The sequence below is a fragment of the Lissotriton helveticus genome, chromosome 2_1, assembly GCF_964261635.1.
Source record: "Lissotriton helveticus chromosome 2_1, aLisHel1.1, whole genome shotgun sequence".
Lineage (NCBI taxonomy): Eukaryota > Metazoa > Chordata > Amphibia > Caudata > Salamandridae > Lissotriton > Lissotriton helveticus.
The window spans coordinates 622,726,171-622,798,259 of record NC_136059.1 but is presented as its reverse complement, the minus strand read 5'-3'; positions in this window follow the sequence as shown (position 1 = coordinate 622,798,259).

The window sequence follows — 72,089 nt, the reverse complement described above, 5'->3', positions numbered from 1 at the left end:
TCTACAGAATGCCAAATACTTGAGGCAAATAAGTCTTTAAGACCTTCATTTAAAAAAATTAAAAAAACAACAGGCCCATCGCAACTCTTTACAATGTAAAACACACATCCCTTTCTCTGCTTGTCTCTTTCTCTCTGTTGCTTCGTGCTCTGAAATTCCTTTCATTCAGTAACACACTTAGAGTGAGCTGCTAAAGTTCCTTTCATTCTTTTCCAAGTCAAGAGGTACAATATAAGATGCCTGGTAATCTGTAGTATAACACTGCTTGGGTGTCTCTCAATATAATCTAAAGCCCAGGAAGGTAATCCCATTTAACATTGATCTAGAATGTTACTTGAAAAACCTAATAATTGAAAAAACGCCTCTTTCGTGCTGCTAAAAGATAACCAAATGCACAAAAAATTTATATGGAAAAGACATATATAACCCAAACATTACTTGGTGTTGGGTTAAATAAAATATCTGGAGCATTATCTCTTGTGGACATTTTAATCTTGAATGGGTACACATTCCACTCATGCATGGAAGATTGTGCTGCAGCCTTTTGCATCAAGGTTCTTTAGGCTGGCAGGTCTGTTACCAAATCAGTCAATAGCGTCTCAGTGAACAGGGACCGTTCACAAGTTAGTTACGACTCGGTGACCACCAAGGGTCCACCCTGCAGGAAATACAAGACGGCTACTACAAAACTGCAAAATACTCAAGGGCAGATTTACAAGCCCCCTGCGCCACCAGTACGTCACATATTGTGACGTACTGGTGGTGCATGGTACTGCTTCATATTAACAAGGACAGGAAAAGCCACCCTGCATGGCTTTTCCTGTCCTTGTAAATATGCCCCCTTTACACGCAGCACTTTGTGTGAAAGGAACGTTCCGTGGGTGTTGCTGTGGGTGTTCCCACACATCACCCATGGAACAAGCCACATTTCCAGATTTACGAGGAATCGTAAATCTGGAAATGCGTCTAAATGCTACGCCACCCTAGAGGTGGCGTAGCGAGGCACAACGAGGGAAATTTTTCATTGTTCCTCGTTTTTTCCTCTTTCAATGCGTGCTGCATTCTACAGCACACATTCAAAGAGAAAAATACCTGTAGTGATTGTTTTTGTGCAGGAAGGCAGCAGTTTGTGCACCTGCGCAGGGGAGAGCACAGGGATGCAACATATTATTGTAAATATGTTGCATTCCTGTGTTTTGCAAGTGCCGCAGCGTGTCGCAGCCAAAGGGCTTGCGTTGCAGAGCTGCAGCACTCCCGTGTAAATCTGACCCTCATTAAGGAAATCGTATTCACAGCCTACAAAACGTGTTATTTTGTTTTGCAGCAACGTATTGTCTTAGAACTGGTGTACAGTAGTCACAACAAACAAGACTTCAAGTGAAGACAATATGAATGTATTTCCAAGCTGAGCTGGCGGATCTGGCGTAGTGTCTCTACGCATAGCTCCATGGAGTTTGAAAAAAAACTCTGTGGAGTTCGGCTTCACTACGGTCGGATCTCTCCACCCTCTCAAATTCTTTAAAAATGATTAAAGAAGGCACTCACCTGCCTGTCTGACGCCTCCCCAGCCTGGCCGCTCTCCTTCCTGCTCTGCGTGTCCTTCTTCATTGAAAAAAACATTACCTTGTATGTCCTGCGTGTACACATGCGCACTCGCAAGACGTACAACATAGTGTTTTTTTCAATGAAGAAGGACCGGAGAGGAGCAGGAAAGAGAGCAGCCAGGCAGGGGAGGCAGCAGGCATGCAGGTAAGTGCCTACTTTTATCATTTTTAAAGAATGTGGGAGGGGGAGAGAGCGGCTAACTCCGCTAAGCCACCGAGGCAGAGTTCTGCCTACCTCCACATACTCAACGGAATGCAGAGTAGGCAAATCTCCACAAACTCCACTGGTGGAGCCGAGTTACCTGCCCAGGGTTAATCTATATTCAATTCAATATAATTTGATCAGTTACGATAGCCCACACACCACCCCTTAGGTCTTGATTGTGAATTTCCCAGACCAGTATTCTCAGGTTGGATAGCACTTAACAACTACAGGTTTTCCGGTGTCTCCGGGCCTAGACTTACTAGGCCTTCCACCTCCGAACTCAATAACTCCAGGCCCAGAGAGATTGGATCTGGAAATGTGTGAGGAGCAGCAGGCTGGTGCTAAACCCAGCTCCCGCCCACCTTCATACTTCAGTGTGGAGAGTGGGTGCTAGGGAAGGAAAAACTCCACCCAGGTGAAGTATAGAAACTCTTCCCTCCCACTACTCATCCCCTCACACTCCCCTAATGCAAAGAAAAAGTATTTTCAAAATGTACCACTTTCGTGAAGAAGGTGGTAAATGTGTGTGGATTTAGAACCGGTATTTCCCAAGGAAGGAGCGAAAACGTGTGGACTGGACCCTGTATTCTCACGTCTACATACTATTCCTCATTCCGAGGGTAACTAACTAGTTGTGATCCCCATTAACTCACAGAGAGATAATGTCTGGAATTGTTAATTCCGGCTCCAGGTCCTTGGAGAACTGCGTGGATATATGTATGAAGCAGTTATATAGTGCAAACATAGCCAAAAGGCAGCAAAGCACTTTACAGGGCTTAAGGCAAAGACATAGTCAATGTGTCCTTGCAGGGGAAGCTGATTTCTGTAAGTGATAGTGGACTGTTACTGCAAGATGATGCAGTTTTCATTAGAGAGGCATATCTTCATGTCTTTCTTAATCGAAGCAGGGTTGTGACTGTCGTGATAAATACAGGAATGTTATTCCAGATCGGGATCCTGGGTGAATAGATTAAGAAGTCCTGTTACCAACTGAGCTGAATCAAGTACTGCAAGCATCGCGAATCCTACTATGAAATGGGGTTTTGAGATTGTTCCCTGAATATATATTGGAAACAACTTGATTCCTAGCTCAAAACAAAGTGATTAGACCACTGCTCTAAGTAGGCTTTAAGAATGACATCACTAATGACAACATCAAGAATAAAAACAGGACATAAATTGCCAAATGGGATGACCAGGCAGCCTACACAGCATAATTTTCATCCAGCAACACCGTCTTTTCTCTGGAGGTGTCTAGCTTCAGACTTCTTTCTGACTTTGCTGAGTCCTATCTTTATGTTTATTTTATGCTTTTAGGGTCTCACATTTATTTAGATTTTTACAATTTTCCTTGTAGTGCAGCAGGCAAGTGGGCTTTACGAATGATATCACCAATGACAATAGGAACGATGAAAAGAGGACATAAATTGACAAATGGGATGACGCAGCATAACTTTCATCCAGGAACTGTGCTACTAGAGATAGAGGAATATGATGTATGGGACACACCATGCATGCAGATAACACACAGGGCATTATATTTGAGCACGATATGTGACTGCTGCTTACCTAATATGAAGGTAGTTATCCCTCTCCATACAGGATTGGTGATTTTACTTGCATTTTGCGAGTGTTTTTTCTCTGGAGATGTCTAGCTTCAGTCATCTTGCTGACTTTGCAGAGTTCTTCTGTTACGTTTAATTTAAGCTTTTAGGTTCTCACGTTTATTTTGATTTTAACTGTATTGCTTGTAGTGCAGCAGGCAGATTAGATTGTGTTAAAAATAAAACATAGCACGTTGGGAAGTCTAAGACCCAGCTAGTGTTTAACACAAATAGGAGGCAGCAAAGCAAGTCATTTCACCTAACCAGGGCTCTCACTAGAAAGATGGAGCTAAGAGCTAAAACCAATGTAAAATAGACCTAGGGGAAGATTTACAAGCCCCTTCCGCTGCTTTTACGCCGCCGTTGCGTCACTTTTGTGACGCAGCGGCGGCGCAAAAGATGCACCATGGTGCGAGGTATCTCCGGGAGATGCGTCGAGTTGTAAAGCCCTGCGCCAGAAGAGGCGTACCATCGCAGGGGGAGGCGTTCCGGCGCAGGAACGCCCCCCAAAAGTGGCTGAGTGAAATCTAAAAGATTTCACTCAGTCACTTTTGGGCCCATGCTACATCAAAACCCTGCGCCTACTTGAAGTAGGCATAAGGATTGACCCAGCATTGTACATATAGGGCCCACCTGATCATTGCTGGAGCTGCGTCGCGCTTGCGACGCAACTCCAGCAATGCGCCGCTTTTACGGCACAGATGCGTGACCCATCTGTGCCGTTTTGCCCCATTGTGCGCCGCATTGTAAATGCGGCGCATCATGGGTGGCGGAGCTGCGGTGCACAATTACTGGCGCATCCCTACCGATATGCAGGGGTGCTCCAGTAATTGTAAATCTGCCCCCTAGTATTTATACAGTATTTTTCAGTACAATTCAATGTCTGTGACGTAACTGGTGCGCATAGAAAGCGCTCTGATACCTTCAGGTCTAGTTCGCGCTATATAAAACTAAAAAAAGGAGCAGGATCCTGTGACAGAAACTTGTTGTTCTGAACAAAAACCCGTCTAAAGTGCAGGTGCCACTATCTTCCCTCAAGGAACCACAATACAGCCTTGAAGGGAAGATATTGTACACACAATTCTAACTCACATTCTTCCCTTGCTACATTTGAAAACAAGTTATGCTACTGGAAAATGTACAATGTACTAGATGGAGCATTGTTGCTTCTGAGCGGGCTAAGGCCACGAATGGTTTAGGATTAATACAATGCTATGGGAAGCTTCAAGAAAATAGAAAACAACATTCCTATTTTATTAACAGTGCATACATTCCTGATTGCATATATGGCTGTCAGAGCGAGTTATTAGTAGGGTGGGCGGTAAACTCCACTCCCCCGGGGGAGTTCACGGAGTTTTGCCCACTCGGAGCACTTAGTTGTGAAAAAGCTCCGTCAGCTGCAGCATTGTGGAGTTTTTTCTCGCTAACGGCTTGTCAACAGCAAGTTGGTGAGCGCACACCACACTCCAGTGAGATCACCAACATCTACCACAATTTCAACCTTAAACCCACCACCCTCAAGTCCAATGAACTCTACCAACCACTGAACATCACTCAAACCATTAACATCTAGTCTCTGCTCACCGTCCTGACCACCTCAGCCATCATGTTTTTCATTCTTGGGGCGCCTACTGATCCTTGCCCCCACCACCTCTAGAACCTTGCATTGAACCAAATCAGCACACAACTCACCAGCATCCTCAACACCTCCATCTCCCCACCAACCTTCTCGGACAGATGAAAACAGGCAGACATCAGACCCCTCCTAAAGAAAGCCTCTGCCAACCCCAGCCATCTGAAAAAATTTTGCCCGATCTCCCAGCTCCCCTACCCGGCCAAAGTACTCAAGACAGCCATCAACCAGCAGCTCACTGAATTCCTGGAGAAATGAAACCACCTACTGGATGCCTTATAATCAGGATTCTGTGCCAACCACAGCACTGAGACCCCACTGATTCCTGCCACAAACATCCTTAAAACACTCCTCAGCCATGGATAAACTGTGGCCCTGATCCTCCTCAACATCTCCGCGGCATTTGAGACCATACCCCACAACACCCTCATCAATGGGAAACGTCGTTGACAACGCGGTCGTTACATCGCGATGCCATTACATCGCGGTTTTTAGAACGCAAGTCGTTACAACGACTTGCGCTGGATGGCGCTCTAGGACAAGGAATAGTATAATTTACTATCCAACACCTTCCCTACTGTATGTAGACTGGAGTTGGAATAGTAAATGATACTACTCCTAAGTCCAGCGCCCTCCAACGCAAGTCGTTGTAACGACTTGCGTTGTAAAAACCGCGATGTAATGGCATGCGATGTATTAGCATGCGTTGTAATGTCGTACAACCCTCATCAATAGACTCTACATCATAGGCATACAGAAAGTTGCCCTCAAGTGTATCATCTCCTTCCTTAGAGGATGCACACAGAGCTTCTGACTGTCTTCCGTCACCTCCACCCCCAAAGACATCATATGAGGCATACCAAAAGGACCATCCCTCAGCCCCAACCTGTTCAACATCCCCCCTCACAGTCCTCATCAGATGCCATGAACTCAGCAAAATCTGCTATGCAGATGACACTCAACTGATCCTTTTGCTCACCGAGGATCCCTCCAACGGCAAAAGCAACTTTTGCAATGCCATAACCAACATAGCTAAATGGATGAGAGACAACTACCTCCAACTCAACTCTGACAAACCGGAATTACTGACCTTCGGGAAGAACACCTCTGCATGGGACCACAGCTAAACATACTTGAGACACATGCTACCCGGTGCTTACAAACAAATCCTTGCTCAATCGTTGAGAGATGAGTCAAATCTGATATGTTACAATGAAAGGTATGGTTGAGGGCGTGGCCAAAGCTGGCAAGATGGAAGATGTGTTTTCGAAACACTCCCGCTGCCTTCTCCCATATTCCCTTTTATTCCTGCGACCCTGGGTCACTTCTTTTTAAAAATCCTATAATTCCCTCCTTCTACAAAATAAATACTACTCTACCCGGCTGCTTGCCGCATTCTGAGGCTAGGACGGGCAACCTCTCCAGAGCGACTGGGCCATACTTGGGTCAGACACAATGGTGGCACTCTGGGCCCCATTGCTCACCGATACTAGTGCTGCAGAATCTTTGCCTTTGGATACCCTGGTAAGGATTGTTTGATCTTGAGGCCCAGCTTCTGTGGCAACCTGTGGGGTGAGGTGCCCTCTGCTTTCAGCCTGTGGTCTCCGGCTCCCAGGCGCTGGGAACTGGTTTGGAACTCCTTGACTCCAGAGTGGCCGGTGAGCCTGGCACATGCAGGGAAGGGCAAGATACCCTCAAGTGGATCGTCTCCTTCCTTAGAGGGTGCACACAGAGTGTCCGACTGTCTCCCATCACCTCTTCCCCCAAAGACATCATATGCAGCATACCACAAGGATCATCCCTCAGCCCCAACCTGTTCAACATCTACAAGACCCCCCTCACAGTCATCATCAGGTCCCATGAACTCAACAGAATCTACTATGCAGATAACACTCAACTGATCCACTTACTCACCGAGGACCACTCCAATGCCAAAATCAACTTTTGCAATGCCATAACCAACGTAGCTAAATGGATGACAGACAGCTGCCCCCAGCTCAACTCTGACAAACCTGAATTACTGATTTTCGGTAAGAACACCTCTGCATGGGACCACAGGTAAATATACTTGAGACATATGCTACCCGTATTTACAAACAAATCCTTGCTCAATCATTGAGAGATGAGTCACATCTGGTATGTTACAATGAAAGGCATGGTTGAGGTTGTGGCCAAAGCTGGCAAGATGTAAAATGTGTTTTCGAAACACACTCCTATGATTCCCTTCTTCTACAAAATAAATACTACTGTTCCCAGCTTCTTGCCACATTCCAAGGATAGGACGGGTCTCCTCTACAAAGCGACTGAGCCGTGCCTGTGTCACAATGGCTGCGCCCTGGGCACAGTAGCGCACCAATACCAGCACTGCGGAATCTTTACCTCTGGATACCCTGGGAAGGATTGTTTGAACTTGAGGCCTGGCTTCTGCGGCAACCCGGGAGTTGAGGTGACCTCTGCTGCCTGGCACTGGGACCGGGCTCGGAGCTCCTTGGCTCCAGAGTGGCCGGTGTCCCCAGGACATGCAGGGAAGATGGTTTCGGCCCTAGTGGCAACCCCCTACCATTAGGATGTATGCCCTTTGGTCTTGGGCTCCTTGGGTTTCGGACTCTTTGGCTGTAGCAGTGAGGTGAGGGCAGGAGGAGGGTCCAGGTCACCTGTCCCTGGCTGGACACTCTTCTCCCTCTGGGGGACTACCATGAGACCCGGGGGAAGGATCACAGTTTTTTCACTGAGCCCTTGTCCTGCCACAGGTTCCCCAGGGACCAACAGGTGGGGGGATCAGATCCCGGATTGGAACGCTGGCTGAAGGCGGTTGTGAATGGTGTACAACCAGGGTCTTTCAGCAACCTCTCCAGCCACCTAGGGACGTTGCAGTCACAACCTTCAGTCTCCAGCCCAGCTCTGAACAATATATTTGCCTCCTCTGGTACAAAAATACTGCCACAGCCCCTGTTGGGTTCCCTTGAAGCTGCTACAGGCCTTGTTGGGATTCCTGATTACCTAAAAACCACCTGGAACCCAGTGAGACTTCTCAAATTTCACAGTTTACTCCTGCTTCGATCCCTTGCCTTTCTTCCCCAACTGCTCGTGCTGCCACTAGTGGGGGACAAGAGGGTTGGGACCATTTGGGCCTGGGCTACCTGGACAATATTCTCTCCTGATTGGGTGGCTCACGACCACTTGTTCACGCAGGAACTTCCCTTTGTTAGTCAGTGTTCGGTGAGGGGACCTTGGGGCGGCCGAGATGGGAAAGGACATGCCCCCCATCCAGAGTTCCTAATCCAAAATCATCAAATTTGCTGCCCCGGTTCCTGCTCCTCATGAGAACTCCTGTGAGACTGGCTCCTCTCCTGCCAACCCCGCCTCCTCAGATGTTCAATCCATCCTTCAAGGTATTCAAGCCTACAGGGAAACTCTGGAATCCAAGATAGGGGAGGTTGGAATAGATGTTGCGCTGCTGTTGCATGACCGATGCAAAGTAGCAAGCTGAGTGACAGAGGCCAAATTTCGTATATCCACCCTCCAAGACACCTCCTCTGACAGGAAAGCCACCCTCTCTACTCTGCATGCATTAGTGCGCATCCTTGAGACCCGAGCAGAGGATGCTAATAATCGCTCCCGCTACAATAATATTTGCCTCATGGGATTTCCTGAGGGGGTGGAATCCTGGATTCCTGAAGGGACCATCTCACCATGGTTCGTGGTGGAGCGGTTCACCATTCACTGACACAAAAACATCCTGTTGGGGACCCCCCTGCCCACTGATTATCAGCATACTCAACTACAGAGACCGTGATGCTATTCTACGCGATGCTCACACTCGCAAGTCTCTTTTGCATGTGTCCACCCAAATAATGATATTCCCGGATTACACAAGGGCAACCCAACAGCAACAGAAGTCCTTTGACACAGTGAAGCAAAAGCTCAGGGCTATGTCTATTCCCTACATGCTGCTTTTCACGGCCAGGCTATGAGTGGTGCATAGTTCCTGGTTCTACTTCATTGATACCCCGGAGGCAGCATTGGAATGGGCCAGGGAATGGAGATCCCTACGTAGCCATGACTCCACTGGGATCGACAGTGGGATGTTGCCCATTCCTCATGGCCACCTAAGGCTTCTTTGGAATCTTGTCCATGTCGTAAATTGAGCAGCAGGAGAAGAGACTGCGCTCGGTCCCCGACTTCTTCAGACATGGAATACTCCTTGCCGCAATCTCAACATAACAATGACGAAGCATGACAGCCCCCAGATGACTCCTCCACTGCTATGTGGATTTGGGCAGCAGATACTTCTTGAGGCTGGGAAGTATAGGGTGGGGGGCATTGGGGCGTAAGGGGAATGTTTACTTTGCATTTGCTTTAAGGTTATGGTTTTCTCTGTTTTTTTTCTTTTGCTTTGTATACCTTTTGGATGGGCAAAAGGTTTCATGGATGCCCAGGTAGGGCCCCTTTATGGTGCTCAAGATTATGTATGTCCTTCCAATGCCGTTGTTAGTTCCCTCAGGGCTGGCCATAACTAAGGATCACTTACTCTTCCAAGCTTGGGAATGGCATATTCATTCGAGGTCCTAATGTCAATGTTGACAGCCTTCTGGACCGTGTTAAGAGGGGGCTTCTTTTAGTTCCTCCAGCGACACTCCCCACATGTAGCACTACTACAAGAGACCCACCTTCAGGGCACCCAGTGTAAATTTCTAGCCCGCAAAGGGTATGATAGGCTGCTTCACTCTGGATCCACCAGGGGCTCTAGAGGGGAGGCAGTTCTTCTCCACAGGTCCTTTTCAATGGCCATCACTAGCATTACACAAGATACCCTGGCTTGTTATGTCCTTGTGGAGGGCACGATGGCTGGAGTTCTGTATCATATCATGAGCATATACGTCCCACGCTGTACCTAACCAATCTAACAGCTCTTAGGGATTTGATTACTACCCTCCCCCAGGCAACAACAATCTTGGGTAGGGACTTCAGTGATGTCATGGACCAAGGGGACTGGTATGGGCCATGGGGCCTTAATGTCAGATGTAGCCGGGGGTTGGGTGACTGGTCAAGGGGATTCGGGCTCTGTGATGCTGGCAGGCTTGGCACCTGAATGACTTGGGCTTTACTCACACATTAGCAACACACGGTTCCCTTGCCCGCACTGATCATTTATTTTTGCCTGCCATAGATATCCTTCAGAGTTCTGATGCACAGATTTTTTCTAGGGTAATATCGGATCATGCTCTGGCCTTACTTACAAGTCAATTTGTACCCTGGAGGGGATTGTCCTGTTTGGGCACCAACGCATAGTAGCCTCAGGAGGAAAAATTAACTGCCCACTCATCAGATGCCTTTCAATTATTTCTTGAGACAAATAAAGGCTCAGTTGGGTCTTTCATGACACTTTGGGAGGCTGGGAAAGCTTACATGATGGGGTGGCCCGCTCCTATATCTGAGGGGCTTTTCGGGAAAAACATTGCCGCCTGACAGAGCTCGAGGCTTTGATATCACTTTTGAATTGTAAGGATCCGAAATCACTCTCTACCTTGGAATGGCACCAACTGGAGGTCAGTTGAGCCTCATTATGCCAATTAAGCCTAGATGAGGCCCACAAACTTTGTCTTGCATCCAAGCACCGAGTTTCAAATGGGGGATAATTCCAGTAAATTGTTACACTGGCTAGCCACACACCAATGTGATGTTAGGGTGATTCCCCACATTATGGGCAGCTCTTGGGGTTGGGTTTCTGATTCAAATGGGATTTCAGAGACCTTTGCTCAGTATTTTGCAGGACATTACATATCTCAGCATCACCCCACTACCAATATGCTACCCCTGAGGGTAGAATAACTCCCCTTACCTCGCATTTTCAACACATGCTGGACAGGGACATTACTGTAGAGGAAATTTGGGATGCATTGGTAGAAATACGGAAAGACACCAAACCCTTCTGGATTCCCCATAGAACTTGACTGTAAACTGTATCCTATACACTGAATCCATTGCGCAAGGCCACTTTTCCCCCCGAAAATGACCAAGCATCTATTGTAGTCCTTCCCAAGCCGGGCCGTAGCCCAACGACTTGCACATAATTTTGCCCTATTTCCTTTATTAACAGTAAGGTCAAACTGTATGCTTATATTCTGACTAATGGGCTGCTTATGGTCCTTCATATCCTTGTGCACCCAGACCAATGTGGGTTCATCCCTAAGCGCAGAACCAGACACTTTGATTAAATCTGTTGTTCACCACTGATAAGGGTGTAACCTTGAAAAATAACTTTGAGACAGTATCTCCAAAATTATCAGATAAACAAAATCCCTTGTAGGCAAACTCCCCTTTTTTCAAATCTTTATCACCCAAGCCTCCAGGGGTATATTCGGTTCCCCACTTCCTTTGAAACTCTATTACTGGGCAGCACAACTACTCCCTATTAATCATTGGCTGCATGGAGGATGGTATGACCCAGCATACAGGGGTGAACTCGCCATACTGGGACTAGACTCAGTGCTTTATGTCCATATTGGCGCTTATATCCCTACACATGTCCTGGATGTAACCCGAGTGTAATTAAGGGTCTGGAAAGCGGTTATTCTTTGGATGGAATAGGATCACAAGCTCACGAGAGAAACTCCACTTTGGGTGGCAGGTGGTTGACTCAAGTATCCTCCCTGCAGGGATTTAAAGAGTGGGATAGTATTGGGAAAAGGCTCTGGGACCTGTGGAGCAGTCACCACATGAAGTATTTTCAGGAAATCCAGAACAAGTTTCAAATACCACCTTCCCAATTTTACCATTATTTACAAATTAGACACACTCTACACTCCTGCAGTAGCGAGGTGCAAAATCTCCCAGAAAATAGCCCCCTAGAAAATAAGATTCTTATGGGCCATCTGGGGAAGGGCGGGATCTTCCAGATATATAAGTCCCTTGTGGTTCACTCTTCCACTTCACTGGCCTCTTTACAATAAAAATGGGAGGGATGGCTTAGAGCCCTGGATGAGGCGGACTGGCAAGATGCCTTCATCACGCCTCGTACATTAGCAAAATTTGGTCCGGCTCCACTTTGTCAATTATAAATACCTCCATCAAGCTTCTATGACCCCTCTTCGTTTGTATAAGGCAGGTTGGGTTGAATCCCCATACTGCCACCGGCGTGGTAACCCCCAAGCCAATTTGTTCCATAAGGTTTGGCAATGCCCAGTGGTACAAATATATTGGATAAAGGTTTTCAGTTTTTTGGTGGTGTGTCTATAGAACAGGACCCAAAGCTAGCCTTGCTTGGAGTCCTGGATGGAATGGATGGTCAAAGGGGAAATAGAACTCTGGTGGGCCTGGGAACCCTAATTGCAAAACGTAGAATAGCCCGGAATTGGACTTAAGCAATGGCTCCTATGAGTGACGTCTGGATTAAGAGGATGGATTGGTGTGGTAAATTGGAAGAGACAATTAATGAGGCCAGGGGATGCCCTCATAAATATGAAATAGTGTGGAATAAGTGGTGGGATTACCATGGTATAATGGTTTACAGTACCATAAGGATCTTTAATGGCTATGGGTAGACAATATGTAGACCATGCCTATCTTTGCACAACTTTACATAACATCATGTATTATCTTACTTCATGTACAAGGCAATTTGTTTTGCTGTTCTCTCATAAAATGACAATAAAATGTTTTAATAAAAAAATTAAAGAGTTAGTTGAAGAAGGTCTTTGAAAGAAGCGGGGGAGGTGCCAGCTCATTCTGACAGTCAGTACTCAAGATGGAAAAAATGCATGCAGGTGTCTTAAAACTGCTTGGCACCCTAGTCAAAGGGATACTATCTCCAATATCAACAGACATATGTGTGAAATCCAGCAAGAAGAAGAGTTAATGATCTGTCAGTTATGTTCCAGCACTAACAAGGAGTTAACCTTGTAGGCTAGGTGGCAGTTCTGTGTCGAGAGATTTCAGCCCAGTTTGGTCTAGGAATAACTACCTATTCCATACCAAGAATTTATCCCCACCACCAACCATATGCATAGGTCAGCAATTAAACTAACAGGCTATGGGTCTTCTCTGATCCCCATGACTTTGTACCAATAGCCCAATCCAATTTGTTCATGACTGCAAAATAAAAAGGTTTCAGAATCATGGAGCAATAAGGAGGGAGTGAGAGTCAACACCTGGTTTGCAAGTACATTTGCAGCTTGACTATACTACTGTAAGGGTTAAAGGTTGTCTTTCCTGACAAAGGCTTGTAAAGGTTTGGCCACTTCAGTCAAGATCCAATATCACAAGCCAAAACCCATTGTCTACAGAACAGGGCTATTTCAAAAAAGGTACGTACCTGGGAAACCGTTACACAGTCAGGGAAACTTACGGATGGCTTCAATTATTTCAAAGGACAGACAAGTCCCATGACAAACATATCTCACTTAGAGAAGGAAACTGAAGTTTTTCCTTTGAAGCCTTATGCCCTTTATTAGTCAATTCAGTGAGGCGATAAACTGAGTCTTCCTTGCACTGGTCTAGATTAACAGATGTCAACAGTAAATCCTCACCATAATGAATCAGAGTAGATGCCTGGATAACCACATTATTGATGTCCCTATGGTCCGGTTTGAACCTGTATAGGTTGGCTTTCCCCACCTTGTGTACTGGGAGAACTGGGGTATTATAACTACTGGGAATAGGCACAGGATATCCTTGCTTAATCAAGTCTGCAATTACAGGGCAGATGCCTTCCCCTGCTTCAGGCTTTAGCGGACACTGAGTTATTGTATTCTGGGTATCTTCTTCTGTGGGCTGATTTTCATCTATTCCAGCTCCATTAAAAAGATAAACCCACATCATTTGCTCTTGTGGATCAAAATGCCATCAACAACTGTGAAAGAAATTCAGTTAAATCAGGAGACATTAAAACAGTGCCTACCTCCTCTGCACCATTTAAACTTTCACTTACTAGGGCAAGTACCTTACTCTCCTGCCTCTGTGGTATATTCAAGAGCATGTACAAGCAAAGTGATAGGATGCACTCCGTTTTTAGGTCTCGCGCCTAGCGTTACACTGCGCAGCAGTGTTCGCACAGCGAGAGTCCTTTTGTCCGGGTTTCAGAAATGGACCCTGGAAATGAACACTCTCATGTGTGTGTTTTTCCTATGGTCCTTACTGATTGGGCTTGGAGTGCGTGTTGTTTTGTAACAGAACACACAATAGGCCATAGGCGGTCGCGTTGCTCCACCCATGGCCTATTGGTGTCTGTTACGCGCACCAAAGCCCAAATGTTTTCAATTATCGTGCCCAGACACGGGTGCGATAATTGAAAACATATGTCTCGCAGAGGCACTCGCGGTCTTTTTTTTTGGATCCATTTCATGGGGAAGCTGTGTTTTGTTCGGCGCCACTTTCACCCGGCTTGTTCATCTTTTCAAAGATTGCTCCCGGGGCTGGTTTTTCTTACTTCCTTTCATTGCCTCCGTTTTTCTCTATTCCATTTTTAATGTCCTATTTGTCCCCCTCTTTCCCGCGCTTTTGCTCGTTTTTGTTTCTTCTCTTTACCCTTGTTCTTTCCTTTCACTTCTCCCTTTTGTCTGATATCCCATCTTCTTTCGTTCTTTCTCATGTCATTGCTTTCTCCTCTTCCGTCCTGGGAGTCTACTTCTCCGCATTTTTCTTGCCGGGTTGGTTTCTTCCTCACACCCTGCCCAGCTTTTCCTCCTCCCGAGGGCTCGGCCCCTGACATGCCACGGGGGCAGTGCTGGCATCCGTTTCCATTTCATTCTCTGCCTTTCATCTCTGATTGACCCGCATACTTTGCTTTCTTTCTATTACTTTTAGTTCTTTTGTCTTATTTCCACTTCTTTCTCCCTTGCCTTTCCCATTTTTCTCCCTCGCTCTCCTTTTTGCCTCTGTTCTGCTCATTTCTTCATTCCGTCCCCCCTTGTACGCGTCACATTTGCCCCTGCCCCCTCAGTCTCTCGTTCTCCTCTGAAGTGCAGGGTGACCGGAGGACAGAGGGGGTGAGGCATTGGGGGGCTGCCAGGTCTCGAGCTCGCAGATGCAGCCCTGGGCTGGATGAGGGAGGGGGCCAAGTTCATGGGCACCGCCAGCCTGGCCACATGCTCTCTCCGGAGAACGGCGCTTCTTGGCAGCCTCTGATGGGGGTGGGTAAGTCTTCGCCGCCACCCTCCCCCCCAAGAAGACTGACTTTCTAATGAGAACCGCGAGGGGGAGGGGCTTGGAAGTGTAGGGGGTTGGATATCAGAAACGGGCACGGCAGTAGTGTGCGAGGAGGGGGAAAGGGTGCATAAAGGGTTGGAGTAAGGGGGGGTTCTCCCCCCTCCGCCTTGCTCCCCAAAGGAGACTGCCTTACCCATGAGTACCTTGTGTGGGCTTGCAGAGCATGGATGACCCAGAAGTACAGACCCATTACAAGTGGGTAGGGATAAGGGATTCAGCCCCCCCACCCGCCCTAAAAAAATGTGACTTAATATGGCCTCGGCAGAGGTCAGCGGCGCGGTCTATTGGAATGCACTAATTTCATTAAGATTGGGGGTATTGGAGCACATGGGGTGTCTAGGAGACCATCTCTCTCGTCTCCCAGGCTGTCTCATGTAATAGCATCCTTATCCAATGCCCATCCCTGGCGCTGTTTCTGTTCAATCATAAACGCCAACCCCGCGCCTCTGGTGACATCCGTGTGTTCCCCTGCCTGTCTCTCGTGCAGTGAGCGTCCAACTAGTCTCTTGTGAAATCACTGCCTCCACCTGATGGTCTAATCTTGACTCGGGTGTCCGCACCTTCCGTCTCTTCCCTGCCCACTCCTGGCCTGTCACTGGTGGAGTCGGCGTCCATCTTGTGAGATCACTAACATCCAGCCAACTGACTAACCATGACCCTGCTGTCCACAGCCTCTCTCTCTCATCACTATCCGCTCCCTGGCTCTCTCTTCGCGTCACTATCTGCTCCCGCCCTCTTTCCTCACACCACTATCCGTTCCCTGCCTGTCACTTGTGAGATCACTGCCCGCCATCTGACTGTCCAGTGACTCAAGGGTCTGCATCCTGTCCCTCTGTCTTCACATCACTATCCACTTCCTGCCTGTCTCTGGTGGAGTCATTGTCCATCTTCTCTCTTTTGAGATCACTGCCATCCACCTGTCTGTCTAATGTTGGCTCAGGTATCCACATCCTGTCTCTCTCTCTTCACATTACTATTCTCTCCCTGCTTGTCTCTCGTGAAAACAGTGTCCATCTTTTTGCTTGTGAGATTACTCCCACCCCCTGACTGTCTAATCGGATTCGTGACTCAGGGTGGCCGCAGCCTACCTCCCTCCCCACATCACTATCCGTTCCCTGCCTCTCTCCTCACACCACTATCCGCTCCCTGCCTGTCTCTTGTGAGATCACTGCCCGCCCCTGGCATGTCTAACCATGACTCGGGTGTCCACACCCTATCTCTCTCCTCACATCACAACCCGCTCCCTGCCTGTCTCTTGTGAGATCACTGCCCGCCACTGGCCTGTCTAACCATGACTCAGGTGTCTGCACCCTGTCTCTCTCCTCACATCACTACCCCCTCACTGCCTATCTCTTGAGAGATCACTGCCTGCCCCTGGCATGTCTAACCATGACTCGGGTGTCCACACCCTGTCTCTCTCCTCACATCACTACCCGCTCCCTGCCTGTCTCTTGTGAGATCACTGCCCGCAACTGGCCTGTTTAACCATGACTCGGGTGTCCGCACCCTGTCTCACTCCTCGCATCACTACCCCCTCCCTGCCTGTCTCTTGAGAGATCACTGCCTGCCCCTGGCATGTCTAACCATGACTTGGGTGTCCACACCCTGTCTCTCTCCTCACATCACTACCCGCTCCCTGCCTGTCTCTTGTGAGATCACTGCCCGCCACTGGCCTGTCTAACCATTACTCGGGTGTCCGCACCCTGTCTCACTCCTCGCATCACTACCCCCTCCCTGCCTGTCTCTTGAGAGATCACTGCCTGCCCCTGTCATGTCTAACCATTACTCGGGTGTCCGCACCTTGTCTCTCTCCTCACATCACTACCCGCTCCCTGCCTGTCTCTTGTGAGATCACTGCCTGCCACTGGCCTGTTTAACCATGACTCGGGTGTCCGCACCTTGCCTCTCTCCTCACATCACTCCCCGCTCCCTGTCTGTCTCTTGTGAGATCATTGCCCGCCACTGGCATGTCTAACCATGACTCGGGTGTCCGCACTCTGTCTCTCTCCTCACATCACTACCCGCTCCCTGCCCGTCTCTCGAGGAGTCAGTGGCATCCGGGTTGGTAAACTTTCAGACTTGAGGAAATAAAAATAAACTGCCAAAGCAGATGGTTCCTGAATTTCTCCTTCTTAGTTCTGGCCAGACGGTTGTGAGGGGGGGGGATACCAACATCTGCTGCGGTGAAACAATATGGGACCTGGAATCCGCTTGCCCTGTGGTTGGGTCTGGTTGGGTCCACCCGGCAATGGGGCCCGCCTGTGGGTCCACTGGCAGATGGAATCATGCAGAGCGTTAGATAGGTACTGGTTCCAGACCTCTGCATCCTTATAGGCTTCATGAGTTTAATGGACTCATGAGCAGCATGAATGAATGAATGGATGAATCAGTAAATGAATTGTCTTTTGGAGCACACGAATACCCAGGAGTAGGGTCTTCTGGCTTCCCACCAAAGTCCACTGTGCCAGTGTCAGGATCTGCCTGAATGGTGCCCTGACAACCTTCTAACCTGGCACCGACAGGATTGAAGCTTTCTCCTTCTGGGGTTCCTCTCTACATGGGCACTTGTACCACACAGGCCAGTGCTTAATTTGTACAATAGTAAATGCTGTTTTTATTTTTAAAGCATGCATTCACATTGCAATAGGTCTCACATTTGCAAGAGATTAAGCTATTGGCATTGTAAATGACAAAGCCTTTTACGTATCTGTTTTAAAAACAACACATAAATAAAAGGCATTGTCATTTACAATGCCAATAGCTCAAACTCTAATAAATGAGAGACCTATTGCATTGAAAATGCGTGTTTACTTTTTATCTCACTCACCCACTCAAGCCTGCGCAGTTCATAGAATCTTCCTCGCTGTGTATGACACCTATACACCAGCTAATCAATGGCTCCTTTTCATCCGCTACGGTTCCGGTAAAATGGAAACAGGCATGGGTCTCCCCCATCCTCAAGAAACCTAATTTAGACCCCATGAAACCAGAAAATTATAGGCCGATTTCTCTTCTCCCCTGGGCAGCAAAGGTCTCGGATGCCCACGTTTCTATCACACTTACCAATTATTTGCATTCTAATAACATTCTAGACGCAACACAACACGGCTTCCGCGCAGGCCACAGTACGGAGACCGCTCTGCTGGACATGACTGAATTTCTCAGAACCACTCTTGACCGTGGTCAAATGGCGGCACTGATCCTACCTTTTGACACGGTCTCTCATGAGATCCTGCTGCGCCGGCTTGAGGAGGTAGGAATCAGGGACCTTGCTCTTAATTGGTTCAGATCTTTCTTGATGGAGAGGACCTTTTGTGTCTCCACGCCTCCGTTTACATCTAAGGCGCACAAGATTGAGCAAGGGGTCCCTCAGGGCTCCGCATTAAGCCCCACGTTGTTCAACCTTTATGTTTTGCCGCTGGCTGCGGTCGCCAAGCAATGGGACCTCACCATAGTATCATATGCGGACGACACGCAGCTAGCGGTGGCACTGACGGAGAGTGCAAATACTACTGTCTACAGGTTTAAAAGTGGCCTTGCAGCCATGGCTGACTGGATGACATCTAATTGCTTGCAATTAAATTCAAAGAAGACTGAAATTCTGTTGGTAGGCAAGAAGACTGACTTATGGGGCGATCACTGGTGGCCTGAGGCCTTGGGTACAGCCCCGGAGCCTAAGAGTGAAGTCAAGAACCTAGGGGTGTGGCTGGACTCTTCTCTTAGCTTCTGTCCCCATACAAAAAAAGTAGCAGCCACATGTTTTGGTATCCTTCGGGGTCTTAAACCCATTTTTAAGTTCTTTGATGCACCCACTAGACAGCTTATAGTCCAGTCCACTGTTCTATCCATATTGGACTACGCGAGCTCTTTGCTTCTGGGTGCCAATCAAGCTGAAATTATGCGGATGCAGCGCATTCAAAATGCGGCTGCGAGAGCTTTGGTTGGCCTCCCACAGTTCTGTTCCATCACTGACACCATCCGGAGGCTGCACTGGCTCTCCATGGCCCAGCGAATTAAATTCAAAACATTATGTCTCTCCTTCAAGATTCTAAAACTTGCAACACCTAAGTTACTCTGTAATCTCCTGACCCCTTATGTGCCTACTCGTGCACTGCGCTCAGCGGAACAACATCTGGTGACCGTGCCTCGGGTCAATCGCTGTCGAGCGGGAGGACGGTCCTTCCGCTTTGCGGCAGCAAAATTGTGGAATTCTCTACCTCCACATATACGAGAACTGGAAGATCCGATGGCCTTTAGGAAGGCAATTAAGACCCATCTTTTTCCACTAAACTAAGTTTACTGGATACTGTCTTGCTGAGCTTCTTCATTGTCTGTTGTTTTTGTGTTGCTAGAAGCGCCGGGACGCCCCTTAGCTGGGGCAGCTGAGTGCTAGAGAAATTTGTATAACATAACACCTCCTTTTCGGCTGTTGCTCAATGGCAGGGATTTAGTTAATTTATGGGCTACGTTTGCATTTCAGACCCCGACCAAGGGCTTGTAAGCCCGAAATGCATTGAATGCACATATGCACGGTTTCCAAAGATGTAATGTGAATTATGACGTGCTATTGAAAAAGGTCTGGATTGACAGTTCTGAAGCATCATAAGTGTAGAATTGCATTGCATTTGTCATAACATCGAAGTAATTTCAGAATAAAGATGGGTTACAATGGATTAAATGGTTAAATTTGGTTTCAGAAAGTTATATTCAAGAGCATGTCATCTGAGGTACAGAAAAAAATACAATTAAGTTTTGTAAGATTTGGCAAGAAAGAATATTTCTCACTACTAGGTTCCTACAGGGGTGGGCCCAATGATCTGCAGTGAGGTGGGTACATTTTGAATAGGAAATACTAAGTCTATGGAAATGCCCAAGAGAGGTAAATAGTGGAATTCAAAGGTTTTGACGGTAACTTACTCCTTATTCAGTAAGGCAAGACGTACATTTACCATTATTGATGCAGTCTGCATGATGGCCCTTATGGTCTGCATGTCTTAAGGTAATCATGTCACAGGTGCAATCTCTTTATTGCTGTTATAATATTTAGGTGGGGGATCTGAATAGTTTGGTGGTACACAGGTTGGTCCAGAAGTCCAGGCTGTTATTTTAGGGCAGTCTCACTTCCAGCACCCCAACTGACCTTGTGCAAAACAAGAACCTCCTATCCCCTGGGCATCCCTCAGTCCCTAATGTTTCCTCTTACAATTCTCTCACCTCTGTGTCCCCCTCAGCTCGCCTACTTTGTGGTGCTCCCAGCCCTGTTCACTTCATCACACACTGCAGCTTCTGCAATTTTAATGACATCAATTTCAATTCAGCATTCTTTTCTTTTTATCCTTTAGTACAGTATGGTAGTTCACAAAGTAGCTAATTCCGCTAACTTCTTTGTCTGACATCCAATCCATATAGTGGCCAACTGATTCTTAACAACCGGTAACAATCCCTATATAAATAAAAGACCTTACAGCTTCCTGAGCTATCTCCGTCAGATAGGCTATGCCGGAGCCTCCTCTGAAACACATTCTTGAGTATGTCCAAATAATTGGTTGAAGCCTCACCCTTATTCTGCGTAGAAATGAAATTTTTAGTTCAGCCAGTATATACTGAACATCTCCCGGATCGTGTTCAACAATGCATCCTTTGCTGCATTTAACACTTCTTCATTCCCAAGGTCCTCACTCAGCCATAACGATTTATCCACCAATCACTCTGTCAATCCACTTTGCCTGGTTAGATCTGTGCGCTTCAAACACATTTTTTATTTCTTCTCAACACAACTCTGCCCCTGGTCACCAGGTATATCCTCAGAGTTAGAAGAGGTAAAGGGCAATTGACCCGCTTTGTCAGCTTCACATGAATGAGAAAAAGGGGAAGGTCATCTAAACAGCCATCCTCAGGCTTTCGAGAGTGATTAAACGATTACAATCCTGCTGGTCCCCGGGCAGAATGTGAGAGTGCTCCGGACCAATCCACAGTAATGCAATCAGACTCCGACCTGCCAATTGCATTGCAGCGCTCACTTGGGTGGTACCCTTTGTGCTCCAGCCCTTGCTGGTCTCACAAATGCAGCTTTATTTCCAGACTCAGTTCCAGCTGCTTTTCCCACCCCATCCATCAGCATGGGAAATATGCTCAACAAATCATTCTCCCTTGAAGCTTTGCTCTCTTTCTTTTCTTGCAGTTCAGTAATCTGAGGAAATAGGCTGAGCAGGAGGAGCACAAGCCCTAACCCTGTCCATAACGTAACTGATTTGGTATTCCAACTTCTCATCAGTATCTTTCTTGCTTGTTTTGTGTGCTTTCTTATGCCACTGGATGAAGAGAGGCCACCGTTCAGCATCTAATTCAATCTTGAGGGTATTTCAGCCTTTTCTGCAGATTAGCTAATATCTGTAAGTCAAAAGTAAAATGCTCTTCAGTCAGTCAAAATACTTTATTGCGATAACTTAATATCATATAAAGACAATGGCAAAATACAATTTAAACAAAATACATATACGAAAAATTCAAGCTTAAAAACAGTTAGAATGCATTGAGAATAAAAACCACACTACATATTACAATTCTTATCAGTGTGAAGTACAAAAGTGCAAAGTGCTAAAAAGCTAAAAACAACTACTAAAAAGGAAAAACCCCAGCAGGACGAACATAGCAAGGACCAGGTGTGCCCTGATTATAAAACCATGATATAATTACAAAGTGCCTTTTTAAGGTACATGGTCTGTGTTACTTAAGGAGGTAGCCACACTTTTTAGTCTAATGTTCCTGCTCCTAATAGCGCTCACCAGGAAACTGGCCACATGAAACATAATCCTGGGAGTCTGTAGAAGCTGTTAAAAAAATAAGAGCAGGTTTAACTTGAACAAATATCTCATTCTTAAGAATTGGCAGTAGAAACTTTCTCCTAGCATCAATGTAATGACTACAGAACATTACAAGGTGCATTGTATTTTGTTCGGAGAAATGGTCACAAGAACATGGTAACGCCTTTTCTGGGGTGCTCCAAGCAGGATAAAAACCAAGATTAAAATGAATCAAGTTAAAACGAAAGTGAGTTAAAATAAACCTATGGTAAGTGTGAGTCACCACGTTCAAATAGTTTTCTGGGCCGTCAGGTATGGATAATATTAGACTAGCCCTAACACTGGATTTTTTTAGCTCACACTCTTCTCTCTCCAGAGATAAAAGCTCTCTCATCGCACATTTTGTGAGTGCAATGTCTTTAGATGTTATAGAATCTATTTCAGAATAAAGCTCAGGCCTCCCCAACCTGGAAAATTTTTCCTTGATGTATGTCAGCCACTTAATATTGTTAGCTTTGTCCAAACACAAACAATCTTTCATAATAATATGGTTTAAGGGTATTTCTTTATTAAGCCACAACCTCAGCCATGCTACTAAAGGTGCTGTTTTTATCAGGTCTGTGATGTAGCCTTCTCCTAATTCCATGTGAACAGAGTAGGACGGGGTCGATTGTGGAACACCAAGGAGAGATCTAAAAAATGTGTTTTCCATGATTTGTAGGGAATCCAGCCCCCTGTTTCCCCAAATAGAACTACCATAGGTTGCCACCGAGATGCATTTAGCCTTACAGATTTTCAGTATAGCTATGATTGGCCTAGCCCCGAGTTTTTTGGAGAACCCCTGAAGGGCTGCAGAAGTTCTTGCTAGGGCAATTACTCTGTTCTTGACCTGGGGACCCCAATTTCCCTTCTCATCAAATGTGATTCCCAAGTAAGGGAAGGCAGTAACTCGAGCAAGCTTCTCCTGCCCACAAAGGAAAGTTTTATGACAATTTTTTCTTGCTACTCTTCCCATGAGCATAACTTGAGATTTCTTTGTATTTATTTTCAAATCTAGTGAGGCCATAAAAATTTCAAAGGCATCCAGAAGGCGCTGGAGACCCACCCCAGTACGCGCAAGAAGAACCGCGTCATCCGCGTAGAGGAGGACAGGAATCCCCTGTTCCCCTGCACGCGGAATATCAGGGGTCACATCCCTAAGAGCATTTACATATAGAGTGAACAAAAGGGGTGCTAAAATGCACCCCTGTCTTACACCTTTTTCAGAAGCAAAGGCGTCAGTGCACCTACCTCTCGTGGTAACTCTAATTTTTGCAGTAAGGCCCGTGTGCAAGTCAGCCAAAAGGTTGACTATGGTCCTATCCAGACCCATTTCCAGCAATTTAACCAAGAGCTTCGATCTATTGACCAGGTCAAAGGCAGAGGAGAGGTCCATGAAACCAAGGTACATGGACCCCTCCTTAGCCCTGGTGTATTTCTCTATCAACATGTGGAGATTAAGACATTGGTCCTGGGTGCTTCTTTTTGGTCTAAACCCATATTGCACATTTGTGAGGATACTATTCTCGGTAGCCCACTCATTTAGTTTCACTAAGATGACTCTTCCTAAGATCTTGCTATAACATGCAGGGTCCTGCCTGTTTCCCTTTTTAAACACAGGGATAATTATAGATGTTTTCCATGATTTAGGTATATTATCATGGCTTAATGCATTAAATACCCTGCAAAGTAATCTAGACCAAAAATTAGGGAAGCATTTAAAGGCGTCCGCAGGTACCCCATCGGGTCCTGGCGCCTTTTTCTTTATGGTACAATCTATTGCATGTAAAACTTCTGATGTCTCAAAGTGCAATTGAGTCCCAATGACATTAATGTCATTCTCCTGGGCCCCAGGATCTCCACTGGTATGACTGGAATATATGTCACTAAAATGTTTAATCCAACCTTCGTCAGTTATATTTGATTCTAGGGGGGAGTTCTCCTCCCCTGAAAAAAGGGGTTGGTTGACAATCTTCCAGAATTCTCCACTGTTTTTCAATATTGCTGGATCTAGGAGCTGGGACCAAGCTTCATCTTTAATCTCTTTTTTCCTGTCTGCTATAGCTTTTTTTGTACTGGGCTCTGCAGATAGTGATAAGTTCTCGGTCTTTTGGGACAGCATTTAAAGCATTTAGTAATACAGAATGTGTTTTTGAACATTTATGATCAAACCATCTTATGATGGGCACTGACAGGTTTAGAGCCAATAGACAGTCGGTGGTTGATCTTACTACAAATGCTACCAAAGGCAAGTATCACAACCCTATTTTCAGCCTCACTAGATAGACACACACCAACCTCGTACTCAGCATCAGCGAGTACCTCTTGTACAAAGGGTTCAGGGATAATGCTATCCCATTTTAATCTACGACCCTGGTCTTTGAGTTTAAATGCTTGTGTACTATTACTGGGACCATATTTACGCCTTATGAGACCAGTGGTTACTAAGTCCAAGGAGACAGGATTGTGATCACTGAAGACAGAAACCACGGTTTTATACATTAAAACCTTATCTAAAAAACACAATGAAATAAATATATAATCAATGATAGAGCCATTGTCTGTTCCCTTAAATGTAGGGAGTCTAGCCCCCCCTTCCCCGCACCCAGACTCATATAAATTCCATCTTGCCAAAACATTTTCTAAACACTCCCCCTGTTTGTTATGTTCAAGATGGATAGGTGTACAGTTCGGGGGGGATTCTACTTCATCGCAAACACACATTAGTGAACACAGGTGTATGTTAAAATCACCCAAGAAAATGATTTCAAAAGAGTTAACATTTTCACTGTAGACTGACAAAAACTGATCCAATCTATCTAGGCTATGTAAGGTACAGTCATATGCATTGGAATTATAAAAATGTATAAATAAAATATTGGGAGATTCTGCCGACGAAAATTCAACTATTAGGCATTGTTCGGAGCCCGAATCGCATTTCTTTAGTCGGCCATTAATGTCTGTTTTAAAAAGGCTTAACAGGCCTCCCTTGGCTCTTCCAGCAACGCTAGCCACTGCAGGGATACAGAAATGACTATAGCCATCTAAAGAAAAACTGTTATTTGTATCCCAAGTTTCCTGCAAGGCAATTACATCAAACTTTGTCATAAAATCTATCCATGCCACGTTTCCTACTTTAGACTTAATTCCTGCAATATTCCAGGTAAACATGCTAAATACTTCTACTTGTTTCTCTTCCTGGCTTATATATGCAGGCGAAAGTCAATCATTTTGGTCCAAAAAGGATAGAGGAGCATAACGGTTAGACAGCAATAAGGGTTGTGCAAAAGAATTATGATAAACTGGATTAGGTGGGTGGTATTCAGTATTACGATGGTGATCTTGGCCCCATCTGTTATTTATATCCCTATTATTATCCCACCCAAATGCAGGGGTCCTAGGGTAGGTGACATTCTGTTGTTCACCATAAAAACAATTTAAGGTTAATGGGACAACGGTACCCTGTCTGCGCTGGGGCGGGAGTAAGTTGGTGAGGATATTGGGTAGGACGCCTGCATGTGAAAAACTCACTGCCACACAATCCCCCTTAAATTTTTTGGGGCGATTTCCCAGCCAGGAAACCCTTTTTGCGGTCTTAATCTCTTGAGCCAATTGCTGACCCCCCCCCCGGGCTAGTCTCACATTATTTGTAAACCATTGCAATGCCTTATTTGACAAAGAAGTGGAAGATTCTACTATGCCTGCTTCTAAGGGGGGAACATTTGCTAGTACTAGAACAACAGGTGAAGCTTCAACTATAAATTGTAGAGGGTCAGTTGTCTGGGCTTGCACTGAGGGGATTTCAACTGTTAAAGGACCAGCCCCATTACCAGCTGATTCGTTAACATTTGGTAGTGATGACTGTGTTGGGGGGTTATTAAGCAGCAGATCCTCTATTCCTTCACCGTCATCATCTGCGTGCTCTCCAGAGTTATTGCCCATGTTTACAACCAACGTGGTAATATTTTGAACTCCCTCCACTAACTTATACTGCTGCCCTCCTAGCTTTTTAACCTCTGTTTGTAGTTTATCTATCTTAGCTACGAGAGGTTTAATGATAGCTTTAATTTTACTTTCTATCAGCTCAGCAATTTTTGCAAACAAATCGTCTTCTACATTAGGTTTTCCTCTCCCCTCTCCATTTTCCTTTATTTTATCCTTTGGGGTATTTGCCCTCTTCCTCCTTGCCCCCGACCTTAGCCCTGTTCGTTTAGGCTGAGTTTTAACACCAAAACGTTCTGTCCGGGGGGCATGGTCAGATAGAGACTGATCCTCATCTGAGGGACAAGTCTGTGCCTCCTGTTCCAAGTCACTGTCTGTATTGTTCACTGGGTCCGCAATGAGTGCCTCGGGGGTTGGCACTATGTTCTCAGTTTGATTGCAGCTACCCTGGTTAATGGAAGGAACTGGACGAGCCTCCGGAGCAGTTTCCAAGGATATAATATCATCAGTGGGAAGAAGAATACTAGGGGTCAAGTATTGGAGATCTGGTGACTGACTCAACCCCAAAGATTCTCTTCTCTGTACATTTATTTTTTGCACTGTTTGAACCAGATAATTTTCCATAGTATTTAAAGCAGTGACCGCGCCTCTTTTTGACATCCTGCCACATAGACCAGGGAACAGTCTCCACAAACTTATGTGTAAATGAAACCACAGGAGTGCCTTACTTGGTTATTCGGTTTACCTCGAACGTCCAACAGCGTTTCTGACCCTTGCCCTGTCGCTTCCTGCCGCTGAGGGCCCGCCCTTTGCCCGGGCTTAGCCCCGGGCATCCCGCTCGCGTCCCGCGACGCGGGGGTGTCTGCTGATTTATGGCGCCTGCTGGTGCTCTCTCTCCGTGTCAATTACGCGCCGCCGCGAGGCCTGCCGGGTGTTGTGGTTCCCGGAGCGGCGGCGCGAAGCTTGGAGGCTGAGTGACTCTCGGCGGTGGCGGCTTGGCGTCCTGAGTGCCCCGTAGACTCCTGGCGGTGTCGGCGTGGTAAGTTTTTATCTCCCCCGCTCTGCCGGGGTGTCTGCTGATTTATGGCGCCTGCTGGCGCTCTCTCTCCGCGTCAATTACGCGCCGCCGCGAGGCCTGCCGGGTGTTGTGGTTCCCGGAGCGGCGGCGCGAAGCTTGGAGGCTGAGTGACTCTCGGCGGTGGCGGCTTGGCGTCCTGAGTGCCCCGTAGACTCCTGGCGGTGTCGGCGTGGTAAGGTATGCTCTTGAAAGGCGTTCTTTCCATATTCATTAGTCAGTTACATCCAATTCTTTAGGTATATGCATTTTTATTGTATTGTGGGATTATGTTGTGAACAGACATTACTTTCTGTGGGTGAGTGCTTCATTTAGACTGTTTGCACCCCATCACAATAATAACTTGAACAAGCACACTTGGATAGATTGGAACAGCATTGACAAGTCTTGTGCTCTCAGCTCATCCTGTAGTGGGAGGTAGGGGAGAATCTGAAAGCAAGATATGGTTCCCTTTGGTTATTACTACTTACTGATCTGGTGGAAAAGGAAGGGAAGGTATAACACACACAACAAATATCCTCTTGTTTTCAAATCAACAAGCTTTCAGTCTATGCTTAGGAAGGCTTGTGAAGGCATCAGGGTGGGCTTAATTCAACATTATACACAGGTGCAAGATCGCACCTACCCCCATCTATCGGAATTTTACAGCAGGGCAAATTGTATTAATCAGCGGTCTTTCAACTCCAAGCAGGGCTTTCTCTTTGTTTTTAATCAACTGTCATCACAACACAGCCAAAAAATCAAAGTCACTGGCAACAGCTCTTCTGGTCGAGCATCTGGAAGAACTTTTACTTGAGTTCGCTTCTGCTGAAGTTTTGTTATTAGGCGACTTTAACATCAAAGATCTAGGATCCAACGCTCCTTTAGTCACCAAAACCAAAGAGCAAGAAGCCATGATCACTTGTTTAACCAATTACAATTCATTTTCTGCGAAGCAAATCACGTTGGAACAGGAGCCCTGTGCCCATCTATCCCCAACATTTAAGAACCTCTCAACCATTGATTTACATTTTCTTATCACCATTTCTGGCAAGTCAGTTAGTTAAAATGGAGATCCCAAATCGATCAGAGAGTGACCATAACCCCTTGACCGTCATAGTGGACCTGCAACTTCTTGTTGCCGAAATAATTGAAGTTGGGCACTCAGCGCAGATCGAACTCCACTCTCTAGTCAGAAGAATCAAATGTGACTCTGTAGTCGCTGACAAGGTGGGCACTTGGCTCATGGAAATAACCTCAAATTTCACTCACTACCCTCTTACAGACTATCATCACTAGTGGGACAATGCCATTGCTAAATTAAAGGACCTTCTAATAGGCCCTGAAGTCCATCACAGACTCCCCCGCAGGGAATTTTCAATCCAGTCTTAGTCACCCAAAGAAGAGCCCTAAGGAGGGCTGTCCGCCTGCATAAATCGAAAGGTACAGAGCTTTCTGCTAATAACATGGCCTTACTACGTAAAACCTATAAAAAATCAACATGGCAAGCTAAGAAACTGAAAGAACAGAACGACTGGCTAAAAATATTCACCCTGTTAAAGGAAAAAAACTTGACCCACTTCAGGAACCATATAAACAAACTTTGTTCCTCGAACAAGATCAGGGGGAACCCAGTTTGTGAAGAAGTCTGGTCTCAGTATGTGACTCAACAATACTGCTGTGTTCCCCTGGACCTTGCTGAGGTAAAAATCTCCACCTCGGCCAGGTCTGTAAGTTCCTGAAATCCATGAAAAATGACAGCGCTCCAGGGCCAAATGGCCTTCCAAACTCTGTATTCAAATGTGCACTGGAAGATTGGGCAAAGCAATTAGCTCCCTTATACAACTATGCTATTATACAACTACCTATTATACACCAGATTAATGGAAAGGCTCTATCTTATGCCCAATTTTCAAGAACAAGAAAGGAGATGCCTCCCTTCCAGCTAATTACTGACTCATTGCCCTATTAGATCTTGAGGCTAATATATAAGCTAGGTGTCTCCTCAGGTCGCTAGGAAAAAAGGTAGCGGAAAATAACATCTTACCATACTTTCAACCCGGGTTCTGATCTTCTGCCTCCACAATGGACAACATCACCACCCTAGCCATCCTGAGTCATCAAGCAGCGCAAAAAAATCAGCTCCCCCTCTATTGCTGCTTTATAGACTACAGCACCTTCGACGTGTTTCGGAACACTTTATGGAGGAAATTGGATAAGTGGGGATTTCACAGAGATTGCTCTGAGCCCTTATCTCCTTGCATAAGAACACATGGGTACTAGTTAGAACTGGCCCAACGACAGTCTCAGCAAAAATTTCAACTTCATACGGCCTAAAGCAAGGATGTGTTCTTGCTCCCCTCTTGTTCAACCTCTACACCGCTTACCTGGTGGAGATTCCTGGACAAAAGTAGTCTCCAGCCGCCAAAACTGGACCTCTCAAAAACAAACTTGCACATTCTGCAATACGCCGATGACATTGTTATAATGAACCAGGCAAAGTCTGGCCTCCAAAGAGCCTTAAGCACGCTCCACAATTACAACACAGCTAATGCTCTTAAAATTAACCAGGAAAAGACCAAGGTCTTGATTTTCGGCCATTGCAAGAAAAAGAAAAGTTTAACGTGGAACATTGGGCCCGCAAAGATTAAAACAACATCAAAATACAACTATCTTGGGGTTTGGTTTAGCGCGTATTCCAGACCAACAGTCCACCTGGCTGTCTTGAAAAAGAGAGCTGGAGCAACAACATACAGCCTTACTCGACTTAACAAGCACCTGAGTAGTCCTTCTGCCGAACCCATTCTGAAGGTGACTAAAGCTACCCTTCTTCCCGCTTTAAGTTACGGGCACGAGGCCTTTCCTGGCGCATGCTCGGCCAGTCTCGACCAAGCCCAGGTTACCATTTATAAAAACATCTTCTACCTCCCGAACTGCATCCACAGGGCTAGACTACGACTGGAGCTGGGCCTCCAAAGTCAATCAATTTTCTGTGAGGCTAACACCCTGAAGTATTATATAAGGGCACTAAAAAGCTGTAGACAACACGCTTAAAGCCCGGTTAAAAGAAACCCTCGTCAGGCCCGGGAATCCATGAAACTGTCAAATTGTAAAAGCCATAAGAATGCTACATATTGATGAAACATCACTAACTGCAGACTCTTTTCCATAAGTAATAACAAATGAGGGAGTGGAGAGGAAGTGGATTCGGTCTCCCCAACCGTAGTATACATAAATAAAAGAATCCACAGGGGTGTAGGATTGTGGTCCCTACAATGGTGGGGAGCACACAGTCTTCTTTAAATACCCCTCACACACCAAAAGGGCCCTTGGTGACATGCTTCATCATAGGGGTCTTCGCATTCCTCTACGGAATGCGGCGTGCTACTAACCAGCGACTACGCGGGAGCACTGTTGGTAACTCTATGCGTGGTGCAAGAGGGTGTATAGAGGTAGGTGAGTAGTGGGGTCAGAAGTGAATGAAAGGTGAGTATTTAAAAAATACCTGGCAAATGAGGTCTAAAAATTTTTATTCAGCCTCCATGCTGGTATTGTTCCAATTGAAGTACCGCATGTTTTTCTTGTGTTCCTCCTCCTTTTTGTTCTTAGGTCCTCATTGCAGGTACTTAGCCTAGATCCTCATCAATAGGAGATTTATGAGAAATTATAATGATGATAGGTACACATAATTTCTACATTACCGGTTAATTAACCTTGGTAATTAAATTTGTTTTTCTGACGTGAGTAAGGTGGGGATCTGTGCACCCCGTCCTGAAGAAGAAGCCTAGCTTCGAAACATGTTGATGCACAAATGAGGTAATGTACATTAAATACAACAGTACATCTACCACCCTTTTTAACAATACCAGCATTGAGGCTGAATACAAATTTGTAGACCTCATTTGCCAGGTATTTTTTAAATACTCACCTTTCACTCACTTCTGACCCCAACACTCACCTAGCACTATACACCCTCACGCACCACACAAAGGGCCAGGTGTAGGTAATCTCGATTTACCTACTCTTAAATACCATATCATACCGATTCGGTATTTAAGAGTAGGTAAATGGGATGTAGGTCATTTCACTTTTGAAATTACCGAATCGGAGTGATTCGGTAATTACCGAATCAGTATTTACCGATTCGGTAATTGCCATTGATTCCTATGGGCCTTGAGGCCCATAGGAATCAATGCCAATTACCGAATCGGTAAATACCGATTCGGTAAAATTACCGAATTTGCAAGGGGGACAGGGTGTCACTTTGACACCCTGTTGCACCCCTCAATTGTGCATGGGTGCACATGTTGCTGGCACATGGCACATTTTTTAAAGCAAAAAAAATGCTTTTTGAAGGGTTTTCATTATTTACCACCAACTTCTAGTTGGTGTTAAATAACTAATTTTTAAACCCTTGTAGCACTGATTACAGTGCTACCTACATGTTAAATTACAGAATCGGTAATTTTACCGATTCGGTATTTTACCGAATCGGAAAAATTACAGATTCAGTAAAATTACCGATTCTGTAATTTAACATGCCCCAACATCTCAATATCCAAATACCGGTCGGAAAGGGACAAAAATCGGTATTTTCGGCCGTTTCCGACCGGTATTTGCCTACCTACATCGGGCCCATAGAGTTACCAACAGTGCTCCCACATAGTCGCTGGTTAGTAGCACGCCGCATTCCGTAGAAGAATGCGAAGACCCCTATGATGAAGCATGACACCAAGGGTCCTTTTGGTGTGTGAGGGGTATTTAAAGAACACTGTGTGCTCCCCACCATTGTAGGGACCACAATCCTATACCCCTGTGGATTCTTTTTGAATCTATTCCATACACAGACTGTGTTAGAAGGGGCGATCTCAGAGGGCCAGGTTATGCTCACCCGACCACCCCGGGACCCACCTCTCCCACCAGTACTGCCGAGTCTTATTGTGAGGTCCTCGCCGGGGAGGACTTAGAGCCTAAGATCGTACACACTGAGCTCACACCACACTTACGAACGGACACCACACCGTAGGATGTCAGTAACAAGTTCTTTATCAACAATAAAAGAAAGGTTTCAGCACTCTTGTTTACAAGCGATCGAGAGATCGTAAAGTCTCAGGGATTCGGGAAGAGGGAAGCGGGACAGTCTCAGTCTTTAGGCTAGCACGAAGCATACCCTGCGCACAGCTCTCAATCCTCGAGCCGGGGGGGAACGGACGATGGTAGTCGTACTAGCTGCTTCACTCACTTCGAGTCGACTCAGGTCGTGTTGGTAGCATCGATGGTCCAGCCGGACCAGAGCACTCCTCGAGCCGCGACGAGGTCAGCAGGGCTCGATCCGGAGGTGTTCTTGAGGAGCCGCGACAGCATCAGCAGGGCTCAGGAGGTTTCACGAAGATCTCTTTAGAGTTCAAGCTCGAGCCGGGACGAGGTCAGCAGGGCTCCGAGGCGTTGGTTCCGTCTTTGCGAGGACGAGCCGCGACAGCGTCAGCAGGGCTCCGATGTTCCAGTTCCGCGTTACGAGAAGGAGCCGCGACAGCGTCAGGAGGGCTCAAGAGTTCGGAGGTTCAGTTTTCCCCAAGGGTCAGCCGTGATCAGATCAGCAGGGCTTTCTTGTCCAGGATACAACTGCCCGCTAGTTGTTGGGCGAGCCTTGATATAGTCCAGTGGCGTTTTGATGTCCGGACCCTCGCAGGCGGAGGTCTCATGCCTTGAGGGCTGGTCGTTGGAGAGGTCCGGCGGTTGGCTCTTTGATCCTTTCGAAGATGCGTCCGGAGATTCCCAGACGCCCAGCAGGGTCTGGAGCCAGCACTCGGGGAGGCCGCAGGTGTGATTGAAACCGGCCCACGGGGAAGGCCAGAGGTGTGAAAGAAACCAGTCTCTCGGGGGAGGCCAGAGGGGCAATCGAAACTCCCTGTCTTATCTCACTCGGGGATCCTTTTACCCCCCCAGCCGGGACTGGCACGCCTTGGAGTCTAAGTTTCGCTGGGGGCCGGGGTCATGCTTAGGCCCAAGGAGTCAGGGATCTCGGGAAGGGAAAATGGCTGCCGGGGCCCCGTAGGGTGATGCGGGAACTGGGCGCTCGGGGCCGGGAAGGAGGCTGGGGGCATGCGGGGCTGGCCGTCAGTTGGCGGGGTCGTGCAGGGAGCTTGGGGCGTACAGAGAGCAGGACGACCAGGGACTTCTAGGTGCTGGGCTACGCTAACAGGGTGCTAAGAAACGGGGGGAACCACGCCACGAGGCCAGGTCCTACACGCTTCCCCCCTCAGCTGAAAGGCCGAGAGAACTACCATCCCCTTGTGGGTTCTCTTCACTGAGGCGGAAGAATTGGGACAGGCCGTCTGTGTTGGCATGGGCAACACCAGGACGGTGCTCAACAGTGAAATCCATCCCCTGGAGGGAGATGGACCATGGCAACAGTTTGGGGTTCTTCCCTCTCATTTGCATTAGCTACCGGAGAGGTCGGTGGTCGGTTTGGAAGTGAGTACCGAACAGGTAGGGCCTCAGCTTCTTCAGGGCCCAAACCACCGCGAAGGCCTCCCGCCCGATGGTGCTCCACCTTTGCTCTCGAGGGAGTAGTCTGCGGCTAATGAATGCCACTGGCTGGTCTATGCCTTTTTCGCTCATCTGAGATAAGACTGCTCCGATGCCATGTTCGGACGTGTCCGTCTGGACCACGAACTCTCGGGAGTAGTCGGGGGCCTGTAGTACTGGGGCAGTGCACATGGCGTCTTTCAATGCTTCGAACACCTCTTGGCAGGCAGGGGTCCAGCTAACTTTCTTCGGCTGGTTTTTGGAGGTCAACTCCTTGAGGGGGACTACGATGCTGCCGTACCCTTTTATGAATCTTCGGTAGTACCCCGTGAGCCCTAGGAAGGCCCGCACTTCTGTCTGTGTCGTGGGGGCCTCCCAGGCCATGATCGCATCGATCTTGGGCTGGAGGGGAGCTACTAGGCCGCTTCCGACCTGGTGCCCCAGGTAGACCACGGACCCTTGTCCGATTTGGCATTTGCTTGCTTTAATTGTGAGGCCCGCCCTCTGCAGGGCCATCAACACCTCCCCGAGGTGTTGGAGGTGCTCGGACCAATGGGAGCTGAACACCGCGATATCGTCGAGATATGCGGCGCTGAATTCTTCCAATCCTGTCAGTACCTGGTTAACCAGCCTCTGGAAGGTGGCAGGGGCATTTTTCATTCCGAAGGGCATCACCCGGAAGTGGTAGTGACCATCCGGGGTGGAGAAGGCGGATCTCTCTGTGGCCCCCTCGGTGAGGGCGATCTGCCAGTATCCGCTGGTCAAGTCAAACGTGCTGAGGTAGCGAGCTGCTCCTAGGCGGTCAATGAGCTCGTCTGCTCGGGGAATGGGGTGGGCGTCGGTTCTGGTGACTGCGTTAAGCCCACGGTAGTCCACACAGAACCTCAGCTCGGGAACAGCGCTGGGGGCGGCTGCCTTCGGAACCAGGACCACGGGGCTGGCCCATGGGCTTTCAGAGGCCTCGACCACTCCCAGGGCTAGCATCTTGGAGACTTCGGCCTTGATGCAGGTCCGGACTCTGTCAGGGACTCGGTAGGCTCTGTGCCGTACCGGAGGGCTGTCCCCGGTGTCCACATCATGCACGCACCAACTGGTGACGCCGGGAACGATAGAGAAGAGGTCAGGGAACTGTCCCAGTAACTGGCGACAGTCCTCGCGCTGCTCGGGAGAGAGGGAGGAGGAGAGACTCACTCCCTCTACGGAGCCATCTTTTTCCTTCGCACACAGGAGATCGGGGAGAGGCTCCGTGTCCTCTTCCGCTCCGTTGTCGGTAGCGAGGAGCAAACTCAACTCGGACCGCACGAAGTGGGGTTTTAGGCGGTTCACTTGAAGGACCCTCAAGGGGTTCCTGGGGGACTGCACATCTATGAGGTATGTCACCTGGCTCTTGCGTTCTACCACCTTGAAGGGCCCGGTCCACTTGTCTTGCAGGGCACACGGTTCCACTGGGGCCATCACCCAGACCTGCTGTCCGGGCTGAAACTCGACCAGAGTGGCATTCTGGTCATACCATCATTTTATTTCTTCCTGACTGGCCTCGAGGTTTGCCTCGGCCAGTTCTCGGAATTTCCGAGTCTGATTTCGGAGGGCCAGGATGTATCGAAACACATCTGGCGGGGGCTCTGGGGCTGTCGTTTCCCAACCTTATTTTACCAGGCTGAGGGGCCCCCGGACGGGGTGCCCATAGAGCAGCTCGAAGGGGCTAAATCCCAAGGATTTCTGGGGGACTTCTCTGTACGCGAACAGGAGACAGGGAAGGAGACGTCCCACTTGCGCCTCAGGGGCTCTTTGAGACCCATGATCATTCCCTTGTGGGTCCGGTTGAATCGTTCAACCAGGTCGTTACCTTGGGGGTGGTATGGGGGTGGTGAACTTGTACGTCACCCCGCACTGCTGCCAGAGGGACTTCATGTACTTGGAGATGAAGTTCGTCCCTCGATCGCCCACCACTTCTCGCGGGAATCCCACCCGGGAGAATATCCCCATGAGGGCCCGCCCCACTACGGGGGCCGTCACCGTTCGGAGGGGAATGGCCTCGGGGTATCGGGTGGCATGGTCCACCAGGACGAGGATAACTCGGTGGCCTAAGGAGGTCCGGGGGTCTAGAGGCCCCACGATATCTATTCCCACCCATTCAAAGGGGGTACTGACCACGGGAAAGGGTTGGAGGGGAGCCTTGCGTCTCCCTCAGCTCTTCCCGCTGGCCTGACACGTGGGGCAGGATTTGCAATGGGCCTCGACATCGGAGCGCTTGCCGGGCCAGTAAAAGTGGGTGACCAGGCGGTGGTATGTTTTGTCCTGTCCCAGGTGTCCCGCCAGGGGCACATCGTGGGCCAGGTTCAGGAGGAAGCCGCGGAAGCGTAGAGGTACCACCAGCACCCGGGCTGACCCTAGCTCGGCGGACTTCTGTTCACTGTACAAGAGGCCGTTTTCCCAATAGACAGGGTGGGAGCCGGACTGGTCACCGGCGGCCTGGGCAGCGGCCTGCTGCCACGGCCCAACCAGGGAAGGACAGGAGGTCTGCTCAAGGCAGAACTCTTCTCGGGAAGGTCCCCCTTCCTGTCGCCACTGGGCTAACTCAGGAAGGTCATCCGAGATCGAGGTTTGTTCGACGACAGGGCTCAGGGGATCTGCGTCGGGGTCGATGCTTTCACTGGGGGTTGGCTCTGGGACTTCGGACTGCCCGCTGCCCTCCGGGTCCTCAGGGACCGGGCGAGGGTGCTCGTGTTCCACCCCCTCGGGGGTGGACAGTCGGACGGTCATGGATCGGGTGTTCACGCAGGCCCACTCGGGCAGGCCTACCATCTCTAGGTGAGTTCTTCACTCTACCTGCTTCCACGGGGAGCTCTCCAGGTCGTTACCCAGTAGGCAGTCCACGGGCATGTCGGTGCGGACCGCTACTCGTAATTACCCGAAGACGCCCCCCCCACTCGAAGGGAACCTGGGCTATTAGGCAGGTGCGGACTGAATTGTCGGCGGAGATCACTCTGCAGGAGGCGTGGGGTACAATTTGGTCCTCGGTGACTAGGTGACGCCTTACTGCAGTAATGCTGGCCCCTGTGTCTCGGAGTGCCCCTATGCGGTGCCCGTTGACGGTCACCTGCTTCCGGTCCTTTTCCGTGTTGTCTGGTAAGGGGGCTCCGGGGACCATCTCCCTATCACCCAGGGAGACTAAGGTCATGGCTGCTGGTTCCCACCCCTCTGGGTCCTCAAACTCTTCCTCTTCTAAGGCTACTGTGGCTAGCTGGCGCGCTGGGGGACTTGCAGCAATGGGTTTCTTAAGCATGGGGCACATGGGGTCACTGGCATAATGCCCTGTTTGCTGGCATCTGTAGCAGAATGCCCCTGTTTGCTGGCATCTGGTAGCAGGGCGTTGCTGATTCTGGGATCCTTGTCTAGCTGGGGAACGGCCTCCACTGCGGGGGAGATGTTCACAGGGTTTCTGGGGGGGGCTGCGTTGGGGCCTCCTGTGGACCCCTCTGTCTACCCTGACCTCCCCCTCCCCTCTGGCGGAAGATCCTTGCTCGCTTCGGCCATAGTCTGCCCCAGGCCCCCGGGGACTCTGGTCCACCAGGCACTCTGCTTCAACAGCTAGCTTTCGGGGATCGGCTAACTTGCTGTCCAGAAGGTGCTGTCTCAGTTCACAAAACAATTGTTGATAAATGTTCATAGGCGATGAGATCAATGAGTCCTTCAAAAGTGGTCACCTTGCTGCCCTTGATCCACCCTTCAAGCCCGGCTGTGAAATTAACATATTCTACCCATGTGGTGCCGGGATCCTCCTTGGAGTCTCTAAACCGTTGTCGATACCTTCTCTGGGGTGAGCCCTCTCGTGAGGAGGGAAATCAGTGGATGTGGTGTTTGTACGGGGAGGGCAGATTGAGTAGGGTGTCTCTCCCCTCGCTCTGAATCGACCCCACAACCCGGCTCCCCAACCTTCTGAGGAATTGGGAGGTCATGGCGACTTCGTAGGCCTCCAACCAGTGCTGGATATCATCATTCTTGTAGTACTCTTTTACTACCTCTTTGGGGATGTGGACGTTTGGTTCCGCCGGGGGAACGGCTTCTCGGTTCTCCGATGTTCGGTTGTCTCCACTCCGGCCTTTAGTTCAATCTCCTTCAGGCCGCGCTCGTGCTCCAGCTGGAGTCTCTTGCCTTCATGTTCTCTCTGGAGTTTCTTCTCCTCCAGTTCTCCTTGCAGTCGTAACTGCTCGATGGCCAGTTTCTTCTCAGCAAACTTGAATTCTCCTTCCATTTTAAGGCGTGCCAGTTCTAGCTCGTGGCTTCGGTTGCGTTCTCGGTCTGTCATCTCCTCCGGTGACAGACCTCTCTCTGTGCTGGGACTCCGGTCAGGGACTCTGTTCCCCCACCCTCTTGAACGCGGGTTTCGGTCAGTGACCCTTCCTCTCCACCGTCTCTTTCTGGCAGGGGAAGCTGGGCTCCCGTCTCTACCAGGCTGTCAGGGCTTTTTGGAAGTCCTCTTTGGTACTTAACCCAGTGGTAGCGATATGGAGATCTTTGCAGAATTGCTTCAGGTCTCAGTGGGTGTATCTTCCAGAAGCTCTCGGCTGGAATGTGTCTTCTCGCTTTGTTACAGTGAGGCTCATGGTTGTTCCTCGTTCAGGTAGTGTGTCAGTCGTTTTACTGTACAATCTTTTAGACGTAAGCTCTTATCCCATCGCTTGCCACCAATGTTAGAAGGGGCGATCTCAGAGGGCCAGGTTATGCCTACCCGACCACCCCGGGACCCACCTCTCCCACCAGTACTGCCGAGTCTTATCGTGAGGTCCTCGCCGGGCAGGACTTAGAGCCTAAGATCGTACAGACTGAGCTCACACCACACTTACGAACGGACACCACACCGTAGGATTTCAGTAACAAGTTCTTTATCAACAATAAAAGAAAGGTTTCAGCACTCCTATTTACAAGCGATCGAGAGATCGTAAAGTCTCAGGGATTCGGGAAGAGGGAAGCGGGACAGTCTCAGTCTTTAGGCTAGCACGAAGCGTACCCTGCGCACAGCTCTCAATCCTTGAGCCGGGGGCACGGACGATGGTAGTCGTACTAGCTGCTTCACTCACTTCGAGTCGACTCAGGTCGTGTTGGTAGCGTCGATGGTCCAGCCGGACCAGAGCACTCCTCGAGCCGCGACGAGGTCAGCCGGGCTCGATCCGGAGGTGTTCTTGAGGAGCCGCAACAGCGTCAGCAGGGCTCAGGAGGTTTCACGAAGATCTCTTTAGAGTTCAAGCTCGAGCCGCGACGAGGTCAGCAGGGCTCCGAGGTGTTGGTTCCGTGTTTGCGAGGACGAGCCGCGACAGCGTCAGCAGGGCTCCGATGTTCCAGTTCCGTGTTACGAGAAGGAGCCGCGACAGCGTCAGCAGGGCTCAAGAGTTCGGAGGTTCAATTTTCCCCAAGGGTCAGCTGCGATCAGATCAGCAGGGCTTTCTTGTCCAGGATACAACTGCCCGCTAGTTGTTGGGCAAGCCTTGATATAGTCCAATGGCCCTTTGATGTCCGGACCCTCGCAGGCGGAGGTCTCATGCCTTGGGGGCTGGTCGTTGGAGAGGTCCGGCGGTTGGCTCTTTGATCCTTTCGAAGATGCGTCCGGGGATTCCCAGACGCCCAGCAGGGTCTGAAGCCAGCACTCGGGGAGGCCGTAGGTGTGATCGAAACCGGCCCACTGGGAAGGCCAGAGGTGTGAAAGAACCCAGTCTCTCAGGGGAGGCCAGAGGGGCAATCGAAACTCCCTGTCTTATGTTAATGTTAATGTTAATGTTAATGTTAATGTTAATGTTTATGTTAATATTTATTTATTAAGCGCTCGTACGCCCAAGGGCTTCATGGCGCTATAGGAGGGAACACAGCACACCAGTTAAAAACAGAGATGAGGCAGCTCAGCAGTAAGCCTGGGAGAATAACCAGGTTTTGAGAGTGTGTCTAAAACTCAAAATGTTACCACTCAGTTTCAGTTGAAGAGGAAGAGAGTTCCAGAAGGTGGCTGCAAGGTGATCAAAGCAGCAACCGCCTAGACGCTTCCTCTTGTAAGAGGGGACATTCAGAAGGGATTTGTGGGAGGAACGAAGATTGCGGGAAGGATCGTATCTGATAAACAGATCTCTAATAAACTTAGGGCCAGAATCAAGTAGGGACTTGAATAAAATACACCCTGTTTTGAAAGCAACTCGCTGCTCAACAGGCAGCCAATGTAACTGTTTCAACCCTGATCTAATAGACTGCCTTTTAGAAAGATTCAGAATAAGTCTGGCAGCCTGGTTTTGGACCAGCTGGAGGCGTTTTAACTCTCCAATTTGAAGCCCAAGATAAAGGCTGTTGGAGAAGTCTAGTCGTGACCGGACCAAGGCAATAACAATCTGGGTGAGGGCAGCTGGAGAAAAAAAACAAGCGATTTTCTTAATTTTCTTTAATTGAAAGAAGCTGGATGACACCACTGCGCCTACCTGTCTTTTCAGAGACAGATCCTCACTAATAAGTACACCCAGACTCTTAACTGAAGATGACTTAGAAGGTGGAGCCCCCAAGCTGGAAGGCCAAAAACTTGGGTTCCAGCTAAGCACACTCTGCCCAGGCAAGACCAATTCAGTCTTGCCTGGGTTGAGTTTCAAATGATTGCAACTCATCCAACTCTAGATGTGGGACATGATATTTTGAAATTCCTCTACTGAGTCCTTGGTGTTCAAAGGAAAGATGAGTTGCAAATCATCTGCATAGTTGAAGATGGTAACTTTCGCTTTTCTTAAGGAGTACAATAGGGGTCGTAGGTATAAGTTAAAAAGTAAAGGTGACAATGATGAACCCTGAGGTACTCCACAGGTGGTAGATATAGTGGGAGCTGTGAAGGAGCCCAATCTTACAGATTGAGTGCGGCCGGTGATAAATGAACGGATCCAACTCAGCGCAGGGCCCCTAAGACCTGCTTGTTCGACACGGTTGACCAAGATGGTATAGTCAACCGTGTCGAACGCAGCCGAGAGGTCCAGTAGCACCAAGGCCTGGTGGATCCCGTTATCTGCGTTCCGCCTCAGGGTATTTTGTACCGCCAGGATAACTGCCTCAGTCGAATGACATGGGCGAAAACCAGCTTGGTTAGGTGCGAGGTATTCAGTTTCTTCAACAAATTTGGACATATTGTCACAGACATGAGCCTCCAAGAGTTTAGCACAGTATGGCAACAGTGATATAGGCCTATAGTTGAGCGGGTCGAGCGGGTTTGCTCCGACCTTCTTTATCAGGGGAATGAGTAGAGCCTTTTTAAGGTTGTTGGGGACTTTACCTTGTGAAAGAGATCCGTTCAGCAGAAAAAGCATGCCCTCAGGAATAGCAGTTCCCACCTCTCTCAAGATATGCGGAGGGCAGATGTCATCAGGTGAGCCTGATTTGACCCTGGCGAAAAGCTTAGACAGAGTATCGCCATCAATGAGGGGAAATGATTCCAAAGTTGAAGAATTATAATACGCATCAGCCAAAGAGGGGGAGGACAGAGTAGAGGAGATGCTTTGTTTTATAGTGCAAACTTTATCAAAGAAAAAAGAATTAAGTGAATTACAGAGGTCCTGAGTGGGAGCCACAGATTGAGTGGTTCTGTCACTGCCACTAAGACTTTCAACGATATTGAACAATTCTTTTGATTTGTTACGGGAATTGAGGATTTTTTCCGAGAAGTAATCAGTTTTACATTTTTGGACAAGTTTCTGATAGTCCTTTCGAGCCCTGCAGTAGTTGGCTTTGTCTAGTGCCGAATACACTGTTCGCCACGTCCGCTCTTTTTGACGAACCTCAAGTTTTAAAGCCTTCAGGTGAGGTGTAAACCACCTGTGGGCGTCATTAGGGCGGGAGCGGGGAATATTAGAGCAGGGAGCATGCACGTCCGCTGCTTGACGTAGCCAGTTGGTGAAGGCTTCTTCAGTCCCATTAATATCCTGATCTAATGGGGGGAGGGATGAAGTCAGCGTGTCGATGAAGGCTGACTCGGGGATCCCTTTACTCCCCAGCCGGGACTGGCGCGCCTTGGAATCTAAGTTTCGCTGAGGGCCGGGGTCAGGCTTAGGCCCAAGGAGTCAGGGATCTCGGGAAGGGAAAATGCCTGCCGGGGCCCCGTAGGGTGATGCGGGAACTGGGCGCTCGGGCCGGGAAGGAGGCCGGGGGCATGCGGGGCTGGTCGTCAGTTGGCGGGGCCGCGCAGGGAGCTTGGGGCGTACAGAGAGCAGGACGACTAGGGGCTTCTGGGTGCTGGGCTACGCTAACAGGGTGCTGAGAAACGGGGGGAACCACGCCACGAGGCCAGGTCCAACAGCCTGGAAAAGGGTTATCAACAAGCCGGTTAGACAAATTTCCTTCTAGATGGACATGCAGGTCCTAAAAACATCAACTATCCTACTTCCCTTGAACAAGTCGTACCTCTTTGGGGTACCTCAACCTTACCATCTTGATAGTCTGAACGCAGTGGCACGCAAAAATATAATGTTTATGCATCTCCTAGGTCTGCGCTCCACTGCTTTCAACCGATGGGCTCCAACTAATGAGACGGGGGTCTGCAGACTGTGCAATTATAGGTCTAAATCATGGTTGCACCTTCTGTGCTGTTGTCCCACTCTTGATGCTCTCAGAAGAGTTCTCTTAAACCCCCTATATCCTAAAAGGGGGATCAGCAGATGTTGGGAGGTATCTGCTCTCTGCTTTACTTCCCCAGATATTCAAGTGCTTGCAAGGTCCGCAAAATATGTGAGACTCTTGGACAATCTGCTTTCTCCCCCTCCTGTCCCCACCCTACCAGATCCTCCTCCCCAAAAACTTATCACATACTATTTCTGCACTTTGCCCTAGTGTCTCTGCACTAAAGCATTTTACCTTTGGTTTTAGAAGCCTGACACATGATTACAGCAGTAACTAATAGACTGCCTCATCAGTAATATGTGTATGGATTGAAGTGTAATGGTGTGCTCTGCTTTGCTTTTAATGTGGTAACAGTGCAACAATGACATTTTATTGCAATGATTTTATTTAACTGTGGCAATTTAATAATCTAAACTTAAATTCGAGAGTCTCCACTCACACATTCATCCTTTGAAGGTCTGTGTTTTGGGTCCAGGAACTCCTGTCTATCTTCCCCATTACTGTACTATTTCTGGAGCCCTTTCTCTCTAGAGCATGGAGTCACACTCTTGTTCATTTTCCTTCAAGACTAATCCCAGTCCTTCCTGCCCATACATTTTCTTTTTATTTTCTCCTACCCTGACAATTGTGAATACCATTTCGAAAATACATTATTCACAGACAATATTAGCTATTTACCTCAATTCCTGGTCCATTTCAAGCCAACAGATATGTGACCTTTACAGAGTCATTGATTACTTCCTGTATGACATTTTTACAGCATAGTTTACAAATCCAGCTTCAATGCAGACTATAAACCCAACACTTCTGCCTTTCTTTGTGTTCTTTCATGATACCTGTTAAATGACAGATCTTTACAAAAATAGGTCATAGAAATAAATGGCTTTATCTTATGCAAAGACCCTGAACCTTCATCACAGAAACTTGGCTTAAGGATAGCTTGCTCCCCTTTTCTTTGTCTAGGGGGGGATACAATATTGCTCACCACAACAGTCCCCTGCCCAAAGTGGCAGTGTTGCTATCGTCTACCAGTCCTATTTTTCATGTACGCTAACTAAACCCTCAATCTGTTTCTGATACTGAGGTATTCCTGTCCACTTTCCATGTTCACCCTGTCCACCCCACCTCCCACTCACTTACTGAGGACCTAAAAACTCTGTGCACCTTCTAACCCTATATGTTATCAGACACCCTCATTTCTGCATGTCTACGAACTTAACCATACACATATACATTAATTTGGATTAGCCATCCACCTGCTTGTTTGACTGACTATTTTCTATAAACCGGGCACAATTAATCAACCAGTCAACACATACTGCTGGTCACACCTCAGACCTTGGGGCTCATTTACGAGCCCTTGCGTCACTTTTGGACCACTGGTGCGTCACTTTTTGTGACGCACCAGCAGTGTAGAAAATGTGCCTTGTTGCCCCATATTTACAAAGTGACGCATCTAGGTAGATGCGTCACTTTGTAAACCCCTGCACTACATAATACCTGCGCCAGGTGTAATGTATGCACGAGGGGTGTTCCCACGCAAGAAAGGGTCGTAGAAGTGACGCAGTGGAATCTACCAGATTCCACTGCGCCACTTCTAGGACGCAAATGCGTCAAAATCTTACGCCTGCCTCACAGCAGGCGTAAGACTGACGCAAGCCCTTTCACATGGGGCCTGCCCCATTTGAAAGGACACATTGCTGGAGTTGCGTCACTTTTGTGACACACTCCAGCAATGCTTCACTTTTTCATCATACAGATACGTCAGAAATACTGACATATCTAACTCCTTGCGACATGATGCGTCATACAGTAAATATGACGCATCCATCATGTCGCAAGGAGGGCGCACTGAGAAGTGACGCTTCGCTGCTTTCACGCAGCGATGCGTCACTTCTCATAAATGAGGCCCCTTATATTTACCAATACCCTTGAAGTTTCAACTATCTCCACTTCCTCTTACCGAGATAGAACATGCTGCTATGTCTTTTAGTTTAACAGTCTTTTCACAAACTCCTTACAATACGGCTCTCTCTGCACTGACCAGATCTACAGGCAAAGTATCTGAATAAGCATTTACAATGCCCTGTTTGATACCCCTTTCCCATTCACAGACAGAGAAATTTTTTGGGGACACTACGATTTTGACATATGTGTCTCACTGGCATTTAATATTCAATCTAAAGTGTCACAAATCTATACAGCAAAAAACATATTAAAACAGCTCAAAACTAACTGCAAACATCTTGAGTGCTGAAGGCGCTGCAACTATGACCTGATGGCCAAACATGAATATAAAGCTACAAAAAGCTCTTAACATTTGCCAAAAGATGATTCAGAAAGCTCAATCTGAATTTTATTATTTCTCCATAGTCTCGCCAAACTATTCCCTTAATAAAATGTTAGCGTTTGGTAACTTCTTCCTTCAACCATCAATGTGTAATAAGACAATCACCCCTTTGTTAGAACTTTGCAACAGATGGGTGAATTGTTTTCAGGAAAATGTTTTTAATTTATATAAAGATTTATCAATTTCCATGGACTCTTGACAAAAATCAGTTCTAACTTCGGGCCCTATCCCCGGTAGTGCTTAATTTCCTAACAGTACAGAAAATATACGGTCGCAGTGGGACAATTTGAAAAAACACAAATATTTATGAAAAATCCATTACACATACTTGAAATATGAAACTATGCTCAATATTATTTATTCATATTGAACATCAATCAAAATGCTCAAAATCCAGTAAAACATCTGGAACATAGGTATACAAAAGTGCACTGAACGTGTGGAAGGGAGAAGGGAAGGAATTTCATGCAAAGTGAAGGTTATATGAGGGCGGAAAGGGGAGTGACAATATATAAATCAAGAATATTCTTCTCAAAAGAAATGGTTTGTCCTACATGACAATTATATACAAACAAATCAATTAGCAGCCATTATGCCGCTGAATAGGCCCAATGAAGAAAGCACTGTTGCCCACACTGGCATATATACAACAAAATGTTGACATTTTGACCCCTAATAGACATAGGTTATATTGATCCTTACAATGGGGTCTTCCTCAGGACTGTGAATGGGCACCGTGAACCACCATTCACTGGGGGGTTAAAATGATAGTAATGGGCCCGTGGGCTCCTAGGTTAGAGAACGGACAGATGGCAACTAAGGACTTTCTTCTTTTTCTTATGTTCCATTCAAATTGTTCACTTCAAACGAGGGGGCCAAGATTAAATCAAAGGGTTCCCAATTACTTGTGGGAAAAGGCTGACATCATTACGTGGTTGGTAAACTTCAAAAAGGCCTGTGAGGTACCCAGCTGCTCCAAGTGAAGTGCATCCGTTCCCTGCAATGTAACTTCCTGGAGCAGCTTTCTCAGAATCTGTCCTTCAGGCTATTCTATGGATCCTTGCCATCTATCTGTTCTTGTCAGTGGCCTGTCCACCATCAGCCCCATACTACCACGTATACCTAATATGGCAATTATCTTTTCTTCGGTTCCCACCACCTGGAAAATGTCTTTGTGCCACATGCTCTTTAATGTTTACATTCCCTCACCCCTTGCTAAGCTCATTCAGTGATTTGGCATCCAGACTATGAATTACACTGACACACACCCAACTGATCATGACACTCTGTGAATCCGATTTTGGTCTTCAAGCGCACACCAAGGAGTGCTTATCCACAATAGCACACTGAATGATGTTATGTAATGTTAAGCCATCATATATATAGTGCAACAGCTGCCCCAGCAAAGAGGTGTCCCGGGCCCGGCGCGGCGAGCAGCAAAACACAGGCGAGAGACCTAAGCTGCAGGGAAGAGGTAGGTTTTGATCGCCTTACGAAACATCAGATAATTGTCCAAACATCGGATTTGGGAAGGAAGGGAATTCCAGAGTTTAGCCGCAAGGCTACGAAACGACCATCCGGCAGCACAAACACGTTTTACCCGAGGAACGGTGACCGTGCATTGCCCCATGGAGCGCAGGGGGCGCTGAGGAGTATAAGGCACTAATAGATTGGCCATGATCCTCGGGGAGGCGTACTTCAGAATTTTAAAGGCCAGACAGAGGGCCTTGAACTCAATGCGCTTGGCCATAGGTAGCCAATGTAGTCGACCAATGGCGCCAGTTGTAGGGCAGCTTCTGGGGAGCCCTCTTAAAGGTAATAACAACAAGATGGAGATTCTGCTCTTTGGGCAATTGCCTTTGCTGTGGTCTCTTTCCTGGGGACTTGATGATCTTGGTCCTCCCCTTGCCCCTTCCACAATGGCAAGAAATCCTTGCATTAGGATTTATCCCAATCTGTTCTCCTCCTCTGACCATAGCACAGTGCTGAGCGATTTTTTTGTCTTTCTTAAATGTTATGAGGAAATGTTTTGACTTTCTCGACACTGCAACCTGTAAATTATTGACTCATGTTTAAATAACATTGAGTTTATTTTTTAGAAACTCCTTTCTGCTAGGTGCCCCTCAAATACCTGGATAACTGTCACCACATTTACCATTCCCAAAGGTCTGTATCTACCACCTTGAAACATTTGCACTGGCTGCCTAATCTAAGAAATAATTCAATCTAGGGCCCTCTCTCTTACCCACAGGTCTGTGCCTCTTACTAGCCTGCAAATTCCAGTTGTCTCCTCTGAAGCTTGCTTCTGTAAACTGACCAAAACCTTGCTTCTCTCTCTCTCTCTCTCTCTCGCTTTCTTTCTCTCGCTCTCTAACTATGCCCCTTTTGACCATCCACCATACTTCTGATTTGCTTCTGTCAAGCAGCATTTTTCCTAAATGAGGACAGGAAATATTCTGGTACTTCCATGTCATATTAGGTCATGATAACTTGTATACATATGCAGATTCCAGTCAGACTTTCACTGTGCAACCACATCTGCTTCGGTCTGCAAAATCCCATTCCTGCCACCATCATTACTGTCTTCATAGTGAACCAGAGGGTGACAAAATATTTTGAAGCTTTGTCCCATGCAGTACTTTAAGACTACAAGTACCTGATAACTCTCACAATCCCTGCCATCCTCGTAAAGATTGAATTCTCTTAATTGGTGATTTTCTCAAGGACATCCCTGGTGACATTTACTGGGTGCTGGTGTACACCTCCTGAGATAAAATATATTGATTTTGTGGAACCCAAACGCACACTTCGACATTCCACACGGTCCCAGCATGTAGCCTTAGCATTAGTTCTCTTTATCAACCATCACAGTGGGAAATCAACGAAAATCATCTTTGAGAATGTTGCCCTAAACAACAACACTTCATTTTGGGATGATGATGCTCAATCCAGTGTGAACAATGCCTTACAGATCTTGCTGTTTGTTTCCCTCCTGAGGCGGAAAGCCGGGAGGTGTGCTGTGTACCTTGTTACTTTGTGTGTGTAACTTCTCAGCGGTGCCACTATTTCTTAATTCGGCGCTCCTAAACTTCACTCTAAAACTCACCTTGCACTTTGTTGAAAGCTCGGCAGTTTTAACTTCTGTTCCCCGCTTTCGGGTGGTGCTCACCTGAGTCAGGTGCTGAGACCCACGGACCCGGGAGGTCATTCCCGGCAGTGGCCATCTTTGGTGGGTGGCATCACCCTTAGCGGTCTAGTCGCCAATACTTAAGGAGCAAACTTAGGGCAGGCGCGAGATCTTGCTGTTTGTTTCCCTCCTGAGGCGGAAAGCCGGGAGGTGTGCTGTGTGCCTTGCTACTTTGTGTGTTTGACTTCTCAGCGGTGCCACTGTTTTTAATTCGGCGCTCTTAAACTTCACTCTAAAACTCACCTTGCACTTTGTTGAAAGCTCAGTAGTTTTAACTTCTGTTCCCTGCTTTCGGGTGGTGCTCAGCCGAGTCAGGTGCTGAGACCCTCGGACCCGGGCGGTCGAACTCGGCAGTGGCCATCTTTGATGGGAGGCATCACTCTTAGCGGTCTAGTCGCCAGTACTTAAGGAGCAAACTTAGGGCAGGCGCGAGATCTTGCTGTTTGTTTCCCTCCTGAGGCGGAAAGCCGGGAGGTGTGCTGTGTGCCTTGCTACTTTGTGTGTGTGACTTCTCAGCGGTGCCACTGTTTTTAATTCGGCGCTCTTAAACTTCACTCTAAAACTCACCTTGCACTGCAGGTGCGGTCGAACCCGGCAGTGGCCATCTTTGGTAGGAGGCATCACCCTTAGCGGTCTAGTCGCCAGTACTTAAGGAGACCGGCATGCTTCCGCGCAGAGGACGCGAACAGCGGACGCGAACAGCGGACGCGCCGTACCAGTGCCGGATTGATCTAAAGGGGGTTATACCCAAGAAATCCACATGGGACCTGGGTGCTATATGGTGTAGAGAAGAAGGGTCCCAGTGGAACTTTGTGCGTTTGCTTGAATTTATTGTAGAAAAATCAAATTAAATAACAAACAATGTCAATTAATCACAATGAATGAACCATATCACTTGGTAAATAAAAGTGCCCCAAGAAAGGAAAGGGAAGTGGGATAGCGTGATGCTGTGAAGGAAAGAACGGTGAGGAAATAAGGTTGGTGACAACTTAAGTATTGCGAAATTAATTCAAAATGAAATACACTTTCATGGCTTCGGATCCCTGAGCCAAAGAAACAGGGGATCGTAGCATATCCCAAAGATTTTTTTAAAAATATTCCCGTTGACACAAAAGTCTTCGAATTAAATGCGGGAGTGTCAACTGAACAAGAGATGGAGGTAGCCGGAGTCGCGCCAGAGTCCAGCCCGTCTGCGCCCGTCAGCGCTTAGGAAGCGCAGGGGCCAGGGAGGCTGATGATATACATTTTCATGTCTCAGTAGGTCCTCTCTACTCCTTATCCGCACTACAAGCTCTTAAACCCCCCTGGCAGCCTTGTCATCATACATCCTCACCCGAGAACTTACTCGAAGCTTTTAAGTGCCACTGTAATGAGAATTATGCCACCTCTGACCTCTCACATAAACTGTCCTTGCCCAAGAAGCAAGATCCTTTTCTACCGGGTAAGGAAACTGGGTTTCTCATTAATGCACGCTCGTTAGTCAAGAACAACATTGCGTTTAGAGATTTTATCTCCGATAGAAATCCCTCATGTTAAATGCTATCCCCGAGGGATATGCCCTGTCAAGAAAGGACAGAGTGGGTCGCAGGGGGGGAGGGATGGGCATACTGTATAAAACCTCTATAAGATGCCGGACCGATCCCCTCCCCTCTGGACTGTTTCCAGGTGATGTACTTTGTGCTTAACCTTTCCCATACTGTATCTTTCACCGGCATTTTGGTCTACAGGTCCCCTGGTCCTAAGTCTACTTTCAGCCATGAACTACTGAAAGTTTTGGAACCCTATGTTGATAGACCCAACATGACCATTCTCGGAGATTTCAATTTCCATCTGGAAAATTCGAATTCCTGTGATACCGCTGTCCTGTCAGATTCCCTGGCCTCCTGTGGATTGGTACAAGGAGTTAGAAACCCCACTCATTTAGCTGGACACACCCTGGACAGGGTCTTCACCAACGATTCCAGGGTAGAAATAGGCCCCCCCCTCCCTCTGTCCTGGTCAGACCATATGGCCGTTCCTTTCGAATTTACATCTTATCACCTTGCTGCGCCCATACTAGATTCCAGCAAGTGGATACTGAAAAGGAATTTCAGGGATTTGAATAATGAGACATTGGCACCCTGGATGTCTAGCCTTAGGCACCTCTCCATGAGGGATACCGACACGGCTGCCCTTGACCTCTCTAATACCATTGCAAGCGCCGTGGATATCCTTGCACCGCTTAAGCATCACTATTCTGCCAGGAAACGTCCTTCGGCTCCCTGGTACTCTGATTCCCTCAGACTACTAAGGCAGGGCTGCAGGAAACAAGAGAGACTCTGGAGGTTGCACCTCGACCCAAGGGAGAAAGAAAAACACAAATGCCTGCTCAAGGGGTACAGAACCGCGGTGCTGACAGAAAAGAAAGCGTACTTTGGAAAGCTGACTGCTTCTCTTAGTTCACCGAGGGAACTGTTTAACATTGTAGATTCCCTGTCTCTCCTTCAGTCACCAGATTCCACAGTGCCTACCCAAGAACTGTGTGATCAGATTTCCATTTTTTTTCACACTAAGATAATGGACATTTGCCCTTGAAGCCCTCAACCTAGACTCAGAGAGCTCACCCCTCCCTGTGTCAGCTCCACAGGAAATACAGGCCCTTGAATTCTGCAGCACCCTCTCTAAATTTCCCCCCTGACACTAGAACTACTGAGTCGGCTTTTGGATAAGCTTAAATCCGGATCCCCTTTAGACCCTTGCCCTCTGAGAATTCTCAAAGAGTGTATGAAGGTAGTGTTGCCTCCTCTCCTGGAGGTGATGAACTTGGCAATCTCCGAAGGTGTTTTTCCCACATCGTGGAAAATGGCGATAGTCAAGCCCCTCCTAAAGAAGGCCACCCTAGATCCTGGGATCCTGAAGAATTTTCGCCCCATTTCCCTGCTTCCTGCCCCCGCTAAGATGCTTGAAGCCCATCTTAATCATCATCTGAGTGCCTTCCTGGATAAATCTAGCCTGCTGGACCCCTCTCAGCATGGCTTCCGGAGGGCACATAGCACTGAATACGCCCCTACAGTGGTTGTCAATAACATCCGTGCTAAGGTCGACAGTGGCCAGACTACTCTTCTGGTCCTGCTCGACCTTACAGCCGCATTTGACACCCTGTCCCCCTCCATTCTGGCTGCCCGCATCAGTGAGATGGGAGTGAATGGACCAGCGCTAAGCCTCTTGACATCTTTTCTTGATCAGCGAAAACAGAGGGTCAAGCTGGGTGACTTCCTCTTCCCTGTCAAGCCTGTGCAGTGTGGGGTTCCTCAGGGCTTATCCCTGAGTCCCACACTTTTTAACATCTACGTGGCCCCACTCGCCAGACTTGTTAGAGTGTTCGGGCTGGAAGTACTATCATATGCCGATGACACCCAGATTATGGTCTCGCTTTCCCAATCAGTGAATATCATGGCCCTTAATTTCAGAAACTGCATGGAAGCAGTTGCAGGCTGGATGATCAAGAACTTCCTGAAATTAAACGGGGACAAAACCGAAGTTCTTGTCTTCGGAGCCAAACAGGAGATCTGGTCTGTGGACTGGTGTCCCTCTGCTCTTGGAGCCTGCCCCTTGCCCTCCCAATCTGCCCGCGACTTTGGTGTTATTCTGGACACCACGCTCTCTTTTGACAAGCAAGTCAGCAGGACGGTCTCAACCTGCTGTGGTGCCCTAAGAATCATGAGAAAGATTGCAAATTACCTTTCGTTTGAAGCCCGAAAACAGGTCACAGTGGCTTTTATTTCCTCAAGGTTGGACTATTGCAATGAACTATATTTAGGCAATAACAAAAGGCTGGTCCAACGCCTTCAAATAGTGCAGAATGCGGCAGCCAGGTTTGTGGTTGATGCCCCTAGGCGCTCCTCTGGATCCTCCATCGGGAGAGATCTGCATTGGCTTCCAATGCAGGCCAGGATTCATTTTAAAGTCCTGTGCCTTACTCACTGTGGTTTGCATGGGTTTGGAGCCGAAGATATTAGGTCCCTTGTGTCCCTCTATGCCCCTGGTAGGGTCCTCCGCTCGGCCAGTAAGAATCTTCTCTCTGTTCCCCGAGTTGCTAAAGCCAGATGGGGAGGGAGGGCCTTCTTCTCCCTCGCCCTGAGACTGTGGAACATGCTTCCAGCTGAGCTCAAGGATCAAACATCCCATTCGCTCTTCCGCAAAGCATTAAAGACCTGGCTCTTCTCTGAAGCCTACTTGTAGCTGCTGCACCTCTTCTTATCTCATACAGCTGATCCATCTTATGTGCCTTGATGCCTATGGTCTAAGTTGCGCTCTACAAATCCTCCCTCACTCACTCACTCACAAATCATGATCCTGACTGCCTTCTTGATTTCTGACCAATTTTGCCTCTTCCCTCCAATAATGTTCCTGGCCACATGACCTACTATTAGGTTATAGCGCCAGCAATATTTACCACAGAAATCTACATGGTCTTGTAGAATAACCCAGCAAATACAAGGAAATGTTGGATGGAGCCCTGAAATGTTTCAGACTCTCACCCCTAGTCACAGATCTGGGTTGAATCCATCATCATTCTTTAGCTCACGTCACCTCCTCAGTTCAGACCCATCTATATGCAAATCAGTCTTGACCCTGTGCCTCATGGGAACAGTCCAGCCCGAAATGCCAAGCCATGTCTTTCCTGAACCGGAACCAATCATCCTGGGACTGGTTTCTGGGTAACATCCGTAATCAGCCACGCTAGCTTGAATCCAGTGGCAAAGTGAGCAAGGGACCCACGTCTGGGCATACCCTACCAACTTAGGGCAAACAAAACAAATACAAGGAGATGATGGACAGAGCGCTGAAGCTTTCCAGACACTCACCCCCAGTCACAGATCTAGGTTGAATCCATCCACATTCTTTAGCTCACTTCGCCACCTCAGTTCAGACCCAGCTATATGCAAATCAGTCTTGACCCTGTGCCTCATGGGTACAGTTCAGCCTGACCTGCCAAGCCATGTCTTCCCTGAACCGGAAAAAAGCATCCTGAGGCCAGTTTCTGGGTAGCGCCCTTCATCAGCCAGGCTAGCTTGAATCCAGTGGCAAAGTGAGCAAGTGACCCACGTCTGGGCATACCCTGCCAACTTAGGATGCTTGTTTCCAGTCAAGGGAAGACATGGCTTGGCAGTTTTGGGCTGGAGTGTTCCCCTGATGCTGACTGCAATGGAGTTTGGGTCAAATACACTAACCAGGCTCATACTAGTAAAAAAGTACACCTTCTTATTCCGTTAAGTATTAATCCACCACAGGAGGCCTCTTCTAAAAAATGCTAGGACCTTATGGGAGGCACTTAGAGCCTCATAGGGAAACCGGCAGAGGCATATTGTAGTTTTTGTGTCTCTGTAGCTTTAACAGGAGGTCACGCTTATGACACTGGGAGTCCACTTCTTTGTCCCAGTTACAAGAGGCAAGAGGGAGGGCAGGGACCCCCTTCTGGGCTCTGCGGTCTCAGAGTGTAGGTCCTCTTCTGATCTTCTGCAGGTCCTGGAGTGTTATGAAGTGGGTGTCTGCAAATGCCATATGTATGCTTTGAACAAGCTAGTGGGGGGGAATGACCCTTGGAGACACCGTAACCAATGAGGTAAAGGACCCCTGGAGTTAACCCTAACCACTTTTGTCATTTTCAAAATGCCCCAAGTTGGCAGCCACACTAAACTTGGGCTCTGTGGGCTGGGTTGTGCTTCTGGGAGTATACCTTCCTATTTTCCTCTCACATCTCATACCAAAATCTTGTTTAAGGCAGTCCCAGTCTGATGGAACAAAGCCGAGTTTTTATCAACCAGACATGGGATGCCCAACAATTTGTTTTGGCCTCTGGTCAACATCCCAAATGTTATATGTAAATCCAGAAGACATTTCAAACAGGCTGTGACACTGTAATGTCAAAAAGAGCCCAGTGGGATTGGGGCCTAGCTGGCTGGGAAGACAAAAGAAGGGCCCTGCCCAAGTATCATCTAACATTTACCTGTAAAAATGCAGGCCTATTTAAAGTGCACCCCAAATGTCATATGAAAAACCTCAGCAGACCTGCAGGAGGTGTCATTCAAGCAAGACCTGACACTTTAATGACAAAAAGGATCCTTCCAGCCACCCTGCATATTCTGTCAACTCTGCCCATTCAGGTTATAAAATTGTTTTTTCTAGGGAGAAAGCTCATACCTCATGCACGCATATATGAATGCTAATTACTGGCTGGCCAAAGTGGGAGAGCAAAATGCATATTTAGCTTCCAGGGTCTTCAGGCAGGATAAAGATAACTTTCTCATAGTAACTTTTCTGTAATTCTTACTAAAACATCTGACTTCACCGTTCAATTGGATTTATAATAAGTAATAAAAATAGTTGTTTCATTATTTCTCTAGCTAGTCCCATTCCCAGGAAACCGTATTAGAATTTCATATTGTTTCCCAGTGCTTTCCAATGGAACAGTTAGCCTTGATCCAATGGAAATAGTGCTGAGGTGCTAGTCACTGTATGCACATGCTTAATATTAACTTTTTACATGTCCTACTTTTAAATACCATGCACCCTGCCTTATGGACTATAAGGCATCCTTAGAGGTCAGTTATAAATATTTAAAACTTCACTTCCAGCACCATGACTGTGGGCACCATTTCCACACATTGACTTCCACTGCACCATAACATTGGCCTCACCGACGCTTAAGTGATGTCACCGGCTCAACTCATTACACAGCACCCGTACCATTCCTAGATGTCCCTGTAGCCTTGGGCTGCCAAAGACAGCATCATCGACTCCAATGTCAGCACTCCACACCGACACCACGCTGCCTGCACTGATGCCGCGGACACCTCATCGTCAAGTGCATGACACACAGCCTGTGATGACACAGCAGCCCTGGCACTGCAGACGTCAGTGCTCCTGATTTTGATCTCACGTGTGTGACTTCAAGGACTCCTTGACTTCTGGACTGACTTGCACCACCAATGCCTGCAACGCCTCTCTGCTGCACTTCACCACAAGGTCCTTGAGGCCCCTTCAACTCCAAGGTAATGTTTGCGGGCCTTCTGGATGATCTAGCCAGTCCTCGACTCCATTGAGGTTGAACTGAACTGTTGGATTTGTTGGTCACGATGCCGCAATAGCCCTGCCTGGCGTTATCAACTTTAAGAAACTGAATGTTTGCTTTATTCTTAAGAAATTCACATCTTTGCTTTTGTATGTTGGATTTTTCGTGTTTTGGTCTTGTTCTGAGTAGATACATATTGGCTATTTTTCTAAACTGGTGTGGTGCCCATTTGTAGTGTTTTCACTGTGTTACTTTATGTTTGTACAAATGCTTTACACATTGACTCTGAGATAAGTCTGACTACTTGTGCCAGCTACCAAGGGCATGAGGAGGGGTTATTTTAGCTGTGTAATCTCCTTACCCTGACTAGAAGGAAAGGTCTCTCCTTGGTCAGGGTGCAAGCCACTGCCAACTAGAGACCCCGGAGCTTATTTAAAAGTCCATGACTCTGCCGGTGTGTCACTTTTATTGACACACCGGCAGCGCAATGGGCTTCCCCATATTTACAGGGCCACGTAAAGTTGCCCTGCATGACTTTTCATGGCCTTGTAAATATATTTCCCTTTCACTCATACCTCTCCGTGAAAGTGGCGTTCCATGGGCGTTGCTGTGGGTATTCCCACGCAACATCCATGGAAATTGACGCATTCCCAGATTTACAACATTTGGAAACCTGAAAATGCGTCAGAGTCCTATGCCTCCGCAGGAGAGGTGTAAGGAGGACCGACGAGGAGAAATTATGTTATATCCCCTCGTTATTTCCTCTTTCCATGCATGCTACCTTCTGAAGCATACAGGGAAAGAGGAAAATGCTTTTAATGATTGTATTTGTGCAGGAAGGTGCTCCTTCCTGCACATAAACTATCATTCCCTCATTGCAGGCACCTTTGCATAATGATGTAAGGGTGTCTGCAATGGCGAACAGCTGCTGTTTGCACATCGGCGCAGGGGAGAAGGACAGGAATGAGCGTATCTTATAGATACAACACATTCCTGCCATTCCATTTTGATGCACAGCAGCGCAACAGAAAGGCTTCCTGAAATGTAGAGCATCAACATTTTGTAAATGAGCCCCCCATTACTAACAGTAACTGATAAAAAATTTTGTAATTAAGATGTCTTATAACCTTGATTCCATTGTTATCAAATTCTTACTTTACATCTGAAAAAGTTAATTTGGCGAAATTCCTTCCAGAATTTTGGTCACCAGCTAGGAAACAAAATATATAATGATATCTTCAAGATATTTACCAAACATTGCACTATCATATGAAGTCTTTCCTGTGCAACGCTCTCTGTCCCAGTTCCCCACCGTCCTGGCATATTTCTTCTGCCTGTTCCCCTTTATGGTAGCCACAATTGACCTGTTCCATGTGTTCCGTCATGTTTACCAGCAACGTAACTATCCATCAGGCCATCTTATCTCAGCCTCCCCTGTCTTCTTAGGCTAGCTGTAAAATATTGCTGTATTGGCAGATTCATTCCATCTGCTTTCTTTACAATTCTGGTGTATCCATTTCTTGTGTACCCATCTTTTACATAATTTTTCTTTATCTAACTTTAAATCCTGCTATTCAACACTGCATTCTTTCTTTTCTCCTTTTGCAGTTTCATAGGAATTTGCACACTCATTTAGTCTGCTCTGTCCCCTGGTGCGTTTTATTCTGGTGTCGTAAAACAACTGAAAAGTTGTCACTTCCTTGGTGTTGACTCACCCATAGTCAAGTTTCCCTTGTTCCAGAATGACCACCAGGGGCAAGGAAAGTTTCATTCACCCTCCGATGAATCCTGCATTTGCCATTTTGAAAGCATTCTGCATCTAACACCCCTAAATGCAAATCTTCCACGTTGTTTCATGCCACTGGTTTCATTTATTTAAAAAAGCATATCTGTATCAGTAGAGAATAATTATGAAGTGTATGCCAAGAAGTGTTACAAACGTTCTTGTGGACAATTCTTTACATACTTATCAGCTGGAATATTCTTTCACAAATTAGCCTGGTTTTCGGAAAGTGGTGTCCAAGTCCTCTGTGAATTGTACTGGGTCGCTGTTGTTTTCTTCCCCCTTTTGTATCCAATCTGACTTTTTCTCCTCTCTCTTTAATAGACCTGAATTCCTCAGTCTGCTGGCTATCTTCAGTGCTGTTGTGAGAGGGGAATAGTACACTATGCCCTCTCACCTTACCTCCTGTACAAGCGAGGTGGTTATATTCTGCTCCTCTTACACCATTTATTTAAGTCTACTAATAATGATTCTGAGACAGTTTCTTCCTGGGCTATTAGAGTTCTTACATTGGTTAAAGATCTTTATGACTATAATCACGACCCTCTTCCCTTTTATTTTTTAGCTAGAGAATATAACCTTAATAATATGGATTTTTATTCTTTTTTGAAATTGAAGGTTGCTCTTTTCAAAATATCTCTTTCTACAGAGTCAGTTACCGTCTCACTTCTTTCTATGTGGTATGGCTCAGGACATACTACTTCGAGAATATATATGTTTCTACCTGCTCCACTTCCTTCACAGTCTACAATTACACAAGAGAAATGGTCTCATAATTTTGATAATATTTTTTAAAACATTTCACAAGAGACCTGGCAGTTGATTGGGAAGTTTTTCCTTTGTAATAGAATTGTTCCTTCTCTTACTCAATCTAAATTTGTTACATTGAATCTCCTGCACTGGACCCCTGCTCGCTTACACAAATTGAAGCTCATAGATAACCAACTTTGTTGGAATTGTAATTTGGTTTCAGGCACTCACCAACATATGTTTTGGAATGTACATTGCTACTATCCTTTTGGGATTTAGTACAGAAACATTTATCATTAATCTTTAATATTTAGTTGGAGCTCTCTCTAACTATGATCTTATTGGGACCATGGGCTACAACAACTCCTTTACCCCTTGATACTACGGATATGTAGTTATTGGATCCACGTATATCTATTGCTGTTAAAGTTATATTAGCAGAGTGGAAATCTTTTAATCTTTTGTCTTATCATACTTGGTGGGCATGGGTATCATTTCTTCGTGGGGCTCATACTTTTGTTGAAGAGAAGCATTACACTCCTTCCATTTCTATTAGTGTTTGGAGGTCATTGGATATATATTTGAATGTGTCTTCTCTGGGGTTGGTAGCTCAGTATCCCTTTGATTCTACAATTTCATTTGTTTCCCTCATTGAAGCAGTTGTCACCATCTCTTCTTTCTTCTTTCCTATCTTTCCACGTTCTTTACTGCCTCTCTATCTTTTTTTCTTCTCCTTTACCCTCTTTTATTATGTACTTTCATTTTATTGGAACAATACAACTAGGTTTTTATATAAAAGTGGTACTAAATGTTGTTCTTTCATATTCCTTCTACCTAGGCTTTGTAATATTTTTCAAGTCAATTTATAACACATAGTATATGTAATTTATATTTTCTGCTTTCTTGTGAGTTCATTATTCTCTGCTATGAACTTTATTTTCAATTCTATATTTATTAGATTTTAACTTATTGTATATCTCATAATACTATGTTGTATTGCAATATATTATACATATATTCATTCATTTAAAATAACAATAAAGATATTGGAACAAAGAAAAGTCTACTCCTTTATCTCTCACCGGGTCACTCCTGTGCAGAATGTCCCTGTCCAACCAAAGCACTTAGGGGATCTCAAGTCAAGTCAAGCATTTTATTTAGCACAGTTACTTAAAACCATTGCTACAGAGCTAGGGGATCTCAGCTCTGTCTGTTTTCGAATGAATCCTTTGTCCAACATTCCTGGCTCCCAGAAACTACACTCAGTATTGCAGATGTCTCACTTCATGCCTTCAAAGTGCCTCTAATCCAGTGGCCCTCTCCACAATCTTTAATTTCAGGGCACACTGTTGGGGTTTTGTGAGTACTACTGTCATATCCTTTTGCTCGCTCTTGCCATGGTTACAACCTCAGTTAGCACTCTGATTGGAAGCTGTGTGGTGCACTGCTCACCGCCTCTTTGGAGGGGGAGTAAATAAGTGAAGTTGGACACAGGCAGTCTGTTGGACTTGGCCCTTTTTGGCAGGTTCACCCCTAAAACTTTTTGCCTTGTCTGTAACCTGGCGTTGGTGATTTTAGGCTTCTGGGCACTTTAGCACTGTGGTCCAGTGTAAAGTGCATGAGCTCTCTGTGTACATGTGGTGAGATTGGCCTGCCCTTCCATAGGAATACATTCAGGATAAGTGTGTCAGTGGTAATTCCTGGTATGGGAGGAGCAGAGTGGTCAAGTTTAGTATGTATAAAATTGTGAGAATAAATTCTGCGCAATAGTGTGCGCAGATTTATTATGACTGTTGGAGAAATGCCACTTTTAGAAGTTGGCATTTCTGTGTGCTTTGTGTCTGCCTGGCTGATGGGAATTGTATGTCTGGCTTGTGAGTGACAGGGGCTGGGAGGTGTGTGTGGCTCCAGGAGGGGCAGTGTGAGTCAGCGCTAGGCTGAATGGGACATCTACATTTTAAGTAGTGGGAGGAGAAGTCCCTGGGCCCTGAATAGGAGGGTGCCTGCCCTAGTGAATGCTGGCTCCACCCCCCTGTGGTGTGTCTAATGACAATCCCCCACCTAACAATGGTGAAGAGAAGCCCTGTCAACAGAGTGCTCCAATTCCTCCCTGAACCAGTTTCTGTTGGTTCCCCAAGCCCTGTGCTGGGGCAGACAAACGGAAAAGGTGTATAAATGCTGGGGCTGTGACCTCATGTGGGGAGTGCGTTCCTGGACTTGTGAGGGGCTTGCTGCTGATGGGGCCCAGGAGGAACCTCCATGGGGGCTTACCTCCCTGCTGTAGGACCCTGTGTGCTGGCCTCCCTGGGCACAGCTATACCCCATATACATGGAAGAACTTTTTTTTGCTTGGACCTTTTGTTTTTCTTGAAATCCAGGACCTTTGCTTGCTCCTAGCACGTCATGAGCACTCTGATTTTTAATCCCGAGGATAGAGGAGCACGTGGGTCTGCAGCACTTTGCTGGAGGGAGAGACGGAATCCCCGGAACAGGGATTCCCCCCAGTTGGGGCAAGGAGCGGGTGCTACCCCGCTTGGTGCCTTCTCTGGAGCAGGTACTCACCCCACATTCTTTTTATTGATCGAGCGGGTGCCCACCCCGCTTTATGCCGCAATAGTGGGAGCCCACCCCACTGCTTCTTTTAATTAAGAGCGGGTGCACACCCCGCATCACCGCCGTGGCATGGGAAGAAAACAGGAGCCGCTGCTGAGGACACCAGAACCAAAAGACAGGTGCCGGTGCCTGCCTGTGGGCGGGGCCTGGTGAGGAAGCCGGTCGGGGCCTTGCACGCTCCATTTCTGCTTTCCTCTGCCTTGGGGGAAGCCGTGCCGAGCCTCGTGGGCTATTCAGAGAAGTCCCGGGTCCCAGGAGGGGGCCCTGGTGAAGGGGGAGAAGGAGCAAGAGAGGGGTGCGCGGATGTCGACGCATGGCTGCGCGAGGCTCCCGTGGGTGAGGGAGAGCCCCGCGGGCACCAGCAATGGAGAAGAGCCTGGAGAGCCCTGTCTTCACTCCAGCGCCGAGAGGAGACCGGGTGAAGGAGGCAGAAGTGCTGCCCCCCTCCCCAGAGAGCCGGTGAGTTGAGACAGCTGGGGGGGGGCAAATTGAGTCACAGGTGCCGATCTGTTGAGCGGCCCCGCTTGACAATGGGCCGCTCCAAAGCTTGGGGTCATTTTTAGTTTAGGGAGGCCAGAGGAGAGGGGCCCAGTGCAATATTGTTAGGTCCTGCCGGGGAACATTTTGGTGCCCAGAGCCGCAGGAGTTGCCCACAGAGAGCCCAGTGAGCGGGGCTCAATTGTGCACATGTCAGAGGTGTGTCGGGCACATTGCCAGTGCCCATACCCGGTGGTAGCGCCTGGGGCACCGTGAGTGCCGTGCTGATTTCCCAGCTGCCCCACCTGTCAGTGGGCAGCTGCAATGGTGGGCATGTTTTGGTTAGGAGAGAGTCCCAGTGTAGGACTGAGGGCACAGGATTGCCCATCACTACAGTTTTCCACAGCTGTCCAGCAATTAGTGGGCAGCTGCAACATTTAGGCCAGTGCCTGTGCACACTTTCTTCTGATGCATTGACAGCCGGCCCTGACATTGGGACATAGTGCATTCAAGCTCTTTGAGAAGGCCAGTTGGTCTAGGGGCAGTTTGGTGACATTGGTAGAGCGCCAAGCACTACCCAATTGCATAATGTGTCTATTACTAGGAGTGTTGCCAAAAGAATGATTATGTCCCATTGTGATTTATGCACCCTGCGTTTATGCCCAGCTTTCAGGCCTACTATGCTTGCCTAACAGGTTCAGGCTAGATGCAATGTTACCAGTCATGACTGGTTGATTTACTGGAATGTGATGTGACGTATGTCCAGTGTCTAGGCATAATGTGGTGTTGCATAATGTAGCTATGGTGATGTCTGTGACATAATGCTTTTATGGATAGGATGTTTATGCATACTGTGTGTATGCTGGTAAGGCCTATTGTGTAATGTGATATGCTAATGAGGTTTGGGCCTAATGTGTTTTATGCCTGACGTAATAATGCTGAGTTCATTATGGTACCAGTAGTTACTGGCTGTGTGTTATATTTGCATTTACTTACCTGTTCTGATGGTTCTGACCGTGGCCCGTTTGGAGAGGTCCTGTATATAATCCCCTGTGAACATTGTCCGTGCCAGTTGGCACAGTGTAAATGTGTGATTATGTTTCTAATGTGTTTATGACAATACAAAGGCTATTTTTTAAATATCCTTCTGCGGAGTTTCTTTTGTGGTGTGCCTAGTGTGTTGCTGCTGTATGTGTGAGTAGCGCAAACGCTTTACACGTGGCCTCTGGGATAAGCCTGACTGCTCGTGCCAAGCTACCAAGGGAGTGAGCAGCTTTTATCTTTGGCGTGTAACTCCCTTGCCCTGAATAGAGTGGTTGTTTTTTGCGTGGCTTTGGCGCAAGCCTTAGCCAACCAGAAATCCCATTTCTAACACTGTCCATCTGATGAAGTTCTGATGCAGGGTGGTCCCTTAAAATGCTAAAGTGCCTAAAGTGCTGAGATGCCTCCGGGCATTTGCGCGCTTTATAAGTCTTAAAAATAAATAAACAAATAAAGGCTCATCTGCCATCTCCTCGAAGCTAGTTATTTAGACATCAATACAGAGGGCTAAAATGGCCTTTGCAAATCCTGCTGCAGGTCCAGCTCTCTCGTTAGCCAGAATTACTCTTCTTGAGAGAGGAAAGAACGTCTCTCATTCTCTCCCATGCATCAACCAGAAATTTGTCACCGGAGCCCGGCTGGTCACCCTCTGTCATAATGGCCTTGACTTGTCCTACACGCATGCCAGGCACAATAATGTATCAACCACTGAAATCACTTTCATATTTCACTATGCTAATTCAACACTAATCCTTTATGGGTTCCGGAGTAGTGTGCTTCTCGCAGAAAAAGCCCTTTGACGCCTCGTCAAGTGTAGTAAGCGCTACATAAATGCAATTACAATACACTGCAATACATTGGACCTTTGTAAAGAGGTCATTTTAGAGTCCTCCTAATGTAATTTGTAAACCACGAGATATGCAGGATGGCTGCATCTGACCCAGGTGGAGTATTTTAACATGCACAGCTATACCGTATAAAATGAACAATCCAGAATATATCCGCACTGTAGTATTCATGATACAAACTTTAGGCCTTCAGAAATACCATGCTAAAAGAAGACTCTTTTACCGTATGCAGGGCATTACTTGTCGAGCCATTGGTGTTCAGAACCACCAGTGCTGCCTTCATGGGAATGTGCAGTGGCCATTTCTGTTGTACTTGCAGTTGGCAAATGGCCACAGCGTCGGTGCACCCGGCATCTTAAACAGAGCTCAGAACTCGGACTCAGCCACTCCATTCAAGCTTCCTTTAGAGAGCAGTTTAGGTTAACATTTCCGCTAATCCGAGAGCAGACATATTTAATTGGGGCTTCACAGGAAAGCACTTTGCTTGAATAACTCCTAAAAGACCACCACAGTGAAAAGAATACATTTTCAATGCGCCAGAAAATAAGTATAGAAGAAAACTCAATGAGATCCTTTAAAAAGAATATCAGTCGGAGGCATCTACCCAGTTAAATCACACTAAAGCAAAACAAAGGTGAAAGCGACTCCAAACCCCTAAAAACTAGGAGAGAAGAGGTCAACAAACTAAAGGTATTCATCTCAGACTCTGAGTCAAACAAATATACACTTTACCGCTTCACAAAGCTGTTGCTGTGTTGTACACTTGCAGTACTGTGCAACAAAGTGCGTGGGTTGAAATGTGTTTGTTATATGTTATGTATCGCTCTCATAGAGTAAGTAGTGTTAATGACCGGATTTTAAATCATTTCCATGAAGTAGCAAAAGTGGGAAACTAAACACGTTTCCCGTCATTACTTTATATAAAGGTTCTCTTCCTCTGTGATTTCCCACCTTGCCTCCTATGACCAAAAAAAGTAGCAAAATGGCTGGTGGTGTTCGCACCCACCTTCTCCTGCCTTTCCCAGGGTACTGACTCAAGGGAGGTGGGATAATAAATACCACAGTGTCAGCTGCACACCCATGCTAACAGGAATAAAAAGATAGGGTGCTGAATTGTGGCCCTCACAAAACGTTGTGAAAACAGAATTGGTACAGTTCTGCGCTCGTGTGAGAGAGCAGAGTGGAGAAGTGTGGCTCAATGGTTAGAGCGGCAGACCCTGATGCAGAGGTCTGGCCCGGGACCAGGGTTCGATTCCCGCCTCGCGCTCAATTTCCCCGGACCTGATAATTCTCGCCTCGGTGCCTAGTCTAATCATGGGTCCCACTCTGTGACTCTTGGCAATAGCGTGCTTAATCTCCACAACGGCCCCAGCAGCGCTGTGGATGCCTGGCTTCACCTTGGGGGTGCCCAGGAGTGGACATTTCACAGGAAAGCCAGGATGGGTTCCGCAGCGGTATGAATACAGCGCTACGAGGCCTCCGGGTAGAAGTGCGCTATATAAAATACAAACATTTACATTTAATTTACATTTACATTTAACAGAGTGCGGCTCTGTGATGGCGAGGGGTGGAGTGTGAAGGAATAGAAGGGTTAGGAGAGGCTGGCAGGAGGCTACTTATTATTATTTTTATGATTGAGGAGCAAAGCTCTTTGAAGAGTGAGTGGGTCATTTTTTTTCAGTTTCAATAGGGGTCAAGCTGTCACTGCAGTGGATGATGGTAGTGGGTAGCAGGAGGCCAGGTATTCTTTTTTAATATTTGGGTAATGGAGGGAAGGGGTTGTATGACAGAAGAACGCATGACTACACCTCTCGTCCTTCAACAAGGCAGTCACAACAACCAATGCGTCTTAAGCACACATTCCTTTACCACGCCTGCCATTACCATGCATGCCTTTACAACGATTTTTGTCGTCAAGGCATGATTGATATGCATAGTAAATTCAAAACTAGAATATCCCAGCTACTAGCCCATCCAACCAGCCCCACTTGGAACCACCTGGAACACACTCTACTCTCAGCCCAAATACGTGCAAAACCGCTCCATCCCATAGGCCCCAATGCAGGCGGTTTGCTATAGAGAAACTAGGCCTAAAGCCACCTTTCCTAAAGGTTGATTTTAGCCCCAAAAAATCACACACACAGTAGACACCCCTTGCTGCCACTGAGCTCTTTTACCAGGAGCAAATGGAACAACCCCAAAAGCATTTTTCGAGAACCTCCAAAATGGGCCCTTTGGATAGCTTTAAACACCGGCATCTCAGAAACAATTGGTTTTCTACCAGTTCTACTTTTTCGATCCTTTTAAAACCAGGAGGAATACAAGTCCCACTTGTAACCGACTATATCACCAAGCCCCATCCCGATTTGATCACGAGAACGTGTTCCAGTTTTGATCCAAATACGCACCCACCCGAGCCCATTCAACAATAAGCAGAATTCTATCAAAACAATTTGTAAACACACCAAATCGCAGCCAAACCTTGCCAACTCCTATTTGCACAAAACAAACATGTACCCTGAGCCCTAAACTCCAGGAACCCTACCATACTCCACCCAAAGCCCAAAAAACTACCCTGACCCCACTACCCTGAGCCTTAAAGCCAACCCCCCTAAAAACTGCTCCCTCCCAAACCCAGCACCAGCCCCTCTTACATGTCCACATCGAGCTTTATGTCCTGACGCTTCCTGTTCCTCTCCCCGCCCATCCAGACATTTAGAGCGCGCACTGCCTTAACCACGCATATGTGTGGTTAAGGCATATGCGTAATTAAGGCAAGCCTGGTTCCGCTTGCGGAGATAGGGAACACGTGGCTCAGCCCACGTTGTTAATAAGGCTGTTTCCTTGAGGGAAGGCCATGTTGTATGATATTCTCACTACACCTTTACCCCTATATAGCTATGTATGTAGTGAAGCTGATTTGTGGCAGGAATACATAACATAAAATAGTAGATGGGTGAAAGCAAATTGGAATGTTTTTCACCTTGGGACCTGAGTAACATCATAGACAACTCGAGCTTGGCTCTTATTATTTCATGCCATTCAGAACCCCTTCGTGAAAAACATCCACGTTATTCAGTTACCCATCTATAATTCTATATGTTATTGACTGTCCTGCTTAGTGCTGGTCTTTAAATTATGCACTGGGTTATTGTATATTAGCTGAAATTTGTTGAAGTTGAAGGAGTATGATTTGAAATCTAGTAGTTCCATCAGCAATGCTTCCCTACAAAAGGGGACATTAGCAGCTGGGAGGAATGTCTAGGCAAAGTCAATACATTTAAATTGAAAGCTTCAAAAGGCTGGTGCACAGGAGGGAGGTACAGCTGAAACTGGTACAGTGCTAGAAACAGTCCAGTTGATTATTCTTTTATTTTAATAAAATAATTCCAAACGGTAAAAGATCATGTGGCAAAGCCACCTTCCACAATGGTTTTCACCAAAACAAATTAAAACGGTTCTTTTTTTTTGAAGGTCAGAAGGGTAAAAAGTCTTTAAGCTAAAGGTCAAGTTCAAATGGTAGAATATAAAGGAAAAGTCGAAAAACTTCAAATGAAGAATTATAAAGTCTATGAGGTTCAAAAGCACGAGTCACAAGCCTCGCAATCACTCGCAAGAAAAGTTGAACTCTGATGATGAGTCAGGTCCATATCCTAGAGGAGGAAAGTGATATATTAAAATCTGGATATTCTATCCTATGTTTTGATTAGAACCTTAAAAGAACTACGCACAATAGCTGCGTGAGAGTGGAAACGGTACTGGAAAAGTTAAAGAATAACAAAGGGTGTGGGAAGAACCAGTGAATAACATACACGAAGAAATGTTCAGATTCCACAACAGAGTTACCTGGAAAGTCTGTGGAAAAATGGAAGAGTTGTAAAAATAAAAATTCAGCAAAATGTTACAAACGTGGTGAACGCAGAGTTGTCTGGAAAATACAAATAATCCAAAACGGAATTAGGAGCAAAAAGTGAAACGTTTGAAGCACTTAAAGGGGTCCCCTTTTTTGTGGAAAGTGTTAATGAATGTGAGAAACATGGTCGATATGATTTTCTTTGTGGAATCAATATCTAAAAAAAGCAAGTCAATTAAGTGTTCATGAGTGGTTGGCCTAAATGTAATGTAAATTATACCATCCAAGAACTAGCCTGCAATGCATTGTAAGGTACTTAATGTCCCTGTCTGGTAATATAATTGTAGGACAGATTATTCCGATGTTTCCGAGGCACAATAATTGCAAACACAGGTATAAACTATGATTTTCTCTGCATTGTGAGCGTAAAATCTAAATTTTATTAAGGACATGAATTATTTGAATCATTCTATTAAAACCCCATAAACAGAAAATTACTTTCCCATCCTTGTAGAATGCATCCATCCAGCTACATTACCCGGTCCAAAATGTTCAGTTCAAATAGTTTTATTAAGCATTTTTTAAATGAATCAGGGTGAAGTACATTCACGTTTTCAAAGTCTACTTTCCACCTCTTCTATTTGTACCATATTTGTGACTTTGCCTGAATGTCCTTTTGAAGTTCTAATTCTTTATTTTAGTTACATGGCACTTCATACTTAGATTTCTATGTTTAATTTAATTGGTTTGTGGTCTTTCACTTGGCTTAGTCAATGGCACAAGATCACAGGGAAAGAAAGTGCACTGGTTTTCCCAAGCTATGGTACGTTAAATTTCAGGCGCCATTGATGGTGGAGGAGGCAAGATGACGGCCGTGAGGAGCGGCTGAGCGGCAGCATCAGCAGTGTGGACACAGTTTGATGTAACCTCTACACACTGGCTTTTCACCCTGTATCCCGAAAAAACGCCATGAACTTACTATGTAGTCAGTGAGGGGTACGAGGGAGGACGCGGAGTGATCGCATGGAAAAGGCGCCCAGATACTGCACAGTACAGCGGCCTGGCGGCTTGGCGGCTTAATCACCTGGATGTTTTTCTTGATCGATCCTCGCCACAGGGTACTTCCCCCCGGTCTGCGGAGGTTTGTTGCTTCGCTTCTGCTAAGGATCGGGTTGGCTGGGAGGCCCGGCAGAGCTCGCGGAGTTAGGAGGCGGAGTTCCACAGGGCCGGGATCTGGTGAGCGGAGTGGAGGCGGAGGCGGCAGCGGCAGCAGCTACGGATTTGGCAGAGCGGAACCAAGAGGCTGTGAGGCTCGCGTGTACAGGGGGCCGATTAGGGCGAGGCAGCGGATCTCTCTACTTTCTGTACTTGCCTTACCGATGGGTCCCAAATCCAACACCGGAGGTAAGCCGCTTTCAAAAAAGAAAATGTGACTGATGGTGCCGGTATGGCAGGAAATGTCATGGACAGCTCTATGAGCACTATGCCTGTAATGAACACCGGGACTGAGGGAGCAATATTAGAAGCGGAACCTGGGGGTCGGGCGAAACAGCAGCAACCATCCTCAGGGCGGAATACCCCCAAAGAGATGCGCCCCCCTCTGCTAGAACTCGACAAACCACAGCCACCGCGACTATTAGTGTGGTAGATATGTTGAACCGCAATGAAAAGAAAAAAAAACTTAAAGAAATGGAACCGGCTACAGCAGCGGCCCTAGCGGTACCTGTGGCGACATTACCGGTGGCGACATTACCGGTTACCGATGAAGTTGGAGAGCCTGACCCCGAATTAGAGATCGAGTTTGCACTACAACCAGCCTCACAGCTTCAACAGCCTCAACCTCAAATGCAGCTGCATCAGTCATGTCAGGAGGTCGGAGCCGTGGGCGATGTCTTGTGCGGTGCTCAGGATCTGATGGTGCAACCGGGGCCTCCAGCTGGTGTGACTATGGGGGATGACGAGGGGGCTGGTAATGAGGACAGTGAGCTTACAGCCCCTATATTAACTAAGGATATGATAAACTCATCAACAGAAGGAATGGTAGAGTCTACTTCCATACCCCTATTAACTAACAGCGGAGACACTCAAGGAGGTTCAACAACAGGTGAAGCACTGAAAGAGGCTATCATGTCTACCATGGCCCCGGATGAACCTGGTTGTTTAACGGCAAATGTAAATGCAAATGCTAACTATTCTGGGTTCATACATGGCGAAAAGGAAAAGGAGAAGACCCCCAGTGAATGTTTCTTCTCCGTAACAGAGGAGGCCAACTGGTCAGAGGATGAGGAGCTTCATAGCTCTGATATCGACTGCAGCAACCCAGAAACTGAGAGCGATAGCGAGGCAGGGTTGCCTCCAACTACCATCAAAAATATGCCTTCTCAAAGGGGCCAGCCAGAACTAACATGGAATCACTCTCCAACAACATCCCTACAAGGGAACTCCAACCAGGGTACGGATCACGCACAGCATCACGAGACTACGCAACTGTCAATGATGTCAATGATGTCAATGATGGAATCAATCCACCAAGGAATAACAGCACATAGAGAAGAGACCCGATCAGACAGCCTTAAGTCCCAAGCAGCAATGAGAAAGATGAAAGTAGTGGTCAGGAAGCTCTCGAAAGCCTGTGTGAGTGTTGGAGATAGGGTCTTAAATCTAGAAGAAAGGATAGTTGCCACCGAAGCAGAGGCTGCTGCGGCCACGAACAAAATGGAATCTCTTGGAGCACAAGCAATCGATGTCCAGTGGAAGCTGGAGGACCTAGAAAATAGGCAAAGAAGGAATAATCTTAGGGTCCTTGGGATTCCGGAAGGGATCGAAGGTCAGGATGTTAAAACATTTGTAGTCAAAATTTTCGAGAAAGCTTTTCCAGATATCGCTGGCTGGAATTGGATCACTGAAATTCAGAGGGCGCATAGGACACCGTTCAAACTGAGACAAAATGCCAGAGAAGGCGATAAGCCCAGAGCTATCCTAATTTATATAGGTAATTTTCTTCTGCGCCAGTCCATCTTAGAGAAAGCGAGGCCAGATGCCAAAAGAACCTTTGAGGGAGGCTCCTTCTTCGTAAGGCCTGATTTTTGTCACTCCACCGTTGAGCGGCGTTGGAGACTAAGACAATTAATCAAGCCTTTTCAGGACAAAAGAGTGCAGGTCTATCTTATCAATCCTGCCCAGTTAAAAGTAATTCATTTAGGCAAGACCATGTACTTTTCTTCGGAGATCAAAGCTCGGGAGTTTCTGGACTCATTATAGTATGTTAGTTAACCTTCATAGCTTAGCGAGGGGTAAGGTATGACTTTCGATTCTGAGTCTAAGTTTGAGTTTAAGTTTAAATTTAAGTTTCATAGAGTTTCATAGAGTTAAGGGTGTCACGATATGGTGGTTCAGGATCATATATGAGGTCGAGGATGAGGTCTAATAAGTTGTTCGCATAGTGTTCACTGCTGGGCTGCACCCATCACACGCACAGACTCAGTCTGCGCGCCTCACTGGGGAGCGGGTTGGGGTCAGGGGGGTTGGGGGGGGACAAGGTTTGGAGTGGGGGGGGTGGGGTAAAGGGGAAGCAAAAAGAAAAAAGAAGGTTCATGCAATAAATGTGTTTACTAATATAAGTGAGATGCTCAAAGCGGATATGCATATCGATGAAAAACTTAGGACAAAATGCGATTGCGATTGGTTAGTGTGTTGGCTCTGTTCCCTACAGGGGTATGTCAAGGATTAGGGTAATTAGCCTCAATATAGGTGGTCTGAATAATTGGAAAAAGAGGGAAAGGCTTGAGGAGTATGTAAAACTAATTAGGGCCGACATTGTATGTTTACAAGAGACCCACCTACCTTGAAAAAAGAAACACTGGCTAAATCTAAGGGGGTATGAAATTCTGTCCTGTTCCTCACAGACATCAACAGTAAAGGGGGTAGCTATTATGGGCCGGGTAGGTCTGGGAGGAGTAAAAAAATCAAAGGCCGATGTACTGGGTAGATGGGCAATATGCGAATTGAAACTAGGCATAACTCTATGTTCAGTCTACGGCTCTAACCTGGACGACCCGGGGGTGATGGATCACATAGAGAGGGAACTTACTAACTGGCCTTCACCTATAGTAATGTGCGGCGATCTCAACATCTCAGCTGACTTCACAGGTGATACCCCATACATCGGTCGTAAGCCCCGGGTATTTAGGGCTGTATCCTCTATAATTCAATCTTATGGGCTGAGGGATGTGTGGGGTAGCCTAAAGAAAGATGAACCCGGGTTCACATACTTCTCACACCCATTTAACAAACATACAAAACTGGACTATTTTTTAATATCAGCAACCTGTCTCCCTAACGTAGAAATCTCAATGCTTCCTAGGTTAATATCGGATCACAATCCCCTTGTTCTCACCATGATAGTTAATAAACAAAGGGAGAAAATCAGACCCTGGACTTTTGATAGAAAGCTTTTGGCGGATAGTAATTACATAGCTTATATAAAGAACTGGTCCCAGTCTTTCTTCGATGCGAATAGATACAGTGCATCTCGTGTCATGGTCTGGGATAGTTTCAAAGCCGGCCTTAGGGGCGAGACAATTAGCTTTTCTGGGCGGTTGTGGAAAGAAGTTAAGGAAGACAGAGAGCGTCTTTTGGCTAAATTGGCGGAGGCAGAGGAACAACACAGGAGAGACGTCTGCCACGGGATTCAGGGTACTCAGAGCTTAGAAAGGCTAAATAGCATAAAGGCAGACATTCAACGGCAATTGGCTAAAAAAGCTGCAGCAGAGTATCAGACCCGTAGAGTCGGAATGTATGAAACAGGGGAGAATGCAGGTAGGGCTCTAGCGCTACGGATAAGACAAGCCACATCAAAAAATACTATCACTGAAATTAAAGAAGGTGATCAGACTTATAATAAACCAACTGAAATTCTTGAAGTTTTCAGGAGGTTTTATCAGGATCTTTATAAGGAAGAGATGGATATCGATGATCCGGGTATAAACTGGCAGGATACAGGTATTAAACTAAGGTCTAGCGAGAGGGAATCTCTGGAGCAGAATATCACTATGGACGAGCTTTCTCAGGCACTAAAGGATCTATCAGCAGGTAAGGCAGCAGGGCCTGATGCCATACCCCTGGAGGTCTATAAACATCTGAAGGAAGAAACGGCACCCCTTCTGTTAGATCTATTCAATGGGGTTATAAATACTGGGGTCATACCAGAATCTTGGACCAAAACCAATATAGTGGTATTCCACAAAAAAGGCAAACCCAAGGAAAGTCCCGGCTCTTACCGGCCCATATCGCTAATAAATAGCGATAACAAATTATATGCAAAAATAATGGCTACACGGTTGGGGAGGATTATTGCGAGTATCGTCTCTCACTGGCAGCATGGTTTTGTCCCTGGCAGGGGTACTACTGACCATATTAAAAGAGCCATAACCCTGTTCGACATTCATGCTGCGGGTGGGGGGGGGGATTGCAATGATCCTCCTCGACGCGGAAAAAGCGTTCGACCGTGTCAGGTGGAGCTTTCTCTGGAAAGTGATGGCTGATAGAGGGTTTGGTCCCAGATTCCTGCAGGCAATTAAGGCTATGTACTTTAATCCAACTGCTAGTATCCAGCTTATGGGCGAATGCTCCAGGCAGATCCATATTACGAGAGGCACGAGACAGGGGTGTCCGTGCTCACCCATCCTATTCGCACTTTATATAGACCCCCTGATTAGTCTTATAAAGAACAACATTAATATAAAGCCAGTTGTCGTTAATGGATTTTACACCAAAATCCTCGCATATGCGGACGACATAGCCATAACCACTACTGATCCCGACAGCGCCATGAGGGAAATAATTAGTATCACATCTGACTTCGGGAGGCTATCTGGATATCGAC